Genomic DNA, 72089 nt, shown 5'->3' on the forward strand with positions numbered 1-72089 from the left:
GAATATATAAATTAAGAAAGTAAATATTTATTTATTTTTATTTAAATTCAAGTATTTTATAAACTATTTCCTAATGTGTGTTCAAAAAATTTATGTATATTAAGTTTTTATTTGCATAATATTACTTAATTCAATGCAGTGATGATATTAAATGGCGTAATTTTTAATAAAAAAATTAGTATTTATTGATTTCTTTTAATGTGTCCTTGTACACGTTGAAAAATAGCTTTATAAATATAATTAGCTTTAAATTAAAAATGATTAAGCTCTCACATTTTGACTTAAATCATAAAATATTACCAATTTGGTGGCAATCTGCTTTTGTGGTACAAATTCAGAGCATTTAGCCATTTTGAAGATTAAAATAACCCGAGCGATTAATCTTAGCAAAAAGGTTGGTGCGGATGTCATTTTTGGGGAATAAAGATGGGGCAATGCTACGTTACTGTCTCAAGTTACAACAATTACCAAGACTTTTATTGCTTAAATTATAGAGGATCATCTTTACAGTTGCAACTAACTAATTCCTTTTACATCTTTAAATAAATAGTTCAAAAGATTCTGTATGTAAAAAATGTGTCATTCACCAACAAGTAGCTTGGAGAAAAAGGTTGTTGGGTCAGGATTTGGAGAACATTAGAATCTCGTTAGGTAAAGATAAATTTTGATTGGGTCATGGGACAAAAATGTCAGAAGTGGGATTTGAACCCACGCCCTCTCACGAGGACCAGAACTTGAGTCTGGCGCCTTAGACCACTCGGCCATCCTGACTGCAATGTATGCTGTTTCTTACGTCGAATAAGGTGAAGTTGTATAATGCTTAGGCCTAAAACGTTTAGAATAATTTATGTACATTTATAGAAGACAAATTATGCTATTTTTATGAATTTCTTGTAACTGATATCAGTAAGTTTTACAATAAGTCGTGAAATAAGAGTTAGTTAAGTTTTTATATAAATATATCCTCTTTTTTGCTCTTGATGCTATTTTTTTTCACAAAGTACCTTTTCTAGTGCCGGTTGATTCACTTGTTAAAATTTTGAGCATGAGTAGAATTTGTGATAAATGAAAAATATTTAAAATAAAAAACAAGTCTAAAATATATAGATAGATAAATAAATTACATGATCTTTCATATAAACTAAATGATAATTAACGTAGTGCCTTAAATTCTTTTGTTTGATACATGATGCTAAGCAAATTGACTATATTTCCTAGTAATTCCATAAAAATGAAAACATCTCCTTACAATTTTAGATTTTCCTAGCGGGCCCAGTATGTGGGGTCAAAGCCTACAGATTTTACATTACTTTAATTAATAGACATTCGATTTGATAAATTAGAGAAATCAAGCATACATCTTCTGGTTATTATGCATATAACGTATAGATATCACCTTTTTTAAGAAAATAATTTTTTTTATAAAATTAAAATATTATTACCACAAGTTCAATAACATTTAGCCATAGTTAAATCAATAAATTATAAATGTGTACATTCATCAATTTAATGTTCTATCTAATTTATTTTTTTAAACAATGCTTCTTTGTTATTAATTTTGTATATTCAAAACATATAAAATTTCTTATATCCTTTTAACTTTAATCAATTATTAATTATATACTTACTAACAAAAACTTTTAAATTTTGTGGAGATATGATTAGCAAATGATTGAGTAACCAAATCAAATAATTTTTTATTTAAGCTTGTTTGTTCAACTTTTGCTTTCTCGCTCGAGAGTGAGTACAACTTCAAAATTAAATGTATACTTTTATATATTTGATAATATTAACTGTAGATATATTTAATTAAATGATATGTATACATATTATGTGTGTATTAGTTAAAATTTTCCTCGTTTATTCTTTGTAGTTTCATCCCTCTTGAACAAAAGTTCTGATATAGAACAAAATTACTTCTATTTTGTCTAAGTTAAAGGTATATGATGAAACACTTGATGAAATTTAGGAACGCATAAAGCGTGGCGTGTAATGCGAATTACTGCAAATGAATGCAAAGTCGTTAGTTCACAACACACGTTGCAAAAATCTAACCTCAGTTTCTTGCCTCAAAGTATGAAAAATGGAAAAAGAGATAGCAGAATCGAATCCGTTAGCCACTATCAGAAGGTGGTCCTCCCAATTTATTGGTGTATGAGTGTACAAGTTATAGTGGGTTTTACTCCACCTAATATTCCATTATAGTATATATACTTTATGATCCATCTTCGACATCTCTTCTCATCTCATTCTATTCCTCACAAAAACAAAAACTTTATATCCGATTGTTTGATTTCATGCATGGGCAGTGGAGCCCAACATTATCACCCTCCATCACTTTCATTCATTAATCACATTTCAAATGGATTTCTTCGCTCCCCATTATTTCTCCATACACATTGCTCTCATCTGGGTTCTACTTTGCAGAGGTAATCATCAATTGATTCTTCTTCATTCAAATTTTCTATCACACATTACATAACACTCTCAACTAGTCACAATATCCATTGGAAACACATACAGGTGCATCAGGAGCCACGTTTATTCTAATCAACAAGTGTGATTACACGGTGTGGCCTGGAATTTTGGCCAATGCGGGTAGCTCCGGATTGGACTCAACCGGGTTTGAGCTCCGACCCGGTGGGTCACGGAGCTTCCAAGTGCTGCCGAAATGGTCCGGAAGAATATGGGGCAGAACCGGGTGCAATTTTGACCCGAATACCCAACAGGGTAGCTGCACCACAGGAGATTGCGGTTCCAACCAGGTCCAATGTAATGGGGGTGGGGCAAGCCCACCCGCTACATTAGCCGAGTTCACAATCGGGTCGGGTACCCAAGACTTCTATGACGTGAGTCTAGTTGACGGGTACAATTTACCCATGATGGTGGACCCGAGTGGGGGATCGGGGACATGCGGGTCCACCGGGTGCGTTGCAGACCTTAACCAACGGTGCCCGAATGAGTTACGGGTTGGAGACCGCAACGCGTGTAAGAGCGCGTGCGAGGCGTTTCAGAGCCCTGAGTACTGCTGCAGCGGCGCGTATGCTTCACCCGCGACTTGTAAGCCTTCGGTTTATTCACAGATATTTAAATCCGCGTGTCCCAAATCGTACAGCTACGCCTACGACGACGCTACGAGTACGTTTACGTGTACGGGAGCTGATTATACCATCACATTCTGCCCTTCAAACACAAGGTAAGCAGATTCTGATTCTCATGATGGTTCTTTACATGCATCTTGATATTAATTTAATTCAATTCAATTATTCTGCTTTTCTTTTTCAGCGTCATTGTGTTTTCTTAATTGTTATTTGTTAATTATATATAATATGCAACCGTTTTATTAAAATTGAAACTAGTAATATCTTAATAAAAAAAAACCTTTACTAGTAATTTGATATTCGGCTTCCTACAACTTTTTTTTTTTCTGGTTCCTAAGTGTACTTTTAGTTTAGTATGGCTCAAGTTAATGCCTACATTATATTTGCTTGAGGTGCACTAAAAGAAAAGAGGGTTGCGATAGCCAGGTTGCATGCAAAATAAGAGGCACAGAAGGAGGATGCCAATTTGTTATAAGATAAAATTATAAAATTAAGATAAAATTAATACCTTACCCACAATTGGAATCTATTACATGATAAAATTATAAGATAAAATCACCAGAAGGAGGATGCCAATTTGTTCCAACAATCTTGATTCGTTTTCAAACTCTAAAAATTTCCTTGCTACAAATATGGGTGCCTTTTTTTCGTGTCATTGAATTTAACTTCGTTTTGTTATGTGCAGCCAAAAATCCGCAAGAGATTCACCACCACCTCCTCCTAATGGATTTGGGTCAGGGGAGATGCCATTGATAGTTAATAGTCCATGGTTTCCCAACTTTTTCACTGGATTCTCATCCAAGCTCCGCTCTTACCCTTTGTCATTGATTGCTACACTGGCTATGCTACTATTCTTCATTTTTCAATAATCATATATAGTGATATTAGAGGTTGTAGGTGACATTTTGGAGGATAATTAAATCTCAAGTTACAAAACCTCACCATTAATTCTGGTTCATACTCATTTTAACTTGGAAAGAAATTGCAATCAGGATCTAATTCACCCACCAGAAAAAATAAAATAAAAAAGGAGCCTTTTTAGGCATGGATTGTCATTATTCAATTAGAGACTGATGGAGCGCAACATGAAAAGTAGTGTTTTCTATGCTTTGCTTGACTTAGAATCCGAGTAATATGGTTGGTACGCTCCCTAGCTAGCTAAAGCCAACTTTGCGGGTATTTCAAGCTTGGCACCATTGCATTCGGAGCTGGCTAAATAATGGGATCTGCAATTATATTGTTGAACGCACTCGGTTGTGCATTAAGACACGTAGCTAGTGTATTCAAATTATATGCAATTCAGTGATATTGCACTGCCTCTGATCTTCGAAGCTGTACAGTAAGATTTTAGCTGGAAATGATATTCTCTGTGTTTGACATATATTGTTGAGTCTGAGTTTGACATTTGTGTTATTTAGAAACACATTATCGTCTTTGCAAGGGATAATACTATCTTTAAACTATCATTTTTAAATTTTTAATTAATAAATATTTCTTTTTAAAAATAATCTATTAAATAATATTGAAGTAATAACAACTATGACAATTTATTTTATAATTACACACAATATATAGTATTTTAATTAATTTAAATTTAAGAAATTTTGATAATTAGTTTACCTTTTAAATTTTACAATTTTAATTTACCAACAAGTAATTTTTAAATCAATCTTTATTTAATAATTAATCTTTTAAAATAACCTGTTAAATAAATTTTAATGAAAATTAATTTATAATTACATTAAATATTTATTATTCAAATTACTATATTTTTAACAAATTAGTCTTTGATACATAAAAATAGTAAAGAGAAACGATACGTGTGAGTTGCGATTCTATTTGGAGAATGATAATTAACAAGCTTGAGTTTTAATTAAATGAAATTATAAAACTTATAACATCTTTAATTATATGGAAGTAATGGAAATTTTAAAATTTTGATTCTGATAAAAATGTTATTAAATAGGATAAGGCTATTGAACAATTTCCACAAATAATTAGATCCAATCTTAAGTTTAAAAAAAGGGATAATTGGAGCAATTTAAACAAAATTAGACGCATGAATTTGGTAAAAAGAAATTAAAAATGCAGTAGAAAATGCTATTGAAAGGTTTTTTTTTCTTTTCAAAATTTAGGAGTAACCAATATGAAGAAAGCAATACATGCCAGCATAAGACATTTAATAAACTGATTAATGATGACAACAGAACTGTATCCTGAAATGATTCTTATAAATTTTAAGTCTCAAAAATAAATCGGGATATTCATTTTCTTTTTGTGAGAGGGAAAAGAAAAAAAATCAAATCGGCATATTCACTTGCTTGATTATAACTGGAATAAAATATAAAATTCAATAAAAGGAGAATAATGTTGTTAAAATCTATTATCTGCATCTATTTACGATTGATTAGGATTGGAATATATAGTACGTTTGAATCTACGTTAAATGAAATATGAGAGCTCACATCTTTTATTACATGTTACTGATATTAGTGTTAGAGAAGTCTTTTAAATGAGAATAGGTATATTGACAAAAAAGAAATCTGAATAGGTAAACAATATTGCTTTAAATTATTTTTTCTTTTTATTTATTGACTTTAAATTTACACTATTCTTAATGGAAAATTTATTTAAATATTTATTTCTCAAATCTCTAGCAAAGCAAATACCAGTGAGCATAAATGCATAATTTTATAAATGTAAATATTTTCAAGTCATGAAATTGTTTCTCGCTTCGGTGCATGGTTATAATCAAATTGATGCTAAAATCAACTAGTACGACCAAAGTATGATTTTTGTATTAATGTAATAATATTCTTTGAGTTTATTTAAAAAACATTCACAATCTACATAGTTTTTTTGTAGGCATTCATCTAATTACATATTATCATATTATTAAAAAGTAATAATTAGTTTACTAATTATATTTATTGTGTATTCTAATTTATTGACAATGTAAATTTTTGAGATTGACAGTCCTTAAACTCAATTTTTTAAAAGGATTAAATTGTGTGTAAAAATTAATGAAAACCTTTTAACACGTATTAACAAAACCATTAAAATTATAATCCAATTTCCAATTTCCAATGCAACCAAAAAGAGTTTTAGCACACTAATTCAAGATCTTGGTGCTTAGAAATTAAAATAATATTAAACATCCCGTCTAAAAATGAAAACAAATTTATGTATAAAGTAATTTGTTTTCTATGTTTTTTTCTAATATGAAACTATTTTTAAATAAAAATGACAAAAAGTTGCATGTATTTAAATACATTTAATTTGAGAGGAATCTCATGCCTTAAGAATCTACTGCCTCAAATTCAACATGAACGAGGACTGCAGATGGTGATTATTATAATAAAGCCTTCGTTCCTCTAAAATATTAGGGAAACCTACTTCGATGGAATCGGTGAGAAAAATAAGCCAATTCAATGGAATGTGTTTATCTTAAGATAACAATAAATAGATAACAATGCTACCTCTGGTAAAAGCTTTGGCTGATATTCAAGACTTATTTTACCTCTATTTAACCTGGAAAAAATAGCATGTTATCAATAAAACTACTTAAGAAGCGGCCAGTTTTAAATTATACTATTTTGTGGACTGTTGTACGTTGATATAAACCTATACTGAACTCATTCATCATTTCTGCTACACATTTTTTCCATTCATCTGACCTAATTTAAATTGAAGGCTGATAATTGTAAATAAAGGGCCGCTGTATTGCCGCAAAGACAAGTAGATTTTCTTAAACAAATTAAGATTGATGTGGTACGGCAAAATTCCAACGGATAGGATGATTACAGTAAAGACTAATGTGCTCTTTTAACAACTTATGGAATCAAAACTCATGCTAGAGAGGGTTTTACATTCTATCTCAAAGCTACACCAGGAAACAACGACAACCAACAGCAGCGTCAGCAAAAAGTGGATGTGATGCAAACCTACAACTCGTCCTTGACATCAGTATCATCATTTGCCGCATCATCTTCAGGCGTTGAAGTAGATGCATCTTCTTTTGCATCACTTTCAGCCTCTACTTCGGTTTCATCTTCCTCTTCAACTGTTGCTTCAGGACTGATGTCTAAGCTAGACTTCACAGAATCATAAATACGGGAAGCAAAATCCTTGGGGTCGTTAAGCAAGAAGCCACTTTCGAAGAGTGCAGTCTGGTACATCAGTTGAGCTGTGTGTTTCACACTCTCATCCTGAAAAGTAAGCGATAAGCCAATTGTTTTAACAAACTCCTAATTGTTTTAAGGGAAAAGAGGCCACAGAGTAAATTAAGCAACAGGAAAGTTCAAATATAAAATGTACCTCAGGATTCTTTACTACTCTCTCTCGGAGCTCCTTGATTATAGGGTGCCTAGGATTGATCTCAAGAACCCTCTTGCCACGCATGTATGCTTGCTTGCTAGCATCTGACAAAGTTTGAGACTGCATGATTCTCTCCATGTTAGCGCTCCAACCATATTTTGAAGTCACCACTACACAAGGAGTGTTATCCAATCGGTTAGATATCTTCACATCATCAACATTGTCATTGGAAAGGGCGTTTTTCCACCACTTAGTAAGATCCTTAAAGGATTCCTTCAATTCCTTGTCTTTTGCATCCTTCCCAAGTTTCAGACCCTCCTTTGACACATTTTGGAACTTCTTATCTTCATAATCCATTAGGTATTGCATCAAGTATTCATCAACAGGATCTGTGAAGAAAATAACCTGTAGCGCATTGAAAGACATCAAATCATCATTCCTTCTTGCAGGAGATAAAAAAAAGTTCCTACTAGACAAACAAATACAATTTGAGGAAATGAAGCAATTTTAATTGTACCTCATAATTTTTCTTCTTAAGCCGCTCAAGGAATGGAGATTTTTCCAGTTGTTCTTTGCTGGTTCCAGTAATGTAAAAGATATCCTTCTGCCCCGATTTCATTCTAGATATGTACTGATCAAGAGACGTCAATTTACCCTCAGACTTGGTGCTGCAAGAGTTTCAAGTGTTAGCTAGATGCTTAACTAATGATAGTGGGAAAACAAAATTACAAGGAGAAGAAATATACCTCTCAAATCTGAGCAGTTTTGCCAAGCGATTTCTGTTAGTGGCATCCTCAATGATACCTAGTTTAATGGACTTACCAAACTCATTCCAGAACTTAGCATATTGGCCTCTCTTCTCATCATTGTCAGAGGATGTCTCTTCTACATCAAGATTTAAGATCGGCAGAAGTACAAAGTTAATGAACGGAATTCAAGAAACCATTGGCTTACATTTGAAAAGAATGGAAAAGCCAAACCACCCACCAATAAAAAATAACAGAACAAACAATATGATTGTGTGATACACAACTAAATAATAGAACTGATACACAAGCTTTGGTCAACCTTAGCTCATAGCAGATTAAAATAATAGGGATTCTGACTGATGAAACCCATAATTATGACCCATACCTTTCTTTTCTTTGTCCGCCACCTCATCAGGATCTTCATCAGCAATCCTACGGATCATGTCAAGGGCTTTCCTAATAAGTTTCTTCTTGATTGTCTTTAGACTATTATGTTGTTGAAGCATTTCTCGAGATACATTAAGTGGCAACGTGTCAGAATCAACAAGGCCCTGTTCCCAATGTCAAATGTAACATTTATTAAGGAAAATTATTCTGATCCTCAAAAAATATACCGATCAGCAATAACAAAGCACACCCATGGTTACCTTCAAAAAGTTTAGATACTTTGGTAACAGTTCGTCAAATTCATCCGAGATGAACACTCGTCTAACATACAACTTCAGGTTGGATTTGTTGGAGTTATAATAACTCTCATATAAATCATGAGGTGCCTTATGTGGCACAAACAGGACTGCCTTGAACTCAACATCACCTTCGGCAGTAAAGTGACTCCATGCTAAAGGTTTCTCATCACTGAAGTCCTGCACAAAACATAAACCACAACTTTACGAATATTAACAACTAGGGAAAGTGAATTTCGCTATAATTCCCTTAAAAAGTATCACATAAGTAATGAACATGGCAATATTACCTTGGCAAGAGAGTGGTAGAATTTCGTGTACTCTTCATCAGTAACCTCCTTTGGATTCCTCAACCATATAGCTTTCACATCATTTAAAAGTTCCCATTCATAAGTTGTTTCCTTCACCGTCTTTGTCTTGGGTTTTTTCTCTTCATCATCACTTTTATCAGTATCTTCTTCTTCATTTTCCTCCTTAGTGCTTTCATCTGTTCAAGGAACAAATTAAGGAAAGCAACAAGACAGCATAAATAGCATTTACCATAGAATACAAGAACGAAAAAACACCGAAATAGTATCTCAAAACAGAGGATAGAAATGGAAAGATCCAACAGAACTCTTAAATTGTACATACTTGAGTCCTCTTCATCACTGGAATCATCTTCATCAGCTGGAACCTCCACATCAACCTCTTTGCTTGCCCAAATATAGATAGGGAAGTTAATAAATTCAGAGTATCTCTTGACCAATTCCTGTGAAAAATAATAGTCATCAGCAAGAGATTGACTTATTTTATATTTGAGAATAGTTATCATCGAAAAAACAATGATTTGTCATTTTTCTTTCTCCTTTTATAACTATAAAAAAGCATACTGAGACTTGTGCTGCCAAGTTGTTATCCAATCTAAATATTTACTTTTAGTTGTGAAAAGTCAATTTAACAAATTATAAATGAAAAATCCAAGTGCAACACTCCATAACAAACCTACACCCTACTCGAAATTGAATATTTCCCCAGTGAAAATCAATAGAATGTGTAATCACTTGTCAAAATCACACCATAAAGTTAAGAAACCTACAAGAGAAAGCAAACTTTGCACTTGGGAGAACACCAATATCTTTTAGCATGAGTAACAAACAAAGCCAGTATCACCAGCTTGATATGCACACTATATTGCTGTCATGTAGATTAAAGTAAATTACCCCTCAGTGTAAACATATGTACAGTAAACAAGAACACAAGAAATTTTAAACTCAAACAACTTATAATCGTAATAATGAAGGTAGTAGTTTGGTGCATACCTTCAGTTTAGACTCCTCCAAATACTCCCCAGCCTCTTCTTTGAGGTGTAATCTAATCTCAGTTCCACGTCCAAGTGGTTCATTCCAGGTATCTTCAGAAATTGCAAATGCTCCATCAGCTTTTGATTCCCATACATACCTGAAAACCAAATAATTTTCAAATCAGACAGCTAGGTTAAAAGTCAACAAACAAACAATACCTTCAGCATAAACTGATCACTATGTCATTAATCAACTCTAAGACACTTACTGCTTATCATCATTATGCTTGCTAATGACTTCAACATAGTCAGCCACAAGATACACAGAGTAGAAACCAACTCCAAACTGCCCAATCAGATTAAGATCTCCACTTGTCTGCATTTTCTCAACAAATGCTGAGAACAGATGCATATCTCCAATTAGCACCATCCTTCACACCAAGTTACAAGTTGAAATCATTTCAGCGAAGGCCATAACATAATAATATACCTGAAGTTCCAGATTTCGCAATGGTCCCCAAATTCTTAATTAAATCCTCCTTCGTCATACCAATACCTCTATCCCGAATTGACAGAACTTTCTTTTCCTTGTCTAACTTAATCTGCAGCAGTATTGCAGTAACATAATCCATGAATACACCAATTTAACACCAGCATTGCTTAGACCATCATCATGATAATAATCACAATAGATGCTTGCTTAGTTAATCATTCAGCAGTACTGACCTGGATTTCAAGCTTGGTGTTATCAACTTCACCCAAAACCTCCTTATCCGTGAGGGAGAGGAACCTAATCTTGTCCAAAGCCTATAATATACACATAACGTGACATTAACATTCAAATACAAAATTCAAATGGTTTTCCAAATGCCAACGAGCACTCAGGTAAAAGAAAACGAGCTTACGTCAGAAGCATTAGAAATCAACTCTCTCAGGAAGATGTCTTTGTTACTGTAGAGAGAGTTGATGATAATATCCATAAGCCTTGACACTTCCGCTTGGAACTCAAACTTCTCCGCGTTGCTCCGAAGCGATCTCTTTGAGATCGACTCGGCCTCCCTTTCAATCACAATAAAAACGTTCATACACCAAAATCAAGAGAACAAAACAAAAAAAATAGAAAAAAAATAAAAACAAACACCTCTTGGCCACATCTGAATCCGTAGAAAGGCCATTAGGAACAGCACCGATCTTGTCCTCCACCTTAGGTGGATCTACAAGCTCTTCGGAATTTCCCTCGGCATTCGCCTGAAACTTTCGACCTAACAAACAAATTCGAATAACTACATCTAGCAATGAAGCTCTGAAGAAGTAATGGTGAGAGTGAAGAGTGAAACCTCATACAATACCTTGATCTGCAAAGAGAGAGAGGAGACAGAGTAGAAGGAGAACGGAAGCGACCGTCCACTTCCTCATCGCAGTGCCTATAGAGTTTCTAGTAGCTTCCACCACTGAACAGATCAGTTTAGTTTAGATTGGATTGGCAATTCCACTTGTTGATCTATTTATATATGCCTCAGTTTTGGGTTGTGGTGGTGTTTATTACGGGGAGTCCCTCCATAGAAGGACCTCCATTTTGCCAGCGTGGATGATCCAACGGTTGGAGACCTTGTTAATGCTACATGGCATGATTTTATTGGCTTGGTCTGTTTGCTTCGACGTGGAGAGGGCTAGTATGGTAAATGGCCCCACAACACGACTCTAAAATCCAAGTCTACCATTACCATTTGCAATGGGGCTTTTGCTCGTCCAACACGGCAGTTTTCTATTGGTTCCATATTTTCATTTTTACGTGGAAAAGCCCAATCACTTTCTTAGTCAATAAGTCGTGCACAAACTAGGTATGTTTTTTCTAGCTTTATGGTTTTGATTGTTTAAATTATTATGCATATTTTTATTAAATATTTTTTTATGTCAAATATGATTTTAAGATAATTATATTGATGTTAAGTGAATCTTTAATGATCTTGATTAATAGTTTTGTTTAATAAAAACTAAAAATTTAATTCAAATATACTGTATGAAGATATTTTATTATTTAATTATACACTTTCATGTAATAAAAATTATTACTTCTAATAATTATTGTCTATATAAGATTACACCAGAGAATATTTCTAATTAGTTGTTAAAATATACAAAAAAATATTAAACTAAGCAAAATTAAAGTTATAATTTTTTTTATAAAAATTCTAATTTATTATGTTATGGTAATAATAAAATAAAAAAATTATTTTTTTTACACTTTGTTAATAACTTATTTGTAGTATTTTTTTTAAACTAATAATGAATAATGACAATTATAGATTGATCATGGAAAAAGTAATTAAATAAATAATTATTTTGTGTATAGACTCTGCGTAAGACTTGAGCCAAGTTCTAAAGTCTGCAAATATCAAAAAACCTAATTCCCTTAATAATAATGATTTATTACCTAAGAACCTTGTGAGTCATAGGTTGCTTTCTAAAGTATACAGTGGCTCCAAGACTAGCGACTTTGTCAAAAGATCTGCCAAAACTAGAGTTGCACCTAAATTTAGTAAGGGGATAGTGTGAAAAACACTTACCAATATTATGAAGCTATAGTTATGCCTTGGTTTGAACATGACAACCTTAAGAATTTTGACAACTAGGAAAGTCAAGATACTTTTCTTTTAATGAAAATATGTCAAAACATGATACAAAATAATCCTAAAGTAGGGTATTTCATTCAAGAATTGATAGGCCTTAATTCTGTTATCTTATGGAAGGACTAGGATTCTCTGAAACATATCCCCATTGATAAGCAACTTGATATACCCTTATCAATGGATCTAAATAAATAAAAAATAAATAAATCCTAATAATTCTGATAATGCTTTATCGGTGGATGGTAACATAGACATGTATTAGCATTTTAAGAATGCTACAAACACTGATCATATGAACTATTTTTTTTTTAAATTGTAGGAGGCTAGAAATAAGACTTTTCATATATTGATAAACAATCTAATTACAATTTATAAATAGGACTTTATTACTCTTTTTTAACCTAGAATCAACTCAAGTAAGGTTGGCATAGTGATTAGTAAAATAAATCTAGATGACTCAAATAAAGTGGATGCCATAGGATTTTTTGAGGGAGTATGGTAATGTTGGAATTCCAGTAAAGTTGAAGTTAGTACAATAGGAAAAAAAAAATATTTACCTTAATATTAATATGGGTAAAAGGGATTAAGTCATATCTTCTATATATGTTAGTCCACAAGAGAGGCTGAGAGCTACATGCTAGAAACTCTTGACTAATTTCAGCTCTATTGTGAATAAACCTTAGTGTTTAGTTAGAGATTTCCTTATTCACATTCCTCTCCTAAAGTCAGACCATGATGGCCTTTGGCTAAAAATAAGGGATAAGAATAGCTTTGGTTCTAGCATGTGACTTTTATTAGTGCAATTATGAGTGAGTTTCTAACACCTTTCAAAATCCTATTAACTACTTTTGAAAGATTTGTGGTGACGTGTCCACAACAACACCCTTCCTCATTATAAAATAATGTCCATTTTGTCATATCGATGTACTTATGTGTACTCATTATTCCAATTGAATTGTGCTTTGTATGCTTAAGTGTATGGATTATTTATATATTGGAATATGAATGTAAAAGTTGTATGACTGCTGAGTAATGAGCATTATATTCTCAAATGCTGTATTGTCATGTTATCAGGTGTGATGTGCAAAACGAGTTAGAAATTAGTAGTTAAGTATGTTGTACATGTGATAAACTAGGGAATGTGATCGAGAACCAATATAATCTCATTTAAGAGAGAGATTAAGAGTTCTGGGTGCAGGGTGTCTCGCTTAAGCGAGACTAGAAGTCGTCGTGCAGAATTAGGCATTCTGAAGTGTTCTCACTCAAGCGAGAGCAAATAAGATCAACCCAACTGTTCCCTCGCCCAGGCGAGAAGGGATCTCGTTCAGGCAAGAGCGACCTCGCTAAAGCGAGGAGTCACAGGATAAAGGGGTAACACTCTTGATCCAATCTTGCCTAGGCGAGAATGCTGCACACCCAGGCGAGATGCAGATTGCTCAAGCGAGGTGTTTCTCGCTTAAGCAAAAATAGCAGAAATCTGAGAGGTTCCAACGTGTAATTTTTTTTTCCCTTGCGAGAATGAGCTTGCCCAGGAAAGAAACAGATCTTGCTCAAGCAAGCGCGCACGGACTGGAGGGGTATTTAAGGGGCCTCAGTGCCTAGAAACTTTATTTTCTCACTAGATAACTTTTCTTTCTTATTTCCTCTCTGTTTTCTCACTTCTTCTTCTTAGAGAAAATTTTCTCTAAGCTGAATTCCTTCTCGATCAAAGCGAGATCCTCTATCTCATCGAGATCTAGATGAGTTCTTGGAGTTTAGTTTTAGTCTTTACTTTGTTTCTTCTCTCTTTTTCTCAAGTTACTTATACCATATCATTCTGAGTATATCTGAGCTGTTTGAACCATATTCTATACCCAGACGCTTGATCTATCCCTTCAGGACTTACTAGGAGTTTATCTAAAGGAAACTCATTCCAGGTAAGGGAAGCTTACCTGATTTGATCTAGTTTATTTAGTAGAGACCAAGATGTTTATATAAAACATATCATTTTAGCTGAGAATAATGAGTTGTATGAATTAATCTTACCCTAGGACCCAGAGCCTGTATAGTCAAGTATATTTCTCTATTATTTGATGAGTGTTTAGAAAGTCGTGATGAAATATAATGTGCTGTAATGCTGTGATCTATATAACATGCTAGAATGTTGTGATATATGAGTCAAAAGTACAAATATATGCTGAAATATTGAATTAATATTTTAAGCTGTTTAGTTTCATTGTGTGTTGTGTATTGAAATGTTGGGTTTTGCTGTGAATATATATATATATATATATATATATATATATATATATATATATATATATATATAGCTGAGTTGTTAAAGTTGGATGAAACTATATATCTTGCTGTATCGCTGAAGCTGAAATAAAATTTGATGTGATGTAATATGTTAATCTCACTGTGTTGCATCATAATCATTTTAGAGCTTATTAGGATTTTGAGTTGTGCTGTGTCTGGATTCAGATACCGGATTAGATCACTTCCAGACTGAAAAACAGTTCCTCTAGATTACTTAGGTTGTGAAATCAGATGGAAATTGAATCACTACATTTGCATTAGATGGGTTGGGAATGAGCTGGACATGCTGCATTATTTTATTGAAACTGTGTAATGTTGTGTGTTGATTGTTATGAGCTGTTTAATTAATTTTATCTATATTCATTCATAATTCATTATTAAGGTTGTCAATTTTATAAGCTCGTCCTTGTATTTTGTTGTGTTAGTATGTGTGTGCTGCAATAATCGTATGATGGTACGTGAGCAGAAGTTACAGAGAATGCATCCACTTCTCAAGCTGAAAGGTTTAGCTGAGAGACATTAGAGTTAGCTTTTTGGAAGATCAGGGTGTTAATCATTTTGTTGGACTAGATTTTTAAGCATTAAGTCTAGACTGTTGAGTTATTAATTTGCCAAGGAATGTAACTACATTTTGAACCCTTGTATTTTGAAATCCTCACTGAATCATTATGTTGTAAATATATATAAATTTTCTTTTGTAAAGTTTGGTGTTACCTGAAAATACCAAGAAGCTTTGTTATTTTATTAATGTAAATGTCAAATTTCAATTTGCGATAAATTTATATTCTTGGACTCGTACATGTAATATCTAATAAATGATTAAGTGAATTAAGAAAGGTAATGTTAAATGTCATTGATTCTTTATAAAAAGGGGTCGTGACATTTTAGTGGTATCAGAGCAATGGTCTAAGTAAACCTATGGGGTGAAATTATTAGGTTTCAGTTGTATACTATGAGCAGGGAGAACAAGTTTGATCACCTATGTTCTCCAACATGATAGATGTAAGAAATTTTGACATATGAGACTTGGGTGAGCTGTAGGCGGGTTGGGTGGCTGAGTAAGATGTCGCTAAGCTGAGCTGTGAGAAATTGTTAAAGAAGTTATGTTTTGTTGTCTGCATTAAATTGTAAATGGTAACATGATATTGCACTGGATAAGTTGAAATGTGTAATAAGTCTACTTTCATACGTTGTTATGTGTTGAGCTTGTGCATATGCTGTGTTGATATGTGATATAGTAATTTTGTTGCAAAGGTGTTTATTGAAGTAGATTAGCTGGGTGGTTGAATAGTTAAATTGAGATGTGATTTGCTATAAAAATTCTAAGTTAGTTTTGTTTTATGTTAAGATGACAAGACCACCTATGAGACCTGCTTCATATCCTCCACCTAATGTGAACCAGATGACTCACACTATGGAGGCCATGGCAGCCATCGTGACGTAGAGTCTAGATGTGGTCCAACAACAACAAGTTGCAAGTCAAGTAGTCGCTGTAGCTTAGGTAGAAGCAACTACTACTTCTACAACAATACTGCCACCTGAGTATCAGGGGCTATTTGAATTTAGGAAGAGTGAACTCCCTCAATTCACTGGAATTGATGGACCAGATGCAATTGAGGTCTGGATTCGAGAGATTGAGAAAATATTTATTACTATGGGGTGTGCTGAGGATAAAAATGTTGTTTATGCCACTAGTGGAAGATGCAGAGATGTGGTGGTAGGGAGCCCGTACTATGTTAGAGGCTCGCGGTGAGGCCATTATATGGGAGGTATTTAAGAATAACTTCTTAGGAAATTCTTTCCACCTCACGTCCGTGCTGCGAAAGAAAGAGAGTTCCTGACTTTGGTGCAAGGGAACTCATCTGTGTATGAATATGTCATTCAATTTGAGTGGCTTTATCGATTTTATTCGCATCCAACTTCTGAGAAGTGGAGATGTCAAAGGTTCTCTGATGGGGTGAGAACTGATATAAAAAAGACTTTGATTCCGCTGAGAATCACAGAGTTCGCCGATTTGGTGGATCAAGCCACCATCATTAGGAGCTTCAATTTAGAGAATGTTGGTGGAGTGGGGAAAGCTTAGTTTAGCAGACAAGCCAATAGTTATGGAGGAAATAAAGGTATTAGGAATGACCCTTATAGCAGACCATATTGCCAGCAGTAGTTTCAACCTTCCCAATCTAAGGGAGTGACGTCTTTAGCTCCTAGACTAGTGGGAACTGTTTCAGCCTAGGGGAGCAAGTGTACCATCTTTTAGGATCCTAACCCCTACTACTGTTAGATGCTTTAGGTGTGGAGGACCACACTATCAGAATCAATGCCAGCAGGCTGACACTATGGTTTGTTTTTCGTGCTGACAGCTAAAGCTATTGCCAAAGATTGTCTTGTTTCCCGAAGTGGAGCAGCATCGTCCACAGCTAGCGCCTTATATGCTATGAGACCTAAACAGTCAAGGCTCCACAAATGACTAGACCTATAGCTGAGGCCTGTGTGTTTACTACCTCTTGGACAAAAGTTGCTCAAGCTACAAATCTTATTCAGGGGACAAGAGTTGTGCCAGATACATCTCTTTCCGTGCTTTTTGATTCTAAAGCCACTCACTCCTTTATTGCAGATGTCTAAGTGAAAAACTTAGGATTGCCTGTAAGTGATTTGAGATGTAATTTGGTGGTGGCCACACCCATTTTGAATTCGATAACAACTTCAATAGTTTGTATTGGATGCCTATAGTAGTTGAGGGACGGGAGTATAGGCTTAATCTTATTAGTATCCCTATGTCAGACCTGGATATAATCCTAGACATGGATTGGCTAACTGCTAATCATGTTTTAATCAATTATGCCCAGTGATGTTTAATTTTTCCTGAGTAGCAAGATTTTCTAAAAATGATTCCTATATGCCAAGTAAAGGCAGCTCTTGACAAAGGAGCTTCATGCTTTGTTCTTTTAGTTGTTATGAGTGTAGAGCGGGAATAGGAACTTCAATTGATACCAGTTGTGCAAGATTTCCTGAAATCTTTCCTGATGATGTTCCTGAATTACCTCCGCCCAGGGAGATCGAGTTTGGCATAAATTTAGTACCTGGAGCTAAGTCAGTATCTATAACACCTTATTGGATGGCGCCAAGAGAGCTGATGGAGTTGAAAGGCCAAATTGAGGATTTACTACAAAAAAAGATGATCAGGCCGAGTGTGTCACCTTGGGGAGCATTGGTCCTTCTAGTGAAAAAGAAAGACGAAAGTTTTAGATTTTGTGTAGATTATTATTGACTGAACAAGTTAACCATTAAGAATAAATATCCATTGTCGTGGATTGATAATTTGATGGACCAGCTGAAAGGTGCTAAGGTATTCACCAAAATTGATTTAAAGTCTGGATATCATCAAATTCGAGTTAAGGATAATGACATATCAAAGACAACTTTTTGTACTCGGTATAGGCATTATGAATATGTGGTGATGCCTTTTAGAGTTACTAATGCCCTAGCAATATTTATGGACTACATAAATTAGATCTTTAAGCCTTTTCTGGATCGATTTATAGTAGTGTTTATTGATGATATCCTTATTTATTCTAGTTTAAGAGATGAACATGCTAAACATTTGAGGATTATTTTGGAGATTTCGAGAGAAAAACAATTGTATGCCAAATTATCCAAGTGTAAATTTTGGTTAGAAGAGGTAAAATTTCTTGGTCATGTGATCTCAGTTGAAGGGATTGCAGTTGACCCTTCAAAGATAGAGTCAGTATTGAAATGGGAAAGACCAAAAATAGCCACTGAAATTCATAGCTTTGTGGGCTTGGCGGATTACTATCGGAGGTTTATAAAGGGATTCACAAAGATTGCCTCACCTTTAGCGTTATTAACCTGCTAAGGTCAACCCTTCATTTGAATAGAGGATTGTGAATGAAGTTTTAATAAGTTGAAGCAGAGGTTGACATCCTCTCCAGTGTTAATCCTTCCTGATACTGGCTGACCTTTTGAGATGTATTGTGACGCATTGCATCAGGAGGTAGGATGTGTATTAATGTAAGACAAGAGAGTGGTGGCATATGCATCGCGCCAGTTAAGAACTCATGAGCGAAATTACCCATGCACGACTTGGAGTTAGCTATAGTGGTCTTTGCTTTAAAGATTTAGCGGCACTATCTTTATAGAGCGCAATTTAATGTATATAGTGATCATAAAAGTCTTAAATATTTGTTCGATTAGCGGGAATTGAATATGAGCCAGAGGCACTGGATGAAATTTCTTAAAGATTATGAGTTTCAACTTCAATACCATTCAGGCAAAGCTAATGTAATAGCAGATGCTTTGAGCAAAAGTCTAATTTAGACTTTTTCACTAAGAGTTAATGAGTCTCTTTTGGTAGATCAATTTAGAAATCTGAACTTACACTTAGAGATAGAATTTGGAAAGATCACTTGTGGCAGGATTGTGGTGACTAATGAATTCCTACAAGAGATTAAGAATAAACAATTATAGGATCCCAGATTGTGCTGAATTGTATTTCTTCTGGGCACAGATCGTACTTAGGTTTTAATCGAGGTACTGATAGTATTCTTCGATACCATAACCAAATTTGTATTCCTAGAGGTGCTGAGCTGAAGAGGAAAATTTTAGAAGAAGGACATAAAGGCAGTCTAAATCTCCATTTGGAGTAACACAAATGTACCAGGACCTGAAGCAAATATTTTGGTGGCCGGGAATGAGAGGTGAAATAGCCAGGTTTGTCAAGACTTGTTTGACTTGTCAAAAGGCAAAAACAGAATGTTGTTGTCCACATAGAGAATTACAAACTATGGAGATCCCTGAGTGAAAATAGGACTGTGTGACCATGGACTTTGTATCTCATTTACCGAGAACGGCGAAAAATCATGATGTGGTATGGGGTTATAGTTGATAGATTGACTAAATATGCTCATTTTCTGCCAGTTAATATGGCATATGCCATGGAAAGATTTGCTAAGCTGTTTATCAGAGAGATCGTTAAGTTACATGGAATACCTTTTAGCATCATCTTTGATAGGGACCCTCACTTCACTTCTCAATTCTAGCATAGTTTTCAAGAAGCTTTGGGTACCCAGCTAAAACTGAGTTCAACATATCACCCTCAAATTGATGGTCAGTTAGAGCGAACCATTCAAATATTAGAAGATTTGTTGTGTGCTTGTGTTATTGATCAGAAGGGTAATTGGGAGGACATGTTTCTTCTTGTAAAATTTACCAGCAACAATAGTTATCATTCAGTATAGGTATGAAACCTTTTGAAGCTTTGTATTGCAGAAAATGTTGAATTCCAATTTGTTAGTTTCAAGATGGAGTTTATTTGATGGTTAGATCTGAGATGCTTCAAAAACTATAGAACAAGTTAAGCTAATTCGAAATAAACTGAGAGCAACGCAGAGTCGTCAAAAATCTTATGATGATCAGCGTCGGAAACCTTTGGAATTTGAGGTAGGTGATCACATATTCTTGAAAGTATAAAGAACTACGGATGTAGGAAGAGCTTTGAAGGCAAAGAAGCTGACACATAAATTCATGAGACCGTATCAAATACTACAACTCAGAGGACTAGTGAGTTATGAACTAGCATTACCATCTCAATTAGCAAGATTGCACAATGTTTTTCATATATCACAGCTGAGAAAGTATGTTTCTGATCCAACTAATGTGATCGAACCAGATGCTATACAAATACGAGATGACTTGTCAATTGAGCTTCTAGCTACACGTATTGAAGACACTATAGTGAAGGAACTTAGAGGCAAGTCTATTCGACTAGTGAAAGTCGTTTAGAATCCAGCTACTAGTGATGCTACATGGGAATTGGAGAATCGAATGAAAAAGCAATGTCCTAAACTCTTTGATGATGAATGAATTTTTTAGGACGAAAATTTATTTTCAGGGAGAGAATTGTCAAATCGGTGTACTTATGTGTACTTATTATTCCAATTGAATTGTGGTTTGTATGCTTAAAGTATCTGAATTATTAATATATTGGAATGCGAATGTAAAAGTTGTATGATTGCCAAGTAATGAGCAATATATTCTTGAATGTTGTATTGTGATGTTGTCAGGGTGTGATGTGCAGAATAGGTTAGAAATTAGTTGTTAAGTGTGTTGTACATGAGATAAGCTAAGGAATGTGATCGAGAACCAATGTAATCTCATCCAAGAGAGAGATTAAGAGTTCTAGGTGTACGGTGTCTCACTCAAGCGAGGGTAGTCTCGCTTAAGCAAGAAGTCATCGTGCAGAATTAGGTATTCTGGAGTGTTCTCGCTCAAGCGAGAGCAGATAGGATCACCCCAGTTGTTCCCTCGCCCAGGGGAGAAGGGATCTCGCTCAGGCGAGAGGCGACCTCGCTCAAGCGAGGAATCGCAGGATAAAGGGGTAACTCCTAGACCCAATCTCGCCCAGGCGAGAATGCTGCTCGCCCAAGCAAGATGCAGATTACTTAAGCGAGGTGTTCCTTACTTAAGCGAGAATAGCAGAAATCTAAGAGGTTCCATTGTCTGATTTTCTAGCCCAGGCTAGGGTGACCTCACCCAAGCGAGAAACATATCTTGCTCAAGCAAGGATTAGCTTGCTTAAGCGAGATTGCGCAGGCTGGAAAGGTACTTAAGGGACCTCAGCGCCCATAAACTTTATTTTCTCACTAGACAACTTCTCTCTCTCTCATTTTCTCTCTATTCTCTCACTTTTTTTCCTTAGAGAAAACTTTCTCTAAGCCAAATTTCTTTTCGATCAAAGCGAGATCTTCTAGCTCATTGAGATTTAGGTGATTTCTCATAACTTAGTTTTTGGTCTTTACTTTATTTATTCTCTCTCTTTCTCAAGTTACTTATACCATATCGTTCTGAGTAGATTGAGCTGTTTGAACCATATTCTATACCCAGACACTTGATCTATCCCTTCGGGACTTACTAGGAGTTGATTTAAAGGAAACTCATTCCAGGTAAGGAAAGCTTACCTGATTTGATCTAGTTTATTTAGTAGAGACCGAGATATTTATATAAAACGTATCATTTTAGCTGAGAATAGTGAGCTGTATGAATTAATCTTGGGCTAGGACCCAGAGCCTGTATAGTCAAGTATATTTCTCTGTTATCTGATGAGTGTTTAGAAAGTCGTGATGAAATATAATGTGTTGTAATGTTCTAATCTATATAACATGCTAGAATGTTGTGATATATAAGCCGAAAGTACTAATATATGATGTAATATTTAATTAATATTTTAAGTTGTTTAGTTTCACTGTGTGTTGTGTATTGAAATGTTAGGTTTTGCTGTGAAAATATATACAGCTAAGTTGTTAAAGATGAATGAAATTGTATATCTTGTTGTATCGCTGAAGCTGAAATAAAATTTGTTGTGTTGTAATATGTTACTCTTGTTGTACTATATCATAATCATTTTAGAGCTGATTAGGATGTTGGGCTGTGCTGTGTCTAGATCCAAATACCGGGATAGGTCGCTTCCAAACCAGAAAACAGTTACTCTAGATTACTTAGGCTGTGAAACCAGATGAAAACTGAATTGCTGCATTTGCATTAGATGGGCTGGGAATAGGCTGGACATGCTGTGTTATTTTATTGAAGCTATGTAATGTTGTGTGCTGATTGTTATGAGTTGTTTAATTAATTTTATCAATATTAATTCATTATTCCTTATTAAGGTTGTCAATTTTACAAGCTCACCCTTGCATTTTGTTGTATTAATATGTGTGAACTGCAATAATCGTACGATGGTACGTGGCAGAAGTTACAGGGAATGCATCCACTTCTCAAGCTGGAAGGTTTGGCTGAGAGACATTGGAGTTAGCTTTTTGGAAGATCAAGGTGTTAATCATTTTGTTGGACTAGATTTTTAAGCATTAAGTCTAGACTGTTGAATTATTAATTTGCTTAGGAATGTAATTACATTTTGGACCCTTGTATTTTGAAATCCTCATTGAATCATTATGTTGTAAATATATATAAATTTTCTTTTGTAAAGTTTGGTGTTACCTGAAAATATCCAAGAAGCTTTGTTATTTTATTAATGTAAATGTCAAATTTCAATTTACGATAAATTTATATTCTTGGACTCGTACATGTAATATCTAATAAATGATTAAGTGAATTAAGAAAAGTAATGCGAAATGTCATTTATTCTTTATAAAAGGGGTCATGACACATTTTTCCTTTGATTTGTATGTCTTTGGATTCAAAATCTTGTTAATTTTTATTGAAAAGATTACTTTTAATGGTGTATAACCTACAATGAAAGCATTAAAAATATTAGAAATACGTGCCTTAACATTTAATTATGCCTAATAATATAAATGATACTAAATACAAGACATACCTAATTTGATAAGACATTTCTTTAGTGTTATATTTTTAAATTAATGATTGAAGTTGCTAACAATATAATGAAGGCTATATACACGATACGCATTTGAAGTTTGTCACCCAATGTGTAGATTTGACACGAGCCCTTTTATACTTTGATGTAGATTTGATAAAACAAATTCTTGATTATCAGTAACATGCAAATAAATTATTTCCAAAAATATTTTTCATTCTGACAGAGTTTGTCCTTCAACAATTGTAAAATCTACTAGAATGATGCAATTGGTTCCATCTTGAGTTATTGTAATAAACAACATGTGACAATACTTACTATATAAGAATGTCTCATCTACTTGAAATATAGGTTTACAAAATTTAAAAGTTTCGTGACATTGAAAAACTAATTTTTTTAAAAAAAATTAAAATTCTAATCATGAAAGAGTATGAAAAAGTGTGTGAGAGAAAATTCACTAGAATGGAAGAACTCAAAAAAATTAGTGTTAAAAAGATTTTAGAGTTTTTATAAAAATTCTAAAAAAATCTCTTAACCATTCCTGTTCTAATTAAGTAATTTCTAAATAAGATTTAAGCTCCACTAATCTCTCTCTTTCTCTCTCCTCCTAAACATGACTTCCAAACATATATATATATATATATATATATATATGAGAAATAATCTTTTTACACCGGTGTAAGTTTAAAAACTCTTACACACAATCTGAGCCTTTCATTTAACTTAAATATAACGGATTATAATTTATTACTTCACTGGCTATTAGATTTAAGTTAAATAAAAAGCTCAAATTAGATTTAAGAGTTTTTAAACTTACATTGATGTAAAAAAATTCTGCCCTTATATATATATATATATATATATATATATATATATCTATATTTAAACCAGATTTTATATATATCATGTCCCTTATCTTATCAATAAATTTAGTTCGTTATTTGTTTTTTTTCTATGCTGAGGTTAGTTTAGGCCCATTCACACTATTTACTTTTATTCCATTGTTTTTTTTTTTTTACTTTAGAAGACTAAATTTATAAATTATTTTTAGAATTATTTTTCTAATGAGTTTAACTCATTCCAAAGACATGATTTCAAAGAGAGAATTTAAAAATCATTTTTAAAATTAAATTTATAAAAAAATACAAGATTAAAATTCTGAAAAAAAAAAGAGTTACAAAAAGAAATGTCCCTAATTTTATATTTTTTTTTATCAACCATATTTTTGCTGTCTGTATATTTGGATTGGACTCAAACTCACGATAACTTCGGCTCATTGTTACTTGGTCCAGTCAACGATATTAGTTGAAAAAAGAGAGAGAGAATAGTTTTGTTGACCATAAACAAAAGTTAAAGTGGATATGTTTGTTTTCTATTTTTAAGAAATGTGAAATTTGAGGAAAAGATAAAAAGTTTTAACTAAAAAATATTCGTCAATTGCTTGCTCAATATTGGCAAGTTTATTTGGAACATACACTCGGCAGAACATACAACCATTACATTGAAATACACTAAAAATATAAACCTTTACAAATTTTAAAAATCATAAAAATAAACTATTTGAATTAAGGCACATCATCTTAATCAATTTGGCATATTTAAATTTAAATTAAAATAAAATTAAAGTTGATTAAAACTATAATAATTTTAAATTATCTTGAAAATATTTTTTAATTTGATATAATGTATTAATATTTAAAATTTAATTTTAAATGATAATATTTTTAAAATGAAATTAAATTTAATACTTAATAATAATAAAATACATAATTCAATAAAAGAATAACACTTGAAAGTTAACACAGCTCTTATTAAAAAATAAGGCACAAATTAAATAATAAAAAATAGATTGTCCATTGAGATGTAATTTCTGCTTTGAAGGATTGAAATAAATAGAATTCAAATTCAATGTAATAAATTTATGATATAACTGATTCTCACCCTCTGTCTAGAAGAGGAAAACTGTAGTACTGTGGTAGGATCTCAATGCACTTCTGAATAATAGAAAACTCTAATGATGATGGGTTGAATTAGTTGACCAGACCAGTCACTTTCCCTATTCATTGTTCATGAGAAATCATTACTGGGTACTGATGCGTGAACTTGAGTCTCGAATCGATCAAATATGTTGGGTACTTACATTTCATCAAAATGCCATGAATCATGAAATTTAAGGATCCAACATGATCCCGATAAACTTTTATTTGTTAAAAGATTAATGATTAAATAATACATTTCATAAATATTTATTTGTTTTTAAAATTAAATAAAGCATGTAAATTTTTTTAACTATTTCTAAATATTTTATCACGTGTAATCGTAGGGGGCATTTATTTATATTTTTTTTAGTTTTGTTTATTGATAAAATGAAATTTTAACTACATGTTTGAGTAGCATTAGAACTTTCTAAACTCAATTTTTTTGAAAAAATATATTTTAAAAATTTTGTTAATATGTTTACCAATTTTGTAATGTAATTAATTTTATTTTAAATTTATATTTCAAGTAAATCAAAAAATTTATTTTGGTTTATATTTTTAATAAAAAAATTTATTTACTATTTTATATCGTTTAGTTAGGCTAATATAATTTAATTATTATATAATTAATATGAGATTGACTTTTTTTTTAAATATTATTTATATATGACATACATAAAATATTTGTCACATAAATATTTTTGTTAATAAAATTATATTGATATTTAAATCATAAAGCGAATAATAAATAATAAACATATTGTAAATATTTTATAAATTTTACAATTACCTACTATTTCTGTAAACTTATTATTTATTGATAATATTTAAATTTAATTTTTTATATTTTAATTTAAACTAATATTTTCTTATGCATCATATGCATTACAAGTACAACTATAATCTATTAAATCTAAATAATATTATTCTTACTACTTATTTACGTTCAAAGAAGTTTTTGAAAAAATATAAAATATAAAAAATTATTGTTAATTTTTATTTGTCAATTTTTTCTTCAGAGAACAAAGTATAATTTTTTTTATATACACATATATTTCTTTATTGTAAAATTTTATTGTGACCATTTATCTTTTATTCAAATTCTTTTTTTTTAATTTATATACATTATAAATATTTAATTTATTAAAATAATTTTTTAAAAATTTATATTTTTGACAAAATATTTTCGTATAATATATGAGTTAAAAATACTAGTATTAATATATATATATATATATATTTTATTTTAATTAAATCTATTATTTTTCTTATAATTTCAAATTTAAAAGTTAAAAAAAATTTATATATCCATTTTTTTTATATTAGTACTTGATTTTCTCTACTCTAACTCTACTCTCATTCTCAATGTCTGTCTCATTAAAATCTAACAACTATGAAACGTGTCGCAACCAACCGGCTGTCGCAATGGTACGACAAAAACATTTTCAAAAATATCAGAGGAGTCGTCATTAAAGTTTATTTTAAGAAAACCTTAGAAAAACTTTTAAAAATAATATGATCTTTGAAACCAAAAATGAATTCAGGAATCATTTACGTGTAGGGAATGTATTAGCACCCTACAACATCCGTTTAAAAATGGTTACTTTAATTTAATTGTACAAATTTATTTTAATTTAGAAAAATATTTATTTAACCCCTAAACATTAATTATTTTCATTTTAGAAGAAGAAAAAATTATTTATTAAAATATTAACTAGGTATCTTAAACGAAAAAAAATTTGAAAATTATTTTGACTTGACGGGTATGGTTCCCACTCCTACATATCTCCAGGTGCAATGAAGAACTCAAAGCCATGTAGTTCTATCTAAAAATTACGAAATTGGTTAATTAAAATTAAGTTTAGTAAAAGAAGATTTATTTTGAAATTAAAATTATTTTCATAAAATTATAATGTTTAGGATACAAGATAACGCAATTATACATGTACCCTACAAAAAATAATACAGATGGTAGGTGAAGGGAGATCACACAACTATATTGTAATTTAAAATATTTTATTCGTAAATAAAGTATTTGAATTTGAATTTGAATTATGATTAATATTGAAAGAAAATTTAAGATAATGTAAACTATACATAAATCTCTTATAATTTATTGAACAATCGAAGGCAATATAAATTACACATCGATATTATAGAATTTTGTATAAATAAATAAGAAAATGTTTAGTTATTAAAATTTTTTAGAATTAAAAATATGACTTAAGAATTCGTTGTCCCTATTCTCTTATCTCTCATATGCATAAAAACAAAAACAAAAAAATTAATAAAGAATTGGAAAGCTCAGAATCCTTGGCAGTGGCAGATCCACATATAGTTGAAGGGAGGCAAATGACCCCCTCAACTTTCATAAATATTTTTAATTTTAATAAATTATTATTAATAATATATATATATATATATTTTATATTTTGTACCATCTAATTTTATGTTTTTGCAGCCTTTGTATTTTTGCATCCTCTGACCTTAGGGTCTTGGATTCGTCACTGTTTCTTGGTCTTCTGTTCTTATATCTATCTAAAATGCATTAAAGGCAAATAAAATAATATTATAGCGAAATGAAACTTTTCAAATGGGATTGAAGCAAATAAAATAATATTATAGTGAAATGAGGCTTTTCAAATAGGATTGATAACATGTACATCAAACTCTTTTTTTATTTTATAATAAAATAATAAGAATATATTAAAGCAAACAAATCTAATCAAATGGTCCGTATCTTTAGGGATGGCAATGGGTAAAGTACCCGATGGGCACCCGCAAAATTTACTCAAATGGGTAGGGTATTTACCCGCTGTACGGGTATGGGTATGGGTAAAAGCCCGCAAATTTTAATGGGGATAGGTGCGGGTATGGGTATCTAAGTACCCACCCCGCCCCATACCCGCATATATATATATATATATATATATATATATATATATATATATATATATATATGTGTGTGTGTGTGTGTGTGTGCGCTTGAACTTTATTCTACAATTATGCATTAAATTTTTGTATTATTATATTACTTATGTGAAGTTATATAAGATTAATATAAAAATATATTTAATAATAAAGTAAACCAAAAAAATTATTTTGGTTTATATTTTTAATAAAAAAATTTATTTACTATTTTATATCATTTAATTAGGCTAACACAATTTAATTATTACATAGTTAATATGAGATTGACTTTTTAAAAATATTATTTATATATGACACACATAAAATATTTTTTACACAAATATTTTTGTTAATAAAATCATATTGATGTTTAAATCATAAAGTGAATGATAAATAATAAATATATTATAAATATTTTATAAATTTTACAATTACCTACTATTACCGTAAACTTATTATTTATTAATAATATTTAAATTTTATTTTTTATATTTTAATTGAAAATAATATTTTTCTATGCAACATATGTATTACAAGCACAACTATAATCTATTGAATCTAAATAATATTATTCTTACTATTTATTCACATTCAAAGAAGTTTTTGAAAAGATATAAATATAAAAAATTATTGTTAATTTTTATTTGTTAATTTTTTTCAGATAAAAAAGTATATTTTTTTTTAATATACACGTATATTTCTTTATTATAAAATTTTATTGTAACTATTTATCTTTTATTCAAATTCTTTCTTTTAAAATTTATATACATTATAAATATTTAATTCACTAAAATAATTTTTCAAAAATTTATATTTTTGATAAAATACTTTCGTATAGTATATGAGTTAAAAAATACTAGTATTAATATATATATATATATATATATTAATTATATTATATTATTTTAATTAAATCTATTATTTTTCTTACAATTTCAAATTCAAAAGTTAAAAAAAATATTTTATGTATCCACTTTCTGTTGTTAGTATTGAACTTCTCTACTCTAACTCTATTCTCATTCTCAATGTCTGTCTTACTAAAACTTAACAACTATGAAACGTTATTCATTAGAATTAGTTGTCAATGCCGTCACAATAAGTTACTAAGTGATACCACACGAAGGGACAACCATTGTACAGATCTATTTCGTTGTCGCTCTGACATTACCAATCAATCAAATCTCACACAAGATAGGATTATCACTGACAAATAACTTGTGTGTTTAGTTTTGCTTATTGTTTCTAAGAATTTTAGTTTAGAAAATTATTATATTAAGATACATTTAACGTTTATGATCTTTGAATATTTGTTTGTTATCTATGTTTGTACCTTGTTCGGGAACTACATATTAAATTTTTGTATTATTATACTACTTATGTGAAGTTATATAAACATATTTTTCTTTATAAATATTTTTTTCTCAAACAAGCGCGGGTAATGGGTACAAGACGGGTATGCGGGTACCCACAGGGTACGGGTACGGGGATTAATGTTCATACCCACGCGAGTATGGGGCCGGGTACGGGTATTTTTTTAAAATGTGGGTATGGGGATGGGTACTGTAGTACCCTACCCATACTCTACCCATTGTCATCCCTACGTATCTCTCATTCTTTACTATTCAAGCTTTATTTTGCATCCTTCATTTTACGAAGCCTCAAGGCATGGTTTTATAAACATGAGTTTATCAATAAAAATAATACCTTGACAGTACATACGTTGAAAAAAGTTTAGATTGAAGCAACAATGAAGGCTGGTAAATGGTTGAAATGGTGACTATGATTTCTTCTTTCTCTTTTGGCTTCTGATTTTGCTTTTCTCTTTTTGTTTATTTTTTAGTTGTGTTATTCCCTTTCCTCCATGAAACACTTAAATTTTTTTTTTCTTTTTCTCTCTTTCTTCATTCTTCCTTTTTAAAACTATGACCCTCCTTCTAAAAAACTTTGTTGCTACCCCCTCTAAATTTTTTTTTTCTACTTGAAAGCTTGTTACCTCCTCTCTGAAAAAAATTTTTAGAAAAAAAATCCTCCCTTTTTGAATTTCTTACTTGAGTTTTTATACCCCTTTTCATCTTACGTTTTAGGGTTTTTTACAAAATGCCAAAGTTTTGAGTTTTCCTCTCTCATGTATGGAGGCAGTTTTGAAATTGTAGTGTAAGTCTGAACGGTGTAAGGCTTTCATTTACATGATCCGGTCTATTTTTTTTTCAAAATTTTCCATTTGTCTGTAAAATAATTTTATTTTATTTTTATAAATTTAAAAAAAATTTGGAGGTCATCCCAGAGATGCAAAAATTGGTATTCACAAAACGTTATTCATTAGAGTTTGTTGCCAATGTCGTCACAAGAGGTCACCAAGGGATCCCACACGAAGGACCACTCATTGTGCAGATCTATTTTGTTGTTGCTCTGACATTGTCGATCGATCGAATCTCACACAAGATAGGGTTATCGCCGACAAATAACTTGTATGTTTAATTTCGCTTATTGTTTCTAAGAATTTTAGTTTAAAAAATTATTGTATTAAGACATATTTAGCACTTGTGATATTTGAATATTTACTTTTTATCTATAGTTTTACCTTGTTCGACAACTACATATTGTGAATTTTTGTATTATTATGTTACTTATGTGAAGTTATATAAACACATTTTTTTATAAATATATTTTTCTCAAATAAACGCGGGTAATGGGTACAAGATGAGTATGCGGGTACCTAGAGGGTACGAGTACAGAATTAATGTTCATACACACGCGAGTATAGGGCTAGATACGAATATTTTTTTAAAACGCGAGTATGGAGATGGATATTATAGTACCTTACCCATTGCCATCTCTAAACAAGAGAAACTAAATAAACTAAAAATATTCACGATAAATAATTACACACGACATATAATTAACATTTTTTTCTTAATCTTTAACCTTTTTCCCTACCTCTTTTTTTACCATTTTCCTTTATTTTCTTTTTATTCTCTCCTTTAATATTAGTTGAGATCAATGAACACCAACAACTAACTATAATAGATAAAACAAAAATTGTATACGTTGAAACTTAACTTGTTTGGATTTCTTATGGAAGACTCTAAATTATAGTTTGAAAAAGAAAAAACTATCTTTGATAACTTTTATTCAAAATAAATTACTACTTGAAAAGACATATTTTAGAAAGGCTTTTAAGTAATTAAAAATAACTTGAGTGACTTTTCTTTTAAAAGAAATATAAAGTCAAATAATAACTTATGTAGTATACAAACTCTTAATTGTATATTAAAATATTAAATAGTATGGATCAACATATTATACCAAACATACACTTTTTAAAACGATTAGTCCTTAAGCTAATGTTAATTAAAGAACCCTTTCTAAAGAGCCTAAATTTAGGTTGTTAAATAAATTGTTTTCGGTAGGTTGACAATAAGTTAGGTCATAAATCACAATAAGCCAAATAATATATTTCCGCTTCTAATTAAAAAAAGTAAATAGTAAATAATATAGATTAAAACAGTGTACCAAACAAATAAGCTTTTGAAAAAGATTAGACCTTAAACTAGTGTTAATTAAATATTCCTCTGTAAAAAGCCTAAATTTAGGTTCTTTGTTATAAATTGTTTTATAATATGCTGAAAATAAGTTGGGACATCAATTCTAATAAGCCACTTAATATATTTATAAAATAAATTCAGCATTAAAAAAAAACAATAATTCATATGATTAAGGTGATTCATGTTTAACTACATTGGAAAAATCTTATATTTGATGAACCTATAATTGATCGCCATATATGGTGATCCACGTCCCAGAATGAGCGACCGGTCCAAAGTCAAAATCGTTTCTATTTTTTCTGTATCAATTAATTTATTGAAGAATATAACAAAATGAAGTTGGACCATCGTAATCCAAAGTTAGTCCTACACCATGCAGGTAATATTCCTCAAATTTATTATAAAGATTAGACACACAAACATACTAATAAATATTAATTGCTGTGATAATTGTAACTTAAAATTTTTTAATCTGTACAACTTTATACGAGATAAACTTTAATAAATTTATATTAATTATTTTATTATAATTTTTTAAAAAAATTATTCTCTTTTTATTAATTAAATAATATATTTATTAGAATTTATTTTGTGCAAGGTTGAACTGATTGAAAAATTCATTATAAATTAATCAATAACATTTTCCCCGATTTGATGTTTACCGTTTAACGCACAAGGCCACCAGAATATATATGTGGAGAGCTTTGTATATACTTCAATAACCTTTTTAATAACTTTATTATTATTTTTAAAGAATTAACTAAAAAATATATTTTTATTATTATATTAAAAATATAAAGTATATTAAATATTTTTTCAATTAAGAGGATTTGTAAGAATAAAAGGTAGGATTATTCTCCTGTGTTTGGCTCGCCAAGTTTGAAAGAAATATTCCAAGATGTGTTATTGACTTTCGTTAAGCATAGCAGTCCATGGGGTTGACTATAGGTCTTCCGTTCTTGCAAATTAGCACTGTTCAATTTTAAGGTAACTTATATGTAATTTCACTATATATTTTTGCTGAAGTTGATGATGTATTAATTTTTACACCTTACATAGAAGAATACATTTTTCTTAATATAAAATTTTTATTAAAAATATAATAATTTGTATCATTTAGATAATATTGATTAAGAAATTTAAAAATTAGTTTACCCATTTAAGTACAATCCATCTTATCATTCGTTATTCATTTCATGCATAATTCGTCTAACTGTGGATAACTAAATTCTTACCTACTCTCACTAACATAATTCATCTTATTCTTACACTTATTTAATAACACATTCTTTACTATATTTTTTAATTATATTTTTGTTTTTAATTAAAATTTATATAGATCTTATTTTTTTAATTTAATGTGTTTTGTTTATTTTATTTTTAAACAAATTTTACTCTATACTTAAAAATATTTTAATAAAAATATAGTATCGGTAAATCAACAAAGTTATAGGAGTCCCACAATGTTCCCGACCATTTTAACACCCAGATTCAATATATATATATATACAATGCACCACTATTGTAAATTCACACAAGGCTAAGTGAGGAAGACATCACTCTTTGATCTCTTAAACTAAGCTAATTAAGACATTTTCTTTTACTAGTGCAGTCTTCGAGAACATAATATTATGAACAATTGTAATGACAAAAAGCTCAATTCAGATTATAAAAAGGTATTAACAAAAAACATATATATTCACAAAACTAGTACCTTTGTGCAAATTCAAAGCCGGTTTAGTAATGGAGACACAGTTCCTCAAAATAGTAAATCAAATAAGTATTCAGAGTCCATTTTTTTATAACCGAATAAAATTAATTTAAAACTGTTGAATATAATCAACATACGTGTTTCATTAGAATGTATATGTATATTTTTGTTAAAAAGTATAATCAAAAGCGCTCGTCCAGTGATGGATCATTTGAACTCCTCGTGATAGAAACGCTAAAGCGGATGCTTAGTACAAAAGTTGAATGGGTTTTGCTCAACTTTGTTTTTCTATTTCGGTCAACAGCGGGTCTTGTTAAACGCTCCAAACTTTTGACCGAACAATGAAGCCATGGACTTGTGAGACAAGTTGAGTGTGAGAACATAAATGAGCACTCCATGAATCTCGAAATTTGGAACGATGAATATAAGGCATTATCGTCAGCCATTAAGAGGAAAGGTGGTTCACGACCAGCCACTGACGGTGACGGTGTTCTCCGAGTCTCCCAACTCAACACAACATTAATTAATAATGCGACGCCATTACGCTACGTAGTGCCATGCCCCCTCCGTGTCTCATATCTCGGTGCAACTCGGTTACTATAATAACGCATCTCTTGTATAATTTCATAACACATTTTTTTATCGTTAATTAAAATTTATCTCAATTTCAGTACATATAAAAAAAAGTAAAATTCGCATCTATTGTACAATAATTTTGATCACTTAACAACTAATAATTTTTCTTTTTTATGTATCTTTGTAGTCGGTAGTACAATGCGAAGATTGTTAGCATCATCCGTACAAAATATGTTAAAAAGCATATGTTGTCTACACGCTGGGTAATTGTAGGTTGTGTTAACATATAAAACAATTGTGACGGTGTTGTGATAAGAATAAAGATAAATAAAAGAGGACAAGATGAAAAAGGGTGAAAGGGAAGAGAAACGGCATGGAAAGCCAATTAAAAAGAAAAGAAAAGAGCAAAATGGAGAAGAGCCACGTCAGAGAAAGAGGACACGTGGCGTTATCCCCTTGGAGTTACAAAAATCGGCGGGTGAGTACACAACATAAGAAATTGTTTGGATTGGAAGTGAAGAAGAAGATAAGCACGATGTGGTAACGATACCCTGAGATATTATACAAGGGAGGGACCCATTTTGGTAATTTCACGCATCGAGATTCATAATTAAAAACCCTGAACATTCCCAAGACGAAGCATTAAAGCTACATACACATCCACATCCAGATCGAACCCAAACCACCCCCCCCCTCTCTCTCTCTCTCTCCCTCTCTCTCCTCTTTGCCTATGGCAGTTTCCGATGCTGTGGTGAGTAACCTTACATCCATCTATGTGGCAGTAATAGCCTGTATTAAGGCGTATGGGTTCCTGTGTGGGCGCAGCTTCGGCGGTGGGTTTGTGCTGGTTGTGTCCACCGCCGTGGTGGCGCTGATTTTGGTGTCGACCTTAACGTGGGACGTCTCGCGTAAGGCCACTTATGCATTCGCCGGCGATCATCCTCCGCAGCCTCCGCCGCATGTCCACGAGGTTTGCAAGGGTGGCATCTGCTGGCACGGCGTGGCGGTGCGCTCGCCGGCGTCACAGGTCCGCTTCAGACTCCCCCAGCATCTTCCTTATACTACTTTGTAACCCATCTTCTCCTTGTTTTTCTATATCATCATAAACAGAGAATATAAGCGAAAGAAGGAAAAAAAAAAAGAGAGGGTTTAGTTTAGTTAATTTTGTTTTCACTTTTTTTTGGGGTAGTTAGGTTTATGCTGCCTTAACTTTACCAAGTTTTTGAGAAGGGCACGAGATGATTTGGGATGAGAGGATGATATAGTTAGTTATATATATATGTGTGTATACTTTGTAATATATGGTAATCGTGGTTAGAGGAGCCGGGGAGGGTTTATGTGAATAAATAAATATAATGTATTGTTAATTTTTTTTATAATGGAAAGGAGATGTACATTGGTTTTTGCTTGATCTTCGAATTTGCCAGGTTTGGGGTTTGGAGAGAACAGGGTCTTGTGGACACTGATGTGAAGGGAAGGTAATGAGGAAAGTGGAGAGAAAGGACTTTAGTTGAAAACAAAGGGGGTTGGTGAAGGAGGACTATTGTGTGGTAATTTCTAGAGTAATGACTTTTTTTGGCAATGATACTTGCCATTTTGTAAATATTTAAAGTGAAATTAAAATTAACCCGTATCTTAATGGCATTAATTAGATAATACAAAATTTATTGAAACACTATTTTTCACAATATTTAATACTTTCTCCCTTCCTTTTACAAGGAAGGAACCAGATGGAGTTTTCTAAATCTTAATTATAAGTTATTGTTATTATTAAACGTATGTCTACGAGACATACACTAATTCCATATTTTGAAATAAAAATTATATTTATAAAAATATAATTAATTTAATTGTTTTTCTTGTAACTAGTAATTTAACCTTTTTTTTCTTATAAAAAAATTTGAGAGTATAGTCTAATAATAATAAATGTTTATTAAATGCATTCAATTTTTAAATAAATGTGTATATTTTAATAAATTTTCGTACAACTAATGAGCCAAAAGAAAAATCTTAGCAGGATATTTTTTTAAACTTACTATTAATTATAGTTAAAGTTGATTTAAAATTTGTCCTCAGTGATGAATGCTTTCTACTTTGATTTTGTTCAAGACCCTTAAAGATAAGTACACAAAAACAAAAGTAGCATTACCCCATATTGTAACTACCTGTGAGTTGTCTTTACTCAACGTATTAGATTTGGATCCATCAGCTAGCACTAGCGAGAGGTGCAATGTTAGGTGTTGAATTGGTCTCGAGGAAAGATGTGGATTCCAATAGGGTTTGGTTCTTTTTTTTGGTGAGTATTTGACAAATACAACAGCAAAGACTCATAGAGTAATAGTGACCAAGTCACTGGCATAATGAGGGTCAGAGTCAGTGATGAGTTGGTGAGTTGATAGTGCGCACAGGCTAGGTGACATTTTACGTTTATGAATAAGGTTTCAAGGACAGAGCAGCCATTTCGGTAATTCTGGTTGCGCCACGACCAATCATGTATTTATCAGGTTCATTTATTATTAACCCAACTCCATTTTATAATATTACGTATTATTTGGTCAGATTTCTTCGCCTGTATTTATTTAATCATTTTAAAATTAAAATATTAATTTTAGATAATTTAATTAATTTGTTTATATTACAAATTTTCAAGATATTTTTTTTTTCAAAAAGTTTACAAATTGTCATGAATTAGGAAATTAAGGTTGGAAATTAGTAGAGTTGTTGAGTGGAACTTGACATAGCTCAACTTAGTAGAAATTTGATCGATTTGAACAATTGAGCTTTACATGTATTATTATTATTATTATTATTATTATTTCAAGCAAATTCATCTTAATTGAAGTTTGCAAAATATTCGGTTTAACTAGTGAGTTCAAGTTAATATAAATTAAAACCTAAGTTACATAGACACGCAGACATAAATGTTTCTTAAATGTAAATGCATTAACTTCTCTACCTTTCACCATCTCATGATCCAAATGAATTAAATTATATTTGTCTCAAATTTAGCTCGTTTAATTAATTTAACAAGATTAATGTTCACTTCAAGCTCAGTTCATTTAGTTCATGAACCAAGTTTATTGAGCCAATTCATAAGTCTAGTATCTAATTAATTTTGAATTGATTCAGTTCATTTCGAGCCCTATACTGATCATGAGATTAAGTTAACAAATGTTTCTACTGCAGATCTTTTAACCTAAGTTAAACGTTTTATTAAATTCTTTAAATTCATCTATGGAATTCAATTCATTTTAACACTTAAAGATTCTTTTTGTAATAGGTGAGAATTTGTTTGGGAGATCATAAAATAAAAACCTTAAATAAAGATTAAGCTAAATAAAATTTGGAATGCCCTTTTCTCGTAATATAATAAATGGTGAGCCATGACAATTGATAACATACTGGATTTTTTAATTAAGGAAGAATTTTCAAGTCAATAACTATGTTTTTAATTTTGTAATTCAATTTTGATGTATCATCATGAATTTTGGCTATTTGTATTCGTGTTGCGGTACATCAGTTTAGCCATAAGTAATTTCTTAATCAATATTATTTATTCATTTGTCAACAAAACCCAAAAAATTATAGTGTTCGGAACCCGACAGCTCAAGCATCACACACTATTATCTTCCTTACATTTATATCTAATTATGCGTTGTTACACTACTTAATAAATTTAACATTTCCTTTAATTGTAGACATTGTCAATTTCATTAGATGATATGTCAACATACAAATAAGTGAGTGTATTTTCCTTTTACATTAACTTATACCAAAATTATTATCTTTTCTAATAGCAAGTATTTGTCAATACACTCGATAAATAACAAAGGTGGACGCATATGCACAAATAAATTACCAAAATTTGTTTGATTTGCATTTGTGTTGGGAACTTTAATTTTCAACCCCCAACACAAACAGAGCCAAGTTGTTTTTTTATCTTTTTCTGCGAGCTTGGTCTAAGTTAGCAATTGTCAAGAAATATTGTAATATTCAGAAACATCGCCTCTCAACATAAATAGGTCTGGGTTTGCATGTTTTCGTTGATTCATTCTTAGACGAGATACTCGAACATGTAATTTTTTTGGTATTGACTTTCCAGTAACTTTCTTTTGGTTGACTTTAATCACTGTTTTGATTTGTTAGGCTTCTGGCCCCGGATTTTACCCGAAATAAAAACTGTTTATCTGCATTTGAGTGAAATTTTGAAAACTGAGTGTTTGAATTAGTTTATCTTAAAATTTTCTTTTGTAATATTTAAAATGTTTTAAAAAATTATTTTTCTCAAATTAACTATTATCCAAATATGTTTGTATAGATTAACTTGAAATTTCTATTTTAATTCGTACTAATTAGGTTATTAAAAAAATGAAGAAGTTGCATAAATATAAGAACGCTATTAATTTTGGTAGAATCACATAGATAAATGAATTCATTCAACCTTTACAATCCTTTGCAAAATGAAATCTTGTTGCCCATCTTTGCAAAATGAACTCCAAACCCCCGAATTAGTTTACATCACAGAAATTAATACACTAAGGATTCAGTCAGAATGCACAAGTTGTATCCTTTCCAGAACAGTTGCTGATCACAATTTCAAGGGCAATGATTAATTTGTACGCTTTGGACATATATAGACGACTGTTGCAGTAAATTCACTCACCCACAAAACTAATCATCATCACCAAGGTTGAGGCCACTTTAAAATGCAAAATGCTACCATTAATCCAAAGACAATCCCACGATGGGTAATATACGCCTTGTTTCTGACAATAACAGCTGATGAATCTAGCACAGGATGAGGTTGCAGCTGTCAAAGAAAACATATTTAGTCTAGGGATCAGTCATGCACAAATTGGGAAATTGGGGCTAATAAACGTCATTCAAAATGAAGCCAAAGACATAACTAAGAGCATGATTTGACGAAAGACAACTTGTATCGGTTAGACTGTATTTTATGTAAGCGGAAAAGTTTTGAACACAACGCTTTCTCTTTACAGGTTATTACTTGATGATGAAAACTCACTAAATCAACTAAATTTGTGGCCATGTACTCAAGTACCACTTACAGTGAGAAACACGATACTATGACTATAATTTCTTTGACATATGAAAGAGAAATTACAGCTACTGACTTTCTATGAAACTGCAGGAAAGGAAAAACAGAAAAAGAAAGATTAAAAAAACTAATTCCCCCCCTTTGCCAATTAATATCATGAATAATATTACATCCACGATCCTCTGCCTTTTATTGAGTTCTGGTTCGTCTTATCAAAGGATTCCAATGGATTGGCCCACTCTTCAGGATTAACTTGAGTAATAATAAAAGCACATCAATCGGTAGGCTGTATCTGAGAACAGATGAAGAGACAAAAGCATAAATTTGGGCTACTTCCATGGAGGTTGCTGATTTTTGTAGCTGAACGGATAGGTTTCCCAGCCACCGTCCGGTTCTTTTCTTTTCACACCAACTCCAGAACTTGAGGATTGTGGAAAGGTCCTTACATGCTCCTCCATAGCTCCTCTACCTTGAGCAGGAAAGAAAAATTGCCTTGCAGCCAATGCGTCTCTATTCCCACCATCAATCACGAAGCCAGAGTTTAGATCAAAGTTGGGACGTGAAGATCCAACTCCATTTAAACCAAGTTGTGTACCAGCCATGCTCATGATAAATGGAGGCTGAGTATAAGATGACAGGTCGGTTGAGGATGATCCCCCCACTTGAGGCACAACTGGAGCTCCTCTTGAGTCCACCATGCACGGAATTGTGCCACCAGATGACCCATACATGGCTGACGAAAAAGACAAACCAGGAGCTGGTGTCAGTCCATTATACCCAAAAACACTTGAACGATTGTAGGATACTGTGGGGCCCATTCCCAAAATGCCACCACCTCCTGACATTGTAAGATCCATTGAAGGCTCAATAGCCTTGCCATTTGGCAAAGACCAATTTTGAGGAACATATTCTCTTCTACCAACTTCCACCTTGGCCCCCAAAAGAGAGATCACAGGAGCATCTGATTTAGAAAGTTTATTTGCTTCAATAATTGAAGATGACTTGCTATGCCCTTGCTCCACCAAATCAGTTTGGAAGTATGGTCTGTCATTCAAATCAATGTTTCGAACTGAAGGTTGCATTGATGATGACGATGATGCAGGTGAGGGGCTCCAATAGCCATTTCTTCCAGAAAAGAGCTGCCCCTCCATCCGCTGATCTGAGGGTTGGGCATCACCATCATCACCAATACTGTTTAAATCCAAATCGAACCTGCTTGACCTTTTAGGACTAAGTTCCACGGATGATTGCCCAGAAGGAAGGCCTGAAGATTCACCAATTTGTTTTACCAATCCTTCTTCACCCTCAGCCACATTCAGATCAATGTCAAGGCAACCCTGCCTCTGCTTGGAAATATTAGAGTTTCCACCAACAGAAACATTTTTCTCGTTATCAGAATTTTTGCGAGGTGATGCAGGACGAAAGGCACTGGTGGCAGCTGATCCTTTCCACCCAAGGGTCCCCTCAAACTGCAAAGGGGCTGGGGGGAAGCCAGAAATCTGTGCAAGTTTTGAAGCAGAGACAACAGGTATTGGTGCAGTAGACATAGCATTTACAGAAACATCCATATCATCAGAACCAACTTCATTGAGATTGAGATCAAAGGTACAGAGGCTTTTCTCTGAATTATCTCCTGCATCTTGAGCTGCTTCAGTCACCTGTGAGGACTCCAAGTCAGGTATGCATTGTGGCCCAGCCTCAATATTATCTGAAACACTCATATGCCCCTCCTCTACAGAACATGCTTCAGTAGAATTGCTTTGCCTGGATGATACCTCCTCAGGTAGGACATGAGTGAGTTCATCCTTATCATGGCTGCCTGCCTGCCTGATTCCCCCTTCGGAGATTTTCTCTGAAGAAGAGCTGCAAACTTCTCTCTCAACCTCTTGAGCAACTTGTCGAGCGACTTCTAAAGCATCAACTATACCATATTCAAGTTCAATATCAGAACTCTTGTCAATAACATTAGGGCTTCTGGAACCTTTTCCCCGCTTAAAAGAATCAGAACCATTTGTGGTGTTGTCGCCTTGATTAGAAACCTGGTCCTTCCCTTCCTTTACTGTGACATATTCTCTCTCAACTTCTTGGGCAACTTGTCGAGCGAGTTCTAAAGCATCAACAATACCATACTCAAGCTCCATGTCAGAACTCTTGTCAATAATGTTAGGGCTTCTCGGACCTTTACCCCATTTAAAAGAAGCAGAACCATTTGAGGTATCATCACCTTGATCAGAAACACGATCCTTGTCTTCCTTTACTGCTCTAACATATTCTGCTTTGGGGAAAGACATCTCCAACATGTCAGGCTTTTCCAAGTTACTGCCACTGACTGATGAGTCCTGTAATGCATTAGAACAATGGTCATCATCATTTTCTAATGCTTTCAAAATTTGTGGATTGCTTGAATTTATAGCTCTGACATCATTCCCCCCACTTGTCCCATCAGATGCAGGTGATCTCGTGCTACCAGAATCAATTACTTTATGACAAACATCTTCATTGCTTTCAACATTATGTTCTAAAACAGGTTCTTTCACAGATTCCAGCACTTTTGCTTTAATATCACCAACGGAAACAGGTTCAGGCTCCAGCTTTGCAGATGCTGAAGAGATATCTGGTGCTCCTAACTCTTCAGGAGGACCATTAACATTTTGATTTTGCTTCTCCTTTTTGGATGATTCATTTAACCGTATGTCATCTAGTTGACCTTTGAAACTGCCTTGTTTAGTAACAGGTAAGTTACATGTCCCAGCCAATGTGTCCTCACCTTCATTCATGGTAGCAACTTCTTGAACAGATATCAAAACACTATCAACATGGTTTGATCTCTCTTTGATATCTTCACAATCCAAACTTACAGAGGGCTGGAGTGCATTGTCCAAACTTTCTATCTGCATGGTTGAAACTTTTTCATGTAGCTGACTATCACAGTTTCTCAATTGAGTCTTCTCACCTCCAGTAAGTCGAGATGCGTGATCATCGGCATTGCCGGCTTCATTCACAGAAGATGGCTGGCCTTCCAGCCCAACAATCTTATCACTCACACTGTTGATTCTACCAAGATTTGTATCATCATGAGGTTCAGCCTCTCCATCCCTGTCTCCTTTCCAGCTGTCAAATAATACTCTTGCTCTATCCTGAACCTTGGAGCTATGATGGCCAAGAAGTTTACTTACAGTTACCCGAATTCCAGATGAAATTGACTTCTCCCTGTCTAGATATAGTTTTTCAACTGCTCGCAACATTGCAGTAATTGACTCTTCAATGAAGCCATCATTTGTATCAGTACCCAAATTCTGAGCGTCATTTAACCACCTATTGATGTACCAAAGTCCATCTAATTGAATAAAAAGATCAAGACAATCTTTATTCTCTGTAGCAGCAATGGTGCTTGCAACAGCAGCCCACTGCCTTGTTGCATCACCAGCATTCTTAACTACACAATCTTGCTCATTCTGCATTACAGAAACCAACTCCTGTACTCGAGAAGGGGCTGTGAGCCCATCTTTCATTTCAGTCAACGTAAAAAAATCTTCAAGAGTCATACTGCTTCACATAACCTCTCTCAAAGCATCAAGGCAGCCCTTTTGATATGCCATAACTTTTTCTCCCATTAAGAAATTTATTCAGATCCCAGGTAAAAGAACTTCAAGAGCATGCACTGCAAAATATAATAACAAAGTAAATAAGCTTGTGTGGAAAATTATTTGAGAAGTTTAATATTTCCTAAGTATTTGAGGAACTTCACACAGATTTATAACAAAATATCAGAGCAAACAAATATTGATTTCCATGTTTATGGCAACAATAAGGTACAATATCATTGAAAAAACATCCAATGGATATACCAAAACACAGATTTATAACTTTTGTTGCTACAATATTCAATAGATATAAGATACAAAGTAGCAGTTTGAACAGTTCCCAATATAGTAAGGCTACTGGCAAAGGAAAAGTAAGTTTGTATTTTACTTTTGATTCAGAGATATAACTCCAAATAGAAAGTTCAAGAAATAAGCCATAATCCATTTCCATATCCATCCCGACAATAAAAAAAGAGGGCTGGCCAGCCAAACTGCAAACTCTTAGTTCTAATAACACAATTAATGAATCCCATATCAGTATCACTCCACATAGGATTGCACCAAATGCCCCATCACTATAATTTTTTCTTTTTTGCACAAGAACAACGTTAGTAACATTTTCCAACAGGGACCAATTTGACTAGGACCAACAAATGCAGGAACAAATCTCTGTCAATCGCGATGCACTGACATGCACATTCAAAGCAATTTAATGTAACTTCCATGGTTACAACATTTTTAATCATAAAGTCAACCTCATTAATAACTAGTTACAGGGTAAAAACCCATCCTTTCAAAAATCCAATTTAGTATATAACATCAACTTCAAGACTTATCATACAAATACACTAAAAACAAACAAGTCGTACAGCTACTTAGAGCTCCATTTTTGTTCAACAACGAGTCACATTAAATATATGTATTTCCCTAAATCTGTCTGGAAGATATGATGTCCAAAAAAGCAGTGTGAAATGTACAATGAGGAAACATCTTTGTTTTGCTTATTTCAATTTACTGTAGAATTTTGCTCCCACCCAACAGTTTTTTGTGTTTTACTTTTTGATTTCCATATCATTGCTTTTAAACAGGTCTAAATTAATAAGAGAGGAAATAATAAAAATGCATTTGGAAAGCCTTAATGTTCTGTCCATTTAACATGAAAGGTCAAGTACATCATTTCCATTCATTGGGTATATATCTTTTCTCTAACAAGAGAAATCTTATGTTCACCATAATAATACCACTAACTCGATTATAAAGGGTGAAAGTTTCATGAAATTTAACAAACAAGAACATTATAGCCCATTTCATACATCATTTGAAATTCTTGAGGCAAATGATAACAACAATAAAGTCAACAAAAGGAAAGATATCTATAACCCCATATCTAGCATATCTGAATCTAAACATAACATAATATTTTTCCCACCAAAGTCCACCAGTGATATTTTAAATTTTCACACAAAATTGCACAAAATAAAAATAAAAATAATCCATGTTGCAGACCAGAACTAGGCTTTCTATAATGTTTTCCTGAACGATGTAGGATGAGCAATTCAGAGAAATATTTAAACAGATTGGGCAAACCTAGGGGCTCTCACTTACAAACTACCTACTTTAAATTACATGGGATAAATCAAGTCCTCTCTAGAAGAGTGATAAAACAACTAAACCTAAATCTATCAATAATAAGATTAGCAGTCACTTCAAGAACTGGTACAAAGTCACACTTATGTTGTAACTTTCCCATCACGATCACTGAATCAATATTGCTTTATCATTGCAACGGCCAAATTCAGAACTAAAATCATAATCTCCCACAGCAAATGCAATTAAAATAAAAAATTACGATTACGAACAAATCCACTTTGAAACCATTTAAATGGTCCAAAAAAAGAAGAAAAAGAAAAAAAAAATGAGCATGAATCCTTAATTTCAACAAAGAGTAGAGCATAAATTCTCAAAACCCTAAATTCAACGTTTGATAGAAGATGTGGAAAACCCCTAAAATTTAAAAGTTTCAGAGGTGAATCGAAATGCAAAGAGGAAAAAAGTTAAAACGCAACTTGTCATAATGAAAACGCTGAGATACGTTACGAAAAACGTAAATCCCTTAAAAGGAACAAAGAGTAAGCGCGAGAAAAGAATCGAGAAAAAAAATAATCAAGAGAGAGAGAGAGAGAGAGGGGTTCACCTTGGCCAATAAAATCGAAACCCTAGCTCCAGTTCAGCTCAGAAAAGGAGGAGCTCCACTCTCAAAGGTTCTGGAGAATTCTAGAATGTTCTGCGCGCAGAGTCGGAATTGGGGTTTGTGTGTATCTGCGTGAAGTGTTTGGCGCTGGAGTTTCTGTGTCTTCTGCGAATGTTCAAAGCAGAAGGGAATGTGAGGAAGCAACGTTTTACTTCTTCGAAATATTTGGTGCTGATTTTTTCATTTCTTTTTTCAGTTTTTCTCAATTTTTAGTCTTTGTTCGTAGGTTGGACATTAACACGTGCCACGCCAGAAGTTGTTCGGAGTTAATGGGACCAGGTTAACTACAGTGGACTTCAGAAAGGTCTTTTTTTCTTTAATAAAATCCACTTTTAAATATCATAAGATGTTTAGGTAAGTTTTTATTTTTTCAAAAAAATCGATTATATCTATATATTTTTACAAACTACTTTGAGTAACTTTTAAAATATCATAAAAATGACAAATGTTGTCCAAGGTGAATATTAGGCTATTATCATGTTCGTTTGACTTCATCGTTCTTTCTTCTTCATTATTTTTTTCCAGTTAAAATGTGGATTTAATTATTATGTGTGTCATATAATTTTAATTTCATTTTTAAAAATAAATTTTGATATAATTTTTATACTTTAGGATTATTAAAATAATTTATAACTTTTGGATCCTTTATAACAGCTTTATAACCTCGTCTTCTTCTTACTAACATGATTAACAACTATTAATAGGTTAGTGCTTGAATGTGTTATGAAAATTTAGTTTGATCTTTAATGTGTTATGTAATTTTAATCTGATTCTTATAAATAAAATAATTTTTAATTTAGCTCCCAATTTTTGAAAAAAAATCAGAGACTATTTAAAAAAATTTACTATTCAAGATGAAATTAAATATTATTTTTCATAAAGGGAGCAAATTAAAAATACATAATACATATAATAATTAATATATATTTTGACAAAAAAAAATAAAACTGATATATCAACAAGAGAAAAATGGCGCTATGACAAATTATATACAATTTATATTTTTTTGTTGTTCATGATTCTGTGTGTTTATTTCTTTATTATACTGGGATTACATATGGTTGAGCTATCATGTAGATTGTGTAAATTGCAGTCGATTTGAACAAAGTCCTATACCCTTAAACAGTTAAATGGGCTCAATAAAACTACCTTTACAAAGCTTATATAGATAAGCCCTTAATTTCAATATTGTTAAATTAATTAGAAAAATCTATTTCTCAGTATTAATTTTAACATATATAATTGTATTAATAAATTGTATGGTTAATTATATTGACTTTCTTAGGGTTAGTGCTAATTATATTTATACCCTTGTATTATAAAAGGAAAATATCTACTTTGTTCATCTTATATATTATCTTTACATGTTGACATTTATTATTTTTAAAAAAATATTAATCTCTTGTATCTTTATTTATATTGTATACACAGTACCTTTAAAAATAAGAAAATAAGAAACGTGACGTGTAAAACACAGTATCATGTTTTAATTAAAGATATAAGAAGAAAGTACTCCTTTTTATAGCACCATACAAATATCAAAATAATACATCTTTGATTTTGTTTTACTTTATTTTATTCTATCTTATTTTTATTTTATTTCAATTGCTATTAAAATGTTATTAATAGATTATTCTAACCTATTCATATCATGTAAGAGACTAAAAATTTGTTTTAATCTTATTGATTTTTGCCACTTTTCGCATTTCACTGCTTCTAACTGTAAAGCAAATTTCAAATGCAATTACAAAGCTTTAAAAATAGAATAAAATACGAGTTTTTGAAAGAAATGGTAATGGATAACAGAACATGTGTATCAATTCATATAAAATTGTGTGTTTAGTTTTATTTGATTCAAGCTAAATAAGATTGATAATTTATACAATGGGTTGTAAATTAAGAAAATATTTTATATCTTCTTACATAATAATAATTATTACTGTTAATTTTATATAAATAAATAGTAATACTAATAGTTTATTTAAAAAATGTAAATATTTTTTAATATTAAAAAAATAAAAAATCACAACTATTAATTTAAATATATATAATATTTTCTCAAATTTATTAATACAACATTGAGTATCAAAAATATTTATCTTTAAAAGTGAGAGAAATAAAAAATAGTTTATAAAAGTTGACTGAGAAGGAAACATCACCTTGCTTGTGTTTCTTTACCAATAAAGCAAAGCATGATAGAGTAATCAACTCATTTTCCAAATTGATACTTTAAAGCCATTTAACATTGTCTAGTGATGAACAGAACAAAGTGAAACTCTTAACTTTTTAGTTTTTCTTATTTCTCTCCATGATTTAAGCATTGCCCTTATTATCTCGTACACTAACAAATGTAAAACATGGACTGCGAATCATACAGATTTTTGAAATTTATTTTTAAGAGGCTTTTTTGAAGAGATAACACCAAATTTGTTTTTTTGGAACTCCTTATAAAAAGAAGAAAATTAATATAATTAATGAATAAAAATTTTCTTAGATATGATTTATCTCCTTAAATTTTAACGAATTTAAATAACAGATTTTTTTAAAAATAAAGAAATATAAAATGATTATAACTTATAAAGTAAATTTTTAAAAAATTATTATAATAAATTTAAAAAGCGCTCTAAATGTTTTGCACCTTGTGTTTTGATCCTTAGCAAGTGAAGTAGATTGTGTTTGTGTAAAAAATAAATTATTTAAATTTTAATAATTATTAATAATATGTAGTTTTGAGAGTAATATACAAATAATCAAGTACTATACTTTCATTAATATATAACTATATAAATGAGAGATGAATTAATTTCATAAACAAAATCATATATAAAAGTTTGGTTTATGTATAATTAGAATAGTTTTCAAAATTAAATATAAAATTTAATTCAAACTAATAATTTTTTTTTTTTTGGTTTTTGATATTTTTATCTTGAGTTAGTTTAATTCGATTTTGTAGTTTGCATTAAATTAAACGAATTTATGTTCCCTTAAAAGACACATTACGTGTCCTAGTATTGTCCATGGAGGCTCCACAATAACAATACAAATAATTAAATATAAATTAAGGCAAGGTATATATTATTTCACTTTTGTACATCAAGTGTTTAAAAATTTTATACTGTCTACTTCGTTGTTAATTTCTTTTATTTTCCATTAAAAATATGTATAAAAATATTAAGGAATTATAGGATTTCATTATTATTTTTTGCATCTTAAAAATATTACAAAATGAATAAAATCGTTTTGTCAATATTAGTGAAATCACTCTTTTTATGGTGACGCTTAACCCGATTTTCTTTTAGTTTCTTTTTTCTTTGAAATCTTAACAAACTATTTTCAGTTTCTTTGAAATTTTAACTCACTTTTTGTTTTAAACTTATCGTCTCTTTAAAGGAAGAAGTCGGGTAAAATATAATTTTCGAAAAATAATTAAGGAGTTTTTTACAGAAGCTAATTAAAAGATATTTTATTTTTAAAGAGAAGAGAAACCTAAAGAAAAGATTGTTAGGCTAGAGTTAGACATTTTCACTTTATGAAAGAAAAAGAAGCTCAGAAAAATTCATTTGTAACGTTGAATATGTTGTCTGCAAGGTTAGAACAGTTCGAATTTATAGGCCCGCTATGAGACCACGCAGCTTAAGAACTCACTGTTGGGACATCCATTTCAGAGAAGGCCCAATGAAGTAAGAACATTGTGCACTGAGGATCAGTGAAATGCACTTTTGAATTTTGATCCAAAAAAGAAAGTGATGGAAGATCTTTAGTACACAAAACCTCCGAAGCTTCCTGCATATGGATATATTTTATTGAAGAAATTAACTTTATCTGAAAGTGAATTTTTGACAAACATATTGTATATTCAGTTTTTCAGTTGATTTTGGTTAAACTCAGTTGCACCTAATGAACAAAGGTTGTTTTAAGCGGATGCAAAGAAAATAAAAGGCAAAGATCTATTCTTGCAAATCTTTTGAACGATCAGAACATATTCTTGTGTATTTAGTAAAAACATACTCTGGGTCCAAAAATTTGAATGTTCCCTTTATTTTTTCAGCGAGTGGTTTGCAACCTAACAATAACAATAATACTAATTATGTACTTCTGGTAACTTATTTTCTTTTGGAATTATGCGTTGTTAATTAATAACTCACACAGATATTAACAGAACTCGAATAGGGAGCATAACTCATAAGATACTACATAGTATTCACATTGTAGTGTTTATTTAACAAATTACAAATAAAGCATACTCACAATTTTTTTCTTGGTGTCAGAAAGAGCGAATCAAGTTTGAGAGGTTTCATAGTGCTTTGCAAAGTTATGTACGGAGGGAATTTGTGTGTGCATGTGGTGCCCCCCATCATCAGGGAGTTCTCCACTGAAGCTCAATTTGGATCCGTCCATTTCTTGAATCAATGAGATGATATTTCTCGTTGATTCTTTTGTTGGTAACAACATCGGATAAATTTATATCCACATAACCCAGACTTTCCTGATTAGAAGAAAAATGAAGAGTAGAACAGTCTGATTCAGGATCAGGATGAGATGATCTAAAATCATTAATCTAGTTTCATATTGTAGAAATTAAATAAGTGCTTATTTTAGCTCCTTTTTTTTTTTAAAAAAAAAAATCGTTTATTTTTTCCAGTTTCTTCAAAAAGTTTTTAAAAATGAAGTAACATTCTCTAAATACTAGTATCATGAATTGAGTGTGATTATTTTCGTTACCTTAGGATGCAGCAGGCCCAACTTTGAGGAAGCACTTTGCACTTCAACATACAGCCTCTCATTGGTGGGGGGTTCCTCTAGCATAAACTGAAACGTTTCACCCCATCTTGGATCCCTATTTTTCTTTACATGCTGTATGGTTTGATCAATTGTCAAATTTCACGCTAAGGTAAAGACATGATTAAATTCTTAAAAACAACAGTTGCAGCAATCCTTTTATCTCACTAGAGCTTCTATTAGTCTTCTTTTAACCTTTTGGTGCATCTATATCATAATCACAATAATATATATAATTAATACCTTGGTTTTTCTCTCTTCTCCTTTAAAAATCAGTCGTGCATAGGGATTTGTGTGGTGTTTTCCTTCCACATCTTCAGCTTCATGTATGATAATTACAAGCAAACCACCACTAGCAGGTGTTCCTTCAGGAGCCTTTTCTATTGCATCAGAGTCCTTCACATTATCAGGTAACTCATCCTCCTTGAAAGGTTTGTACAAAACTTCCACAGTGAGCTGCCCGCGTGACTTGTTATTCTCAGCATCATTGGGCTCCATTGTCTTGAGTAAATTAAGAGTAACTACTTTTGATTCATCAGGTGTAAGCTCTTTCAATGAAATCACATTCATACCCATCTTGTCATGCTTGCCAATCTAGGAAAAAGAAAGAAAAATCATGCTTGAAACTATGTAAAAGGAAACTTTTATGCAATGAAGATATTCTAGTCCTCACAGTTTGTATATAAGATATAACACTCAATTTCAAATCTAGAATTACATCTGAAGATATTTAGTGATATATTATATACCTGCTCCCAGTCATAAATAGTAAGCTCTAACACTTGAGATTCGGGATCTTTGATGACCAAATTGAATTCCTCATTCCATTCTGGATTCAAATTCTTGTATTTCACAGTTGTTTTCTTTGAAGGAAGTTTATCATCTGTGAGTTTAAGTTTTACATAAGGGTCTGATGCCCCCAATAGATCTTTCTTCCTAACCTTCATTGCCCTCACAACCTTCACATGAAGGATTCCAACTGGCACTTTCATGGCTCTGATCACAAATCAACCACAATTAGCTAGTGCAAACACAATCTTGTGAACTTGATAAAAGGAAGAAACAATACATACTTTGCTGGATCCATTATTTGCACCTCTAGGGCCTTAGGCCACAGATACATTTTTGCAACTTGATCTTTAATAATTTCCTGAAAGGAAAGGAAGTGAATATGAGAGATCAATATATACCATAACTTGATAAGCATAATAATGACTAGCCATAAACAATTAGGAAAAATTTATAGGACGATATGCTACCTGGACAATCCTATAAAGACCAGGAATAGACATTGCATCAGCTCCAAGCAGTTTTAGTCCAAAATCAACATGTGGCTTCAATCAAGAGATTCAAGATAGAAAAGGGGAAGAAAAAGATAAGAACATAATTGCAAGATGGATGATGCAGGAAGCGTGACATGGATGCTGTGCTTGTATGCTACATCTATAAATGCTAACATGGTTTCCATTAACTAGGATTGTGGGTTTAACATAATGTGAAATTATTCCTTTGGTCATCAATATGTCAGTTTTAGCGTCAGAAATCTTTGTCCTCACTAAGAACTGCAATGAAATTTAGTCATTAAGGAAGGATTTTGACATATCATACACACCTTCTCCATGAGAGAGACGTAAATATTGGCAAAACAAGGAAAACTTGGAACCAAAGGTTTCAGAGTTATACGTGGAGCAGCAAATACTTGCAGATCAACAACCTGCAATTATGGAAACAAAGTGGGTGCATTTAACTTGTAAGTTGTAACCTTTTACAGCTAAGAACATTAATTAAACCAAACATTTTCCTTTTTTTTTTCCCGTTCTTCAAAAGGTCATGAAGGTACTAATATACCTGCACTGTTGCTCGCAGCCCAAATGCTTTAATTGCAACTATAATATTAGGATTCCCAGCCCATTTTATTGATGGTTCCATAATCAACTCTTTTTCATCAGTACTGTAGACCTTCATTCCTGGCATATATTCAGATGAAGATAAAGGTTAATCAGTCTAAAGTCTAAACTACTTATATTTGCTGAAAGTGTCATCAAGGATCAGGTGTAAAAAATCTGGAACCATGAAACCTGAAATGACAATGATTTCATTTTACAGTTCTGTAATACTGTAGAAACCAGATGCATGGTCAAGTCAACTGAATTCCAGGGACACACTGGAATTTGACCATAATCTTGTTCTAGCAGCACTCTTACCCTTTTAATCATTTTTCAGGTGTAAATAAAACTACTGTTTAAATTGACATAATTTCCTTGGTTGCATCTGAGCAAACTATCACGCAGAAAATTTTTATGCAAAATATGATTCAAATAATTCGCAATCATGTTCATTATTGGAAGTTAGGCTTCATATGGCATGTCACAAGTAGCAAGAGACATGTATCACAACAACCCGCCTTAATTAGCATGTTAATAATGCCTTCCTTAAAAGTTAGAATATTAAAAACTACAAAACGTTTTATTCCTGTAATTTTTCTTTCATGATTAATTTGAGAATGAAAAACACTTAACCGACAGTGCTTGGTCAACTACTAAACATATACTTGTTTAAGCATTGAGGTCATGATAAAAAAAATGAGTCGTACAGAACAGCAGCTTCGCATTCATAATCCTCATGTGATTGTTTGTGAGTGTGTGTGTGTGGTGTGGAAGAGAGAAAGAGAGAGAGAGATTTCAACCTTGAAAGGTTGGTGGCAATGTACCCAAGTTAAGTTCTTCAAATTCAACTGAATCAATTTTGTACTTCGGAATTTGCTCAGCAATAATGGGCTTTGCTATAGTCCTTGCTGTCTTGCAAATTGCCTATGAAGATTGAATAGTTGGTACCCTTAGAAAATTGCTATCCAAGATACTTGCACGAACAATACACAATCACGTAGATGTCGCAAGCAATTTCGAAAATCATAAAAAAGTGTGCATACCTTGTCCAGATAAGGCCACATGTACTCAATAAATTTATTAAGCCAGTCAAGCTGCAAACAAGAAAATAATATTAATTTTCCATAGAACCTACAACGCATTTCTCGTTTCCAAGGTAAACATTTTACAAAGGCTTATAACTTTAAAGAATAACATACCCTATCATAATCTGGGTTTTTAATCCAAGAGGGTATCTCTGGAAACAACCGTTGTACAGTTTTAGAATCTTGTTCAACCAAAGGTTGAATTGTTGGATCCTGAAATCAAGCATGCCATAGATTGGAAGTGTGAGACAATAATTGAAAGAGAAGGTAATAAAATAACAGACTGCAATTATTAACTTCTACTCCCAATGATAAAATATCAAAAAAATCAATTGGAATCGGTTTAGCTCTTCAAAAAATAATAAAACCAGAAAGAAAACAAGTTCTTTTCTTGTTCCAAAATAATAAATTGAATTAAATTAACTTTAAATACAAGGAAAAAAAAAAGAAAGCGGAATATCTATCAAAAGCATATCATTGAATGCACAGCTCATGTATACTCAAGTACATGCATGTGTGTAATAGAAATTAAGTTGCATTTTTTCTCATTAATAATACCTGAGTCCTATATAAAGTATTCTATGCATTTTTCCATGAGTTGACTAAACTAATCTAGCACAATTTCCCCTGCATGACCTTTCCTTTGAATTTATAAATAAAGAATTATCAAAATTCAACTCGAAATTTGTAATTTAACATGAAAGCATATGAGGTCGAGCAGAAGTATTTCAATACAATATTATTTACTTCACTGAAAAAACCTATCTGGCCCTTTGTTTATGTAATTTCAATTTTTGCCCATCTTTAGATACCCCTCTTTCTACACTATGGAGTTTCAGCATTCTCTGAAATTCCATTCAATGTTGTAAAAGTCCTTTCTAGATCAAGTCCAGAACAGAAAATGAAAAAATGGATTTCCAAGATGTAACCGAGAGAATAGCAATTTTAGTTAAATTGAAAGCAACTACTGCGTTTTCCTCACATAGAACTTTCATTGCAACAGATTATACCTACTATTAATGTTTCAACATCTCACTTCAGGCTAAAATAGTCGTCAGTAAAAGTCATCAAGACCAAGGCATGAGGTGAACCTTATGAGCATTTCAAAATATAATTCCTATTCCATGAAGGAGCACATTTTACTTTTATCAACGAAATCTATAGAATTATGCTCCTACTGCTTATGCATGCAAAAAAGTGATATTCGGGGCAAGATGAATCACCTGAGCAAGGAAGTGCTCAATCTCATCCATAAGTCTTTATAAAATAAATAAATAATAAATAACAACAAAATGTAATCACCAGAAGTTAGCTTGTTCAACCTTAAGAGCAAAAATTAATAGAGGATAACTAACAACTATACCTGGCAATATCATAAATCATAATTCAGCTACCAAAGGAGGATGAAATCGATTCACATAGGAAATCCAAAAATGAGAAGAACAATTAAGAGAAAAATAAGCAACAAAAACTAGCCTTGACATCTGTTGGCTGGAAGTATATGAACAAATAGTAACCAATGACCAGCCCAAGTGAAGTTCCGACTCCAAATCCTAAAAAGCTTGCTATGGTACTGAAAATTCCCATCTTCAATATCTTTGTCGTACAGTAACACCCCACAATTTTATTTGTACAATGTGGAAAACAAAAGGGTGAGAAGGGATGGAGCTAACTTGCTTCCATATTATTCCAAATGGCTGGGGGGATCAGTAAGTTATGTGTGGCAAGGAAAGAAGAAAGTGGGAAAAGACAAGAAGCTGAATATGTTATTATTATGATACAAGTGCAATAAAGAGGCATTAAAACCAGTGGCCAATCTTTACCTTCATCAACGGCCACTTGATCCACTTAACTGTTGACAAGGAAACTAGTAAGCGCGTGAGATTGTACACGCTGTCGGTAATGCCTCGTTGCCTATTGTATTATTGTTTCAGATTTTTTGAAATATAAAGTCTTTCGACCGCGTGGATGTTGGAGGATTGCGATCCAACAGTTAAACATGTTCATCACCCAAACAATGCCTAAAAGTGGTATAATAAAGCCAGGCCCCACTATGCTTTCTATTTTGCCTTTTGGTATTTTATCTCTCTGCTTCGCTATTTAGATAATCTTCTTAATAAAATATGTATTAATAAAAATTATTGTATTAGATGATTTAAAAATGTAAAAAGCATTTATTATTTTTCTTTACATGATAAGTAAGAATATTTGTAGGCTATTATTATATTGATAGAATTATTTTTCAGCAACAATAATAGCGTCCTTATTATTTTGCTTCCATATAATTCTGTGCTTCCTTTTCGCCGTTAACTTTTACCATTTTTATTTTCTTCACTGTATCTTGCATGCATAGGTGCTAGAGATAACTGATTTCTATTTTAGGAAACAAATATAAAATGTATCCAAAACAATAAATAAATGAATAAAAACTAGCATTATCGTTCTTTACAAGTCTAACATATATTTTTAGAATTGTTAGGTTAAGTGTGATTAATTTGATTTTTTTAAATAAAATATCAAATTTGAGTCACGTAAATTAAAAAACTGTTAAAGTTTTTCTCTTTAAATAAATTGATGTAATCTAATTTAAATTAACTGAAATTTAATATATTTTTTCAAAAGCCAATGATACCACAGAAAAATATTATGACTGGAAAGTTGCGCATGTACATGACGTGGGAGTATTTTAAGAAACTAGCTTAACTTATTACATAAATTTTTTAACTCTGACAAGTACTTCTTAAACTGTATAAGCAATTTTATATATAAGTATAATATAAATATAAATAAAATGTATTTTGAAAACACTATTTAATTAACTTAATTTTTTATTAAAAATAATCAAATATATATATCAACGTTTTGAAATTTTAATTTTTAAAAGTTTTAAAATTATTTTATTTCATAAGAAAATCGTTTTATTAATAATCTACGAATCTCTCACTAAATCTAATAAGTTTGAATTTGGCACAAACGTAAAATTTAACACACACACACACATTAATCACATTTTTATTGCTTAATTTTTATAAGATTTAATATAATAATTAATAGAATGTATAGTTATTATTTAATAATGAAATTAATTAAACAAGTTTTATATTAAACTATCAAATTATATATAAATATAAAATCTGATACAAAATTAATTTCACACACATATATAATTCTTCCAAATATTTAACACAATAACCGATTCATGTAGTCGACGTTATATAATAGCTTATATTAAACATAATTTGAAAGAATCTTATATTAATAACAAATGTCACTTATTAATGCCTTCATCTCAAATATAGCTTAAATCAAGAGTTGGATACATGTCTTCTATTTTAGGTAACAATGCACCCAATGATTTAAGGTCAACACCAAAGGGTAAGAAAGTCATATCATCAAAGAAAGACACGCGATTTGGTCCAACTTTTAGAAATTTGGAAATCACATGTGACCAAATACTGCTGGGGTATGAATTACCTTAAAATGACGCAATTTGAGTATATGCTAAGTAATATTTTAAGAATAAACTAATATTTTTTTTCACTTAAATAGATACTTATTAAGGGACCATATTGAATAAAAAAAAATATTTTTACGTATAAGTAAGATAACTAAATTTTTAATTATTAAATTTTATTATAAAGAATAATAATTTAAATGATATGTATTCATAGTATAATTTTTTTATATTATTATCTAATCATAAATTGTTATACTAATTATTTTTTATAATTAATTTAAAATGATATAAATTATGTATTTTAATTGATAAAATACTTTTTTTTACACTAACAGTGTATTAAAAGTAAATTCAATCCATATGTTATTTTAAGAAAATCACATGATTTTTAAAATTATCTTTAATTAATCTTTAATTTTAACTATTTATATATAATTACACCACTCAAAGTTACTCATTTTATTATCGTATGAAAATGAGTTTTGCATAGAATATATTCCTTTACACACACAAAAATATATATTCAATGAGAATAATAATTATTTTTAAAAATAAGAAAACTGTCAATAGATAATGATGTTTTTTTAAATCTTACTCAGTTAAATAAAATCTAATAATCAATATTTACTGTTATATATAAATCAATTCATTCTGAATATTTAATTAAGAGCTTATTTATTTTAACGTTGATTAAAATTATTTTAAGTTATTACAAATATAATTGTGACAATTAATTTTTTAATTATAAAATAAATAGTCGCAAAATGGACTAAGTTTGGACTATATTTTACTTTTTGCATCTCTAACTTTTTGGATTACAGAAAGTGTTGAATCTTATGATGGGATTGCAGGGGTGTGTATAGAAATTTTGGGACATAAATAAAATTATTAGATAGATCAAACGGTGTGGATAGCAAAACTTTTACATCTGAAAACTCATAATCGACCATTTTAAATGCAATGTTACATACAATGGGATATTTCTCTCTTCTTAAATTTTGTTCGTTATTTCTAAATCCAATATCTGAACATTCATAAACAATTTAGTGTATTAGGCTAACGATATAAGTCATAATATAGTGTTGTAAATACAGAAAATATTTACATTGTTCTCGTTAGTCATATTTTATTTTCCAAGGGTTGGTTTTTATTTCCCATTACTATATATGCATTTTAGTTAACATATAATCGATAGTGTGTGGAGATTTTTATTTATTTTCCATTTATGGTTTGTAGTAAAAATATATTACTCCATTAACATTTAATTTGTTTTGCATCTTCTACTTATAATAATAATAATAATATATTTGTTTATACTTTTTATGTGGTGGCTCCGTATTAGATCAAAAAAATTATTATTTTTATATATTCACATATTTTATTAGTTTTGCATGTTGCGCATGTAGTTAATATAATTTTTATATATTTTTAATAGAATGATATGATTATTGAAGAAGCCTTTTTATAGAATTTGGTGTATGCAAATAGCTAATCAAAACATTGATTTTAAAGATCCAAATAGAAATTAATTTTGTCAAGTTTTTAAAGAGATGTGGTGAAGTTTTTCAGATGGGGAACAAAATTGCTAAGAAATTTTAATGAACTTGTGTGTGTTTTTTTTTTTGTGTCTTTCAACTATGTTGGTTTGAAATAACCTTGATTTTCTGATTATGGTTTGCAAGAACTAATTTTCTTATTTGGACATCTATGGATGCAATATATCATTACTAGAATATGTAGTGTATATTTTTTTATTATGCACCATATTGCTTTATTGTATGTAAACATAATCATAATTTCTTTATGCATTTAATTATTTGTTTCTTTTGTAAAAATATATTCATTTTATAACGTTGAAATCTCATGAAATGTTAATCTTTTAATTTTCTGCTATATGTACTGTGCTATGATTTATATTTTTATAACTCAGAATCAGTCAATCAGGGACAAGTTAGTGTTTAATTCTTTGATATAGATTATGTTTACATATTTTGTTATAAATTTAAATAATGGTTATAAATCACAGTATATATAACATAATGTAACAAACATCTAATTATTTGACTTTCATCTGTTTCCAAAAATAATATATAAATGTGCTTATGTTTAGAACATATTCTATTCCAAAAGTAATCTTATGATAAAATCAACAAAACATTAATGATAAAAAATATACCAAGTTCTGGATAATACACAAAAAAACAACACTTTCTATGTAACACAATCACATATGATTCGAAAAAATTATAGTTTGTTGACTTAACTTTATCTTCTTCCACTATCAATGCTCTTTAAACACGCTCCTGCAAGGAAAAATAAATTAAATGTTATAATTCTTCTTCATTGTTAGAATATTTATAATTATTAATTTTACATATTATATTATATAAAGTATATCAGATACTCATACCATGATTTTATCTTTATAAGTTTTTTCATAAGACATGTTACTTCAAAAAAATTATAATAATTCTCCATTTTCAATGATCGACTTATATTAATAATATATTGATAAATTTGATTACTATGACCCACATGTTTATAACCACTACATTATTTCACATGCTTTTTTTTTTTCTTTTCTACAACATAACTATCCATATCGACCCCATTAATTGTATTGATTATAGGTTTGGTAACATTAATTCCACCACTTCGTCAATCGTTCTTAGCCTTCAGTACATTTTTATTTGTATATTTTCTTTTAACTTGTTGCTTCCCAATAGTTGGGAGTTGTTTAATTTTATAAAAATCATTATAACTTTGATAAGCAAACAAAAATAGCAACCTTACACTATAAGATAATAAAGCATGCCAATTCCTTCTTAATGACATTTCATCACTATTTGTTATAATAGGATTTTTACCTTGTTCATAGTCTACATTTATCATTTTTTCCATCTACTTAACAAAACTTGACAGGTACTCAAATGATAGCAACGCTAACACTCTAATTCAATAAGGACAAGCCAAACCAAAAATATTTAACAATATCTTGATAAAATATATTTAACAATATCAACCACTCTCACAAATAATGACTTCAATAACATGTGACAAAAAATTTTAAAACATTTCTAATATACGCAATTGTTGTAAACTTTTTCAGCTCAACTACATGAGTCATTGACATTAGATCAATGTAACATGACTTGAAATTCAGTACATATTCATTGTTATGTATATTTTTAGTGCATTAATTAAAAAATTTTATAAATTTTCTCAAGTTATTTTATGACTATGTATACTTACCAATTTGGGAATGTGGACCCTTATATCTTGAGGTTCTCCTTAACCCAACAAAATATATTGCCCCTTATATAAACAGTATGTCACATCTTGTTATTATACAATTCATGAACCCAAACATTATTTACTAAATCACACTTTGTAATACCTACAATTTACTTTGATTCAAACTCTTCAAAATCAAGGTTACCAAACATGCATTCCTTAAATAACTTACTAAACCTTTGGTTACGAATATTAGTTGTCACATTCCTCATTAAATGTCATCCATACAATTGATGATGAGCATTTGAGATCACTTTCTTGATGACATTTCTCATAGACAGGTCACCATGAGTAATTACATATTTAGGATTCTTACCTTCCATTGTTGTTATAAATGGTCAAGATCCATACATAATTGTCCTCCTCTTCATTTGATGCAACACCACAATCAAATATACATGTTTGTTTATGATGATAAACATCACTAAATTCAACAACTTGACATTTATACTTATTCCTCCCATAAGTTGTATCGAAAACAACAACATCAATGAATATTTCATAATCAAATTAAATCACGCCATTACACCAAAAAGTTGTAGTAACCTTCCATCAAAATTAATCTTACACTCAAATGCAACTTTGTGTTTTTTTTTTTTTTTACACAAACTAACTAAAAAAGCAATAAAGTTTCCAAAGGGTACCAAAGAATATTTTAGAATCGATGTATTGGATGATTTGTACTTGGAAGCTCTAGGCAACTTTAGGAGATCATCACCACTTGAAAAAGCTCTGTTCAATATTGATGAGGAGTTTGATGAGATTATAACAGGAAGTGAAAGATTATTTTGACAACTTACAGAACAAGAAAATACCTAATTAGCCACCGAATTTAGAAACTGAAATAAATCCGTAGCAAATAATGATTAATTTAGCGACCGAAAAAGTTGCAAATAACAATTGGATTTAGCAACAAAAAAAATTCATAACAAACAGTTACCAATTTTAGCAACCGAAATAAATCAATAACAGATACCAATCGAATTTAGCAACCGAAAAAAATAGGTGGCAAATAGCTACATAATTTAGCAACCGAGATAAATCAGTGACAAATAGCAATCGAATTTAGCAACAAAAAGAAATCTATGGCAAATAGATACTAATTTTGACAACTAAAACAAAAATGTGACAAATACCAACTAATTTAACAATAAAAAAGTATTTTTTTTGTAAATAAAAACCAAAATTAGGAAATAAATTGTGACAAATACCCACCAAATTTAGCAACTAAAATAAACAAGTAACAAGTATTATTTAGACACCAAATACAAAAAACTGATATAAAATTTATAATTTTTAAAATAAAAAATTAAAGTTATTCTAAAATCTATTATTTTTTAATTAAATATTATGAATATAATTCAAAATATGTTACTAAAAAAAATAATTTGTTAATTATTTACAAATTTTATTTAATTTTTTTAATCTAAATATGTATAAATATTTATATGTATTTTTTAATATTTTAAAAGATAAAAATTAATTTATACATATGTATATATATGTATAATTTTTAAAAATAAAAATAATAATATTTTAAAAAACATAAAGATATATTTGTTAAATAAAAAATATATCAAATTCATATATTTTAAAAATAATAAATTAAAACCATTTTAAAAAATAAATAAACTATAGTTATAAAATATTACTTGAAATTAAAATAAATAATGATTATAAATGAAGATTAAGTTTATAGTTATAACTATTGTTAGATAAATTATTTTAAAAGATAAAAATAACTATTGATTATTGTATAAAATTGTTAAAATCATTCTATTATCATCATATTATTGATTTAGTAACATAAAATTAATAATATTTATAAATAATATAGTTATGTTCTTAAAATATAATAAATAATAATTATCAATTTATGTCTAAATTTTAAAATTATAATTATCAATTAATAAATTTAAATTAAGTTTTATTATTATAATATTTAAAATTATTAAATAATTAGTTATTATATTATTTTATAAATATTCAAATAAAAATTAGTAAATATACTCTCAAAAAATAATTACAATTGTTTTAAATATGATTGTATTAATTCACTAGTTATTCACTACTAAAATTTTACTCATTACCTGCATTTTTTTTTTCAAATTTTTTTCTAAGAATTTTTTACAAAATTTCATGCAAATTTAAATATTTTTTTTATTTTCTATGAAAAAAATTTAGTATCAAAATTTGCAACAATTTATGAAATTTCTTATAAAAATTTTTAGGAATTAAAAAGGTAAGAAAAATTCATAATTTTCTACAGTTTATTTTTTACCAATATTTTTACAAAAAAATTGAAAAAAATTGCAGCAATCGTTAAAACTGCCTACATTATTTCTTAGGAATAAAAATGGTAGAAAAAACTTAATATTTCTTACAAAATTTTGTACAAAATTTTTTATAGCAAAAATTCTATGTAAATTTATTAGAAAACTTAATAATTTTATAAATTTTATTGCCAAAATTAGTGTAAAAAATATTAACCAAATTTGTAAAAAAATATATTTTTCAAATTTAAAATAAAAATATCATTTATTCACAAAAAATTAATTAACTAATTTTCTTATTACAAGAAATAAAATTAATTTTTTAAAATATAAAACAATTTGAAATCTAGAGTGTTCTCGCTCAAGCGAGATCAGATAGGATCACTCTAGCTGTCTCCTCGCCCAGGCGAGGAAGAGTCCCGCTCAGGCGAGAGGTGATCTCGTTCAAGTGAGATGTCGCAGGAGAAATAGGTAGCTCTCTGTACGCAATCTCACCCAAGCGAGAAATAGCTCGCTTAAGCGAGAGCGCACATGCTGGAGGGGTATTTAAGGGGCCTCAGCTCCCAGAAACTTCATTTTTTCACAAGACAACTTCTCTCTCTCTCTCTCTTCTTCTCTGTTCTCTCTCTTATTACTCTTAGAGAAAACATTCTCGAAGCTAAACTCCTTCTCGATCAAAGTGAGATCTTCTATCTCATTAAAGTCTAGGTGAGTTATCGGAGCTCAGTTCTCAGTTTTTACCTTATTTCTTCTCTCTTTCTCTCAATGGACTTAAATCGGGTTATTTTGAGTAGATCTGAACCGTTCAAGCTGTATTCCATCTCCAAACGGCCGATATCTCCCTACGAAACCCACTAGGATCATTATCTTGGAACTCATTCCAGGTAAAGGGAGCTTATCTAAGTTGGTTAATTTGTTCAGTAAATATGAAATTATTTAGGAATTTGATTTTGATTTAGCTGAGAAATAAGCTGTTGAATAGCTAGATTTTAGAATAAAACTCAAAATAATATAGCTGAGTTGACTTCTCTGTTGACTTGTGAACGCTTAGAATGTTGTAAAGAAAAGTGATGTGTTGAAATATGATGTGTCAAATGGTTGTGATGAATGAGCTGAGTATGTTAATATATGTTAGCATATTTAATTAATAATCTGAGCTGATTAGTTTTTATTGTGTACTATATATATTGAAATATTGAGTTTTGTTGTCAGAATATATAAGGCTGAGCTGTTAAAACTGGATAAAAATATATTTATTGTTGTATTGCTGAGACTGAAAATAAATATTTTGCTGTGCTAAAACATACCGATTTAGCTATGTTGCATCATAGAGATTTTTATCATTCTAGAGCCGAGTTACATATTTAGGTGGTTAGACATGTAACGATAAGAACACTGAGCTGTGTTGTGTCTGGATCCAGATACTAGGATGGGTCGCTCCTAGACCAGAATAGTTCCTCTAGACTACTTAGACTGTGAAACCAGATGGAAACTGAAATTGCTGCATTCGCATTAGATGGGCTGGGAATGGGTTGGTTATGTTGCATTATTATATTGAAGTAATGTAACGTGGTGTGCTGATTGATATGAGCTATTTAATTAATTTCATCTATATTTATTCATATTTCATTAATAAGGCTATCGATTTCATAAGCTCACCCTTGCATTTTGTTGTTTTGGTATATGTGTGTACTGCAATAATCGTACGATGGTACATGAGTAGAAGGTATAAGGGATGCATCCACTTCTTAAGCTAGAAGGTCTGGCTAAGAGCTTCTGAAGTTAGCATTTTTGGAAGACTATGGAGCTAATTATTTTGTTGGTCTAGATTTGAGTATTAGGTTTGACCTAGTGTATTTCTAATTTGTTAATGGATGTAATTATAAGTTAAATTCTTGTATTTTGAGATCTTTAATGAATCATCATGTTGTAAAAATATAAATTTTATGTAAATTCTGGTGTTACATGGAAATATACAAAAGTTTCTTTATTTTGTTGATGTGAATACCGAAATTAAATATTACTATAAGATCATACTTTTAAACTCATGTATATATATAATTCAGTAGATGAATAAATTAATTAAGAATGGTAAATGCAGAATGTTATTAATTCTTTATAAAAAAAGGTCATGACATTTGCTCCTAATTGTAGTCAATTAACATCAACTAGTCATAAGTTTGACAAGAATGCGTGTAGGAAGGCTGTTGCTATGTTCATTATCATAGATGAACAAACTTTTATGGTAGCTGATGGAGAGGGATTTAGGCATCTTCATAAGTAATTACAGCCAAAATTTAGTGTTCCTTCAAGACATACAATAGCAAGAGATTGTTTTGAATTATATCAAAATGAAAAGGTCAAGTTAAAAGATTTCTTTAAGTTAAACAGTAGTAGGGTTGCATTAATTACTTATTATTGGACATCTGTACAAAACTTGAACTACTTAACCCTCACAACTCACTATATTGACAATGATTGGAAGTACCACAAAAGGGTAATAAGTTTTTCTATAGTAGAAAACCATAAAGGTGAGACATTGGGGAAGCATGTAGAAGAAGTTTTACGAGACTGAAGACTTAGGAATATCTCCACAATCACTGTTGATAATGCTTCAGCAAATGATGTAGCTGTGACATACTTAAAAAGTAGGTTGAAGAATATAGTTGGACTAGTTTTAGATGGAGAATTTTTTCACATGAGGTGTTTGATAAGTGCCAATTAGTAGTAATTTTTGGTATATAATTTGGCACTTATTTGATTCCTTTCTAATTTGTTTATGCTTGAATTCCCTTTTAATTCAATGTATTCATATCCCATGCCAATTGAAGTTTAGCCACTTAAATTCAGTAACTATTTGTCTTAAATTTATGACTATATGAAGGTATTTAATCCTTTATTATTGTGCTAAATAATCAGGGGCAAGGCTTGGTGAAATGAAGATGGAAAGAGAGAGAAGCAAAATACTCACAACTAGCAAATCTCGCCTAGGTGAACTCTTGGTCGCCTGAGCGAGGTGTGGGGCGCCTGAGCAAGGATGTCGACCTACAGGACCTGCATTTTGCTGCATTCTCGCTCAAGCGAGATAACCATCGCTTGAGCGAGAGTCTCGCCTGAGCGACCAAAGATCTCGCATGGGCGACATTAACTGGAACTGGAGGGCACTTCTGTGTAGTTCTTACTTGAGCGAGAATTCATTAAATGCCCCAGATTAAAAGAGCCCAAGCACGAGAAAAAGGATCATCCATGATTTGAAAGAATTGTGGAGAACCTAGGGCAAGAAGAGAAGTGTGGAAGAGTAACTACACCATTATAGAACTAATTTTTATTCTCTTTCCATGTATTTTCTTGTTGTTTGATACATTATGAGTGGCTAGAACTTCATAGGGGATTGGATGTAATCTTAACTTTCTGAGTATTTTAGTTCATTAACATAGTTGTTCATTTACCATGTATTAGGTGTGTTTATTTTGATATTAATGCTTGCTTCTACCTTAGGGGAATGATTCATGATTCGAGAATCTGGGGTGAGTTAGGAAACTACTTCAGAACTCAGTTGGGTAAACACACACGATAGGTTGGAACTCTAGGAATAGGTTTTAATTTGTTGTATGCTATATAACTTTTATTAGTAATGCTAGATTATTTATTGTTTGGATAGTTATCATTCAATAAATATATCTTAGAATCTCAGGTGAGAGAAATTCAACGGGTCAATATAATGGGAAGTGCATCGTAAGACCGTGGTAATTATGCAATTATATTATGACTAAAATATGAAGTTAGTAAAGATGAAATCCAATCCCTACTTTTCATTATCGTAGTAAATTTATATTTTGTTATCTTGCTAAATTTTCATGAACCCAATTAATCAAAAGCATATGAATAGTAGTTGTAAATTTGTGAATACTTAAGATTATTACTTTTAATTAAGATAACTAAAATTACTTGTGTATCACTGCTCCATGTGGATATGATAATATTTTATATTACATCGAAACTTGGTATACTTGCCTAAATCCCTTAACAGTGTTATAGTCATATACTATTTGGTGGTGAATGATGGACTAAAAGATCTTAATACCTCAATTTCCAATATACGCAATGCTTTTAAATTTATTAGGTCACCCCCTCAAAGGTTGCATAAGTTTAAGGACTCTGTAGAGTTTGCTGGAATTATGAGTAAAAAACTAGTATATATAGATGTTTCCACTAGGTGGAATTTTACATACTCTATATTGGATAGTGCACAAAAATTTGAAGATACTTTTGAGAGACTCAAGTTTGAGGATCCCAATTTTTTAGACTATTTTGGATCAACTGGAGCACCTACATGTATTGACTAGGCAGATTCTAGAGTGTTTGTCAAATTTCTGAAAATATTTTATTATGCCACAAAGGTTTTTTCAGCTTCCAACATTGTTAGTATTCATGTTGCATTTCATCAGTTAGCCCTAATTTATTGTGAAATAAATTCTACAATTATGAACATGGACCTTATCTTAAGTGGTATGGGCTTGGATATGAAAAAAATAATATGACAGATATTAGGACAACTCTCTCCAAATCAATCACTTGTTATACTTTTGTATGATATTTGATCCTCGGTATAAATTAAAATACGTGGAGTGGTCTTTTGATGACATACATACAGATAATCATTACCTTTCTGTTGAACTAGCAACAAGTGTGAAAATGAACCTATTAAGAATGTACAATTAGTATTCCACAACATATGAAAATACTAAAAGATCCCAAATTGGTAATGTTCCTTTGGTAGTTACTGCAGTTGTTGAAACAGTTAACAATGTTGAAATTCCTACCCATATGGCAAAGACAGATGCATTTAAGCAACATTTAAAGGATAAAAGCTTGGTTGATTAAAAAAATGAGTTAGAAACTTACTTAATTGAACCTTGTATTGATGGAGATGACAAATTTGACATATTAATGTGGCGGAAACATAATTCATCAAGGTTTCCTATACTATCCTGCATGGTGAAGGATGTCTTAGCCACTCTAGTTTCAATAGTGGTATCAAAATCTATTTTCAGTTTTGGGGGTAGAGTCTTAGACACATATAGGAGCTCTCTAAATCCAGATATGGCTGAGGCTTTTATTTGTACACAAAATTGGTTAAGGTCAACAATAACCCAGTTCAAAGAACTCAATGTGAGCGATGAACTAGAGATGTCTAACAATAACCCAGTTCCTATACTTAATATATTTCATTTGTTCTTACTTTTTATTTATATTACTAATTGTATCACATATTTGTCTCTTTTTATTTGTCTAAACTCTCCCAAGAAATGAAGGAAAAAAAAAATCAGCAATAAGGCAAACAGGGGAACCTCCAATTGTAGCTGGAGCATCAACTACATCTATAGTTACACCACCTGCTACATTATAAGCATAACATATAGGTTGCTGTACAAATCTCTTTAATTTGTTTAAATAATTTTATAATGCAATTATTAATTATTGATAATGAAATGAATTATTTTTCTTTTTATTTTGCAGTTCATATATTTTTTAAGGATCATTGACAACAAATGACCATTTTGTATATATGTGTGTATTTTGGAGGGTCATTGACATGCAAAAACCTTTTTTTTGTTATTCTGTTCAGCACTTAGCTCACATCTTTTTTGGGTTAGGTTTCTACTATCCTACCTATTTTATTATATTTTAATTTGTTTATTTAGTTTGTAATTTAAATGGCTTATATTTTCTGTAACAATTGTATTATTACTCATTTGTGCTTTATGATAGATTGGCAGACATCTAACATCTAATTCATGTAATTGTTAATTTCAACTGACTACTATCTTTTGTGGATGGTCTGTTTTATTTTCGTCTTTATTTATGTGCATTAAAAATGAACTCATGCTAATGTGTATTCATTTTCTCTACTTACAAGGTTGAAAATTGTTAGAGTTTGACGTTGATCAGATTCTAATATGTCAATGAGAACATAATCATTATTTCTCTTTTGAGTTAGTAAATTAGTGAATATTTCTTTCTTGATTTAGTTTTAGGTAAGACTAGATTCATTTATTAACCTCAATATTTTTTGTTTACAACATAATATAGGTGTATGAGATTTATTTTACTTTAACACTTATTTTCCTCTCTTGTGTTGGTGGTTGGTATTATTAAATATGAATTCAAATTATAGAAGCTTACTTTATTCTTTGTTCAATTTTTATTTTACTAATATTTCTATTTTTCGTTTACAGGAGTTTAATTTTTATGTGATGTATAATTTTAACTTATTCTACTTCTCACACTTCACACAATGTCATATGCAAATTATAAATTGATCATTGAACACATGAACTGTTCAACAATATAATTTTTTTATTTATTGGTTTGTTCAGTTTATATATTTATTTATTATTTGGTTTATATATTCATTTACAAAATAATTGTAAATGATTAACTCGTCAGAAAATTTACATAAAGTGAATTATGTGCTATGGTTACTAATAATGTATAGTTTAGTTATTTGAGCATTGCATTGAAATTTTAAATAAATTGCTTGTATTAAAAATTTGGACAAATTACATGTATTGAAATTTGGACAGATTAAATTACATATTATCTAGCCCAATAATTTTACAAATTTAATTTCAAATATTAGTTTCACATTATTTTTTTACTATATGATAAATTTATCATTAAAAAGTCTAAGATAGGTTGGATAATATTGTAAATATTTATTAAAAATATTAATATTATTTAGACTTTTCTTACATAAAAATTAGTTGAAGTTAAACATTTTTATTTAGCTTAAAAATGAATCTAACCTGAATTAATCCATCTGAAAATTATATTAACCGTAATATCTGAATTCGATCAAACCAATGACATTATTTAGATAAATTTGAATATAAATTTAACTTATTTAATTACTTTCGGTTAAACAAATTTGTATCTAAATTTGACCGCTAATTAGTGCTATTCAGCACCTAGCGTGGACATGCTGCACACACAAGTAAAGTAAGCCTTTCAAATCAATGAAATCATGTCTTAAGTAAATGAGGAAAGTAAAAAAAACCATACAAGATCAACATAACTTTTTTTATATATATTAATATTATTATTATTCATTAGTCAAGTTTATTTTAATTTTTTAATATAATCTTTTTGCTCATTTTTTTTATATAAAAATAGAGTTCTTAATTTTTATTTATCTCATATTTTATTTATGTTAAATAAAATATTTTATTATTTATTTATTTATTTATTTATTTATTATTTAGTTCTTTTAATCCTATTTATTCATTTTTTCAAACAATAGTAATTAGGATGGTAATAAGAAATTATTATAATTGATTTAATCTTAGTTTTTTTTTATATTATTATATTGTTTGCATTTTAATAATTTATTCATATTATTTAGTATTATTATCTTTTATTGTAATGTATAATTTTAAATATTTGATGATGAATAAATTGCATTTTTAATTTAATATTAAATAAATAAATAATATAATATTTGCATCGATTTATAATATTAACGTGTAGCTATTTTACCACTATGTGTTATAAATTGATAAAACCTTTGTGTACTAACGTTACTTTAAGTTCTATGTAATATAAATCTATCACACGAAGTTTAATCTTTTTATTAGATAATAATTTTTTTATTAAAATATATTTACTCCTTTTATTAAATAGAATTAATTTCATATTTTAAATTTTTCTTAAGTCATATTTCTAATTTTGATAAATTAAACAATTAAATATTTGATAATTTATTTTTATCATACAAATTTTTTTGTAATATTAATATGTGATTTACATCCCCTTAGATGGTCCAAAATTATAAGAGATTTATGTATAGCTTATGTTGTCTTAAATTTTCTTTCAATATTACTCATACTTTAAATAAAAATTTAAATATTTTATTTACAAATAAAATATTTTTTAACGATTTACAATATAGTTGTGTGATCTTCCGTCACCATCTATATTATTTCTCGTAGGATACATGTATAATTGAGTTATCTTTATCCTAAATATTATTTTATAAATTAATTTTAATCTCAAAATAAATTTTCTTTTATTAAACTTAATTTTAATCCACTAATTTCAAAATTTTTATAATAAAACTACATGTCTTTGAGTTCTCCATTACACCTAAGGATAATTAGGAGTGAGAATCAAACCCGTCAAGTCAAAATAATTTTTTCTCTTTTAAGATACTAATTAATATTTCAATAAATAATTTATCTTTTTTAAAAATAAAAATAAGAACACTTTTGTTTAGGGGTTAAATAAATATTTTTTAAATTTAAAATAAATTTGCACAATTAATTTAAGGTAACCATTTTTTTAAATAGACGTTGTAGAGTGCTATTACCTTCCCTACACGTAAACGACTCTCGAACTTATTTTTGGTTTTAAAGATCAATTTTCAAAGTTTTTCCAAGGTTTTTTTTAATAAACTTTAGTGACAACTCCTCTGATTTTTTTAGAAAGCATGTTTTTTATTCTTAAAATATATTTTTCTTAAACCTATTTTTGTCGTACTATTGCGACTACTCGGTTGTGATAGCATGATTGAAATATTGATTTGTACTAAAGTATATAAAAGCAATAAAATGAAATTTAGTAGAAAACCTTAGGCGAGAAAGAGATTGGATTGAAATATATTTTCTAACTCTTTTATCTTCATTGAATAAATATGATTCTAATTGTATTACCTCCACGTTCACTAAGTAACTTAACAGATCCTTCAAAATTAATTCCTAAGGTGATTAATCTTATGACATGATTCCTCTATGATCTAAGATTAACACCATGCATTAAGAACGATAACTTGAACATAAGTGACTAACAAACCCAAATCTATTACTAGTACACGATATTGTTAGGTGTGTGATTCAGTTTGGATTTTTGAAAAGTGTCTCGCAACAAAGTTCAAAAGCCAACAATCATAAAACGGGTGATCAAACCGAGTTTAGCATTAAGAATCAAATCACACTCAAGTAAGCAAATTGAATATCATATAAACTCAAGAAGTAAGAGTTAAATTGAATCCAATCCAAGTGAGATCAACCATTCATAGTGAAGGCCATAATAAGATATAAAATGAAATTACAAGAAGAAGAAGAAGAAGAAATGAAGATGTGATCCTCATTCTCAAACAATCCTCTCCACGTCTTTGTTTGCTCTAATTTTTTTTCCTTTGTTCTCCCTCTAAATGTGTCTCTCTAATCTCCTTATCTCTCTCTCCAAGGACCCTTCTTATATGGTTCTTCAAAATAGGGGCATTTATGTAGATTTTAACTCCACAGCTACAACTATAGATTCACGACTGTAGCTGTAAAGAGTATTTCATGATGAAGAAAGCTCCCAACGCTTCTATGAAATAAAGGCTATGGCCCTAAAAATCTATTTTTTTATTTATTTTTTATAGTGCCTCAATGCTACTGTCCTAAGATGAGGCTATGGCCCTAGAATGCTATCCTATTCAATTCCTGCACTAAAAAGAGAGAAATTTTATCCCAAAAAGTTATCACTCTTATACTTCTTGAATTAGTTAAATTATCTACTTAGGAGATTAACATGCCCAGAATTATTTACATTTTAACCCAAAAATAGTGTCAAATTAGTGATAAAATATGAATTTTTAGCACTTAACAATCAAAAGCAACAACATCAACGAATATTTCATAATCAAATTACCATGTTGGCCTCTTCTATCTCTTTCAATCTATTTGTACATATCTTTCTTCTAAAACTCAATCATCTCATTAACTTCATGTATAATTAATGAGTTATAAATTTTCAAAGTCCCACTCATTTTTACTGCGCACATTTTTTCATCAACATCACACATTTTACACTGTAACCTTTTACATTTCATAGTAATTCTCATTAATTAAATTATGATTATGATCATAAAAAAATGTTACATTACCCAACATCCTCTTTTTACATATATGTGTATCTCTAACTCTGTTTCAATCAAATCTTGTAATTGTTATGTGGTCTCTAATTTGTTAGGCATATTTATGCACATTTATCGTCAAAAACCTTTACTTTACTTGAACACACAAAATGATTCCTGTAACATCCTTATCTCAAAATCTGTACAATGTATGAATTCTTCTTAATTGTTTAAAATAAAACATCTTTTGATGGATTCAATTAATTTATTATGGCAAATTACTGAAAATTTTTCTTTAAATTCTGTGTGTAAATAAAAATTTTAAAACTTGCAATACTAATATAACAACAATAATAAATATTAGAAAGAATAAATAAATATCACAAATA

At 30.5% G+C, this 72089-nt stretch overlaps 6 protein-coding genes and 1 non-coding gene across 12 annotated transcripts; 3 read left to right on the forward strand and 4 right to left on the reverse strand.

Moving 5' to 3' along the window:
- Nucleotides 1–687: 687 nt before the first annotated feature.
- Nucleotides 688–771, reverse strand: TRNAL-CAA. The gene has a single exon. It is a non-coding gene; the product is annotated as a tRNA-Leu (tRNA).
- A 1568-nt stretch (nucleotides 772–2339) lies between these two features.
- On the forward strand, nucleotides 2340–3200 carry LOC113847595 (thaumatin-like protein 1). The gene is made up of 2 exons (XM_027476793.1): nucleotides 2340–2429; nucleotides 2524–3200. The coding sequence occupies exons 1-2, from the start codon at nucleotides 2363–2365 to the stop codon at nucleotides 3198–3200; spliced, it is 744 nt and encodes a 247-aa protein (XP_027332594.1). The 5' UTR covers nucleotides 2340–2362.
- Nucleotides 3201–6636: 3436 nt separating this feature from the next.
- LOC113874218 (endoplasmin homolog) lies at nucleotides 6637–11614 on the reverse strand. 3 transcript variants are annotated; one of them, XM_027512444.1, is made up of 15 exons: nucleotides 11482–11614; nucleotides 11274–11394; nucleotides 11038–11191; nucleotides 10859–10939; nucleotides 10623–10734; nucleotides 10402–10528; nucleotides 10152–10290; nucleotides 9484–9601; nucleotides 9141–9337; nucleotides 8815–9030; nucleotides 8553–8718; nucleotides 8165–8303; nucleotides 7936–8086; nucleotides 7419–7823; nucleotides 6637–7309 (listed from the first exon to the last, which is right to left on the reverse strand). In XM_027512444.1, the coding sequence occupies exons 1-15, from the start codon at nucleotides 11546–11548 to the stop codon at nucleotides 7046–7048; spliced, it is 2457 nt and encodes an 818-aa protein (XP_027368245.1). In that variant the 5' UTR covers nucleotides 11549–11614; the 3' UTR covers nucleotides 6637–7045. The 3 variants fall into 3 exon arrangements, with proteins under 3 accessions (XP_027368245.1, XP_027368247.1, XP_027368246.1); XM_027512445.1 differs by having other exon boundaries at nucleotides 6808–7309; nucleotides 8165–8300; nucleotides 8547–8718; ... (1 more) ...; nucleotides 9480–9601; nucleotides 11482–11602; XM_027512446.1 differs by lacking the exons at nucleotides 10402–10528; nucleotides 10623–10734; nucleotides 11038–11191 and having other exon boundaries at nucleotides 6771–7309.
- A 4794-nt stretch (nucleotides 11615–16408) lies between these two features.
- LOC113874202 lies at nucleotides 16409–17143 on the forward strand. Its single transcript, XM_027512426.1, has 3 exons — nucleotides 16409–16500; nucleotides 16627–16809; nucleotides 16852–17143. Exons 1-3 carry the CDS (start codon nucleotides 16409–16411, stop codon nucleotides 17141–17143), a joined length of 567 nt encoding a protein of 188 aa, XP_027368227.1.
- A 17649-nt stretch (nucleotides 17144–34792) lies between these two features.
- On the forward strand, nucleotides 34793–35707 carry LOC113847921. The gene has a single exon (XM_027477254.1). It carries the CDS (start codon nucleotides 34862–34864, stop codon nucleotides 35201–35203), a length of 342 nt encoding a protein of 113 aa, XP_027333055.1. The 5' UTR covers nucleotides 34793–34861; the 3' UTR covers nucleotides 35204–35707.
- Nucleotides 35708–38539: 2832 nt separating this feature from the next.
- LOC113846582 lies at nucleotides 38540–45223 on the reverse strand. 2 transcript variants are annotated; one of them, XM_027475026.1, is made up of 3 exons: nucleotides 44969–45188; nucleotides 39929–42851; nucleotides 39095–39874 (listed from the first exon to the last, which is right to left on the reverse strand). In XM_027475026.1, exons 2-3 carry the CDS (start codon nucleotides 42733–42735, stop codon nucleotides 39520–39522), a joined length of 3162 nt encoding a protein of 1053 aa, XP_027330827.1. In that variant the 5' UTR covers nucleotides 42736–42851; nucleotides 44969–45188; the 3' UTR covers nucleotides 39095–39519. The 2 variants fall into 2 exon arrangements, with proteins under 2 accessions (XP_027330826.1, XP_027330827.1); XM_027475025.1 differs by having other exon boundaries at nucleotides 38540–42851; nucleotides 44969–45223.
- Nucleotides 45224–48467: 3244 nt separating this feature from the next.
- LOC113846242 (synaptotagmin-2-like) lies at nucleotides 48468–54694 on the reverse strand. 3 transcript variants are annotated; one of them, XR_003501653.1, is made up of 13 exons: nucleotides 54252–54465; nucleotides 52890–52988; nucleotides 52734–52784; nucleotides 52491–52614; nucleotides 51653–51771; nucleotides 51417–51518; nucleotides 51064–51138; nucleotides 50878–50954; nucleotides 50554–50800; nucleotides 50048–50398; nucleotides 49748–49879; nucleotides 49274–49511; nucleotides 48468–48808 (listed from the first exon to the last, which is right to left on the reverse strand). XR_003501653.1 is itself a non-coding variant. In XM_027474273.1 (12 exons), the coding sequence occupies exons 1-12, from the start codon at nucleotides 54360–54362 to the stop codon at nucleotides 49383–49385; spliced, it is 1617 nt and encodes a 538-aa protein (XP_027330074.1). In that variant the 5' UTR covers nucleotides 54363–54694; the 3' UTR covers nucleotides 48994–49382. The 3 variants fall into 3 exon arrangements, 2 of the variants coding, with proteins under 2 accessions (XP_027330074.1, XP_027330075.1); XM_027474273.1 differs by lacking the exon at nucleotides 48468–48808 and having other exon boundaries at nucleotides 48994–49511; nucleotides 54252–54694; XM_027474274.1 differs by lacking the exon at nucleotides 48468–48808 and having other exon boundaries at nucleotides 49182–49543; nucleotides 54252–54551.
- Between the last annotated feature and the right edge of the window lie 17395 nt (nucleotides 54695–72089).

This window comes from Abrus precatorius, unplaced genomic scaffold, assembly GCF_003935025.1.
Source record: "Abrus precatorius isolate BTA unplaced genomic scaffold, Abrus_2018 Scaffold8, whole genome shotgun sequence".
In the NCBI taxonomy this organism is placed as follows: domain Eukaryota; kingdom Viridiplantae; phylum Streptophyta; class Magnoliopsida; order Fabales; family Fabaceae; genus Abrus; species Abrus precatorius.

What these genes read in the sequence shown, in the direction of transcription:
- LOC113846242 (XM_027474273.1), bottom strand. Translation starts at nt 54,362, where the DNA reads ATGGGAATTTTCAGTACCATAGCAAGCTTTTTAGGATTTGGAGTCGGA. An exon ending in CAAATAATGGATCCAGCAAA is followed by an intron (nt 50,801 to 50,877) that starts GTATGTATTGTT and finishes ATTTGTGATCAG; the next exon opens with AGCCATGAAAGTGCCAGTTG. An exon ending in GAGAAGAGAGAAAAACCAAG is followed by an intron (nt 49,880 to 50,047) that starts GTATTAATTATA and finishes CAAACCATACAG; the next exon opens with CATGTAAAGAAAAATAGGGA.
- LOC113846582 (XM_027475025.1), bottom strand. Translation starts at nt 42,735, where the DNA reads ATGACTCTTGAAGATTTTTTTACGTTGACTGAAATGAAAGATGGGCTC.
- LOC113874202 (XM_027512426.1), top strand. Translation starts at nt 16,409, where the DNA reads ATGACAAGACCACCTATGAGACCTGCTTCATATCCTCCACCTAATGTG. An exon ending in GCCATGGCAGCCATCGTGAC is followed by an intron (nt 16,501 to 16,626) that starts GTAGAGTCTAGA and finishes ATTTGAATTTAG; the next exon opens with GAAGAGTGAACTCCCTCAAT. An exon ending in TACTATGTTAGAGGCTCGCG is followed by an intron (nt 16,810 to 16,851) that starts GTGAGGCCATTA and finishes ATAACTTCTTAG; the next exon opens with GAAATTCTTTCCACCTCACG.
- LOC113847921 (XM_027477254.1), top strand. Translation starts at nt 34,862, where the DNA reads ATGGCAGTTTCCGATGCTGTGGTGAGTAACCTTACATCCATCTATGTG.
- LOC113874218 (XM_027512444.1), bottom strand. Translation starts at nt 11,548, where the DNA reads ATGAGGAAGTGGACGGTCGCTTCCGTTCTCCTTCTACTCTGTCTCCTC. An exon ending in GATTCAGATGTGGCCAAGAG is followed by an intron (nt 11,192 to 11,273) that starts GTGTTTGTTTTT and finishes TGTGATTGAAAG; the next exon opens with GGAGGCCGAGTCGATCTCAA. An exon ending in TGGAGGAGTCTAAACTGAAG is followed by an intron (nt 9,602 to 10,151) that starts GTATGCACCAAA and finishes TATTTTTCACAG; the next exon opens with GAATTGGTCAAGAGATACTC.
- LOC113847595 (XM_027476793.1), top strand. Translation starts at nt 2,363, where the DNA reads ATGGATTTCTTCGCTCCCCATTATTTCTCCATACACATTGCTCTCATC. An exon ending in CTGGGTTCTACTTTGCAGAG is followed by an intron (nt 2,430 to 2,523) that starts GTAATCATCAAT and finishes AAACACATACAG; the next exon opens with GTGCATCAGGAGCCACGTTT.